We start from the raw sequence: 72,089 nt of genomic DNA on the forward strand, positions 1-72,089 counted from the left end.
TTACTTTGATCAATAGTTCATTTTTCTTTAAATTTTCTAGGACACAAGAACACGCAAGTTGGATTAAATTTTCCTGCGCTTAGAAGAAAAACGGAGCACGCTCTCGTTCCTGCGTTTTTCTTCTGTAGCAGCTTTTTTCGTTATTGACTCTCTCCAAAATTCCTTATAATAAACTGCCAGGCAATTTTTTAGTATTTCTAATATTCGCAATGTGCGTTGGCTGAAGATAGAGTTAGATAGTTTGTTTCCTATTTCAATTTATATTTTGAATCTGAAATAATTTGTTAGTTTCCGATCACAGTCAATCTTTTTATTAAAACACGTCTCCAACTAATTTTAATTACTATTATAACTGAGTTCCGATTAATTTTGTTGATGATCAAGAAATAAACATGCCTTCTAAATTTATTCATATATTTTACCTTCGAGATATCACACTGTAATAAGTTTCATATGCATCTTTGATAAGGATTTGCAGACATATTTTAAATTAATGTTTTTCTTTTAATCGTGCTGTTTGCAAGTAACCACGAAAATATTTTCACCCACTTTTATTTTTGCATTCTTCTAAGATGATGATATAAAATATGAAGTCCATTTCTTCTTGTGCTTTTCTCACTTTTCCTTTAAATGCATTGCTTCTTAATATAATCATCTCTAGAAATTGCTTCTTTCACAATTCAGCTCACTCTTATCATTTCGAAAGAGTGTATAATCCTATAACCACAGACTTCATCTCGAGGTTTCTCTTAAAGTAAATTTATAGTTAGTATATCTTGAAAAAGGTATCGAAAGAATCCATAAAATTAGTTAGGAGAGAGATTTGAATTATTTATTGCATCAATTTTTGCAAAAATATCTTAACTCAGTGCTATATTTTTCATTCAAAGCACCAGATTTTTCAAAATATCTTAAAATGATTAATATCTTAAAATGATTTTGCAAAATATCTTATAAATCTTATGCAAAATATCGATGCGATTACAATGTCTTCCATCTCAAACGAAAGATAAACAGTTTTTATAAATTCAAAAAGATGCCTAAAAACACTGTAGGCTGAATGTAGTAGTTTTTAACTTCTGCTCTTAGTGAATGCAGTGATACTACAGTAAATTCAGTGTAATTCAAATAGAGATCTGAGTCATTCAAACTTGTTTAACCCTGTAATGTTTGCAATGTTATTCTGCGTGCTCTTATTTTATTTTACTTTTTCTTGCCCTTACCATTAAAATATCATGAAACTTGTTAAAATAGTAATATATACAACTATAACCTGAAATTTATTTACAAGCATTACTTTATTTTCACCTGAGTTCATTACTTCTACGTATCATTGTTTATTAACACAATTTAAGTAAACCACATTCAAAGCTATTATGTAATGGTAAAACAATTCTGAATACACCTCATTATTATCAGTATTATACAGCGTTTTACACGAATATATTACCAAAACCCAAAACCAGAATATGGAACTGAATATGCAACACCTTTTTTGGTTTTAAATGAAAAAACAAGAAACAATCAAATTACGTTTGTTATTAAAAACTCCAGTTATTAGTAGCCGGTGTTTCATCATTGAAACGGAATCATCATTTAACACAATAATACAAATTTATAATTTTTAAAAAGCATAAAATACTTATTAATCTATGTATAGTCATTAATCTATGTGACCTTTCAACCTATCAATCTATGTGGCCTATCTTTTGGTTTCAAGTATGTTGCTATATTCTACGGGTTCATGGATTTGGAGTGATTGACGATAACACTGGATGAAGAATCAAAACACAATTTATTCGTCAGTGCTACACAGGAGCGTTTCAAAGACACGTTTACAACTGTCAAAAAACTACGACAAACGCTGAAACAATTAGCAACACAGCCTTCAGGCTACGAAGGTGAAGATAACTTCACGGCAAAGCACTAAAGTACAACTCCGGAACTCGTTCAGTTGCTCTCTGAACTCATGACACTACTACTAAACTCAAGATACTCCATATACTCCTTATGCACTGGGCGAATCCTCAATCTTGTAAAGAAGTTCAACAGCCATACCAGGAAATGGAGAAAAAGGTTCTTCTCTAAATAATCAGTGATTTAATATTTTAAGATTTTGAAAAAAAATGGGAAAAGTACTTTAGTTCCAGAAACTTTTTTTTTTTTTTGTGTGTGTGAACAAGATTGTTTAAAAATTTTGGTTGAAATTGAAGTAAATGTAATAACTGAATGAAGTAATTTTGAAAAACTGATAAGCAAACAATGTTTTGGAATATAATTTAGAAAATGTTTAATATTTTGATAGTGAATATTGCTATAATGAATACAGAAATATCACAAGATTTAAGAGTTTACATAATTACAATAAAATTAATTATTAATAATCCAATTAAAAAGAAATTAATCCAGAAAGGTAATTTCAAACTATAGTAAATTAATAGATACGTATGTTCATAAAGATAAAGTGTGTCGAGAGAACATCGCTTTCAAAATACAAGCATATTTATCTCTGCACAATTGTTCCTTTTACTCTCCTCATACAAGATGAAATTGAAGGCTCCCACTTTATGAATGAGTGTGATTTTTTTAATAAGAATGTTGTTATATTTATAACATTAAAATACAAGTCAGAATTAAACCTGGTATTTTTTAGGATCATTTCAAATAAGTAATGGATACATATAAAATTTTTATATTTGTGATATTCTGAAAAATATTCCCTGAAGAATTACAATCATGAAGTAGGCTTTCTAAAATCAAGGACTTAAAAAAAAATGGACTGAAATATTGATAATTTATAGGATTCCAAGAAATATGTTTGAGAAACAAGAACATGTTGTCCATATTGGACCCAAAAGTATTCTAAAAATTGCATTTGTTCTCAAAAGTATAGTGCTCATTTATTAAAATTATATTTATTCTCAAAACTATAGAGCTCTTTAAAAATTTAGTGCATAAGTTCTCGATTATATTTTACATTTCTCTTAATTTGTTGCTCTAATCTAATGCTTTTTCCTCAACTGCTTTTATATTGCTAAGCCTTTTTCTTTTGAGAAGGGGGAACATGCAAGATAAAATTGTGAAATCTAATTTTAATTGGCAAAAGTCTCTTACGTTCTAAATTTTAATTTGGATATTTTCTCTTTCTGTCCTAAAAATAACAACTATTTATAATGTATCCATCTAAACTAGGTCATTTCAAAATTAATCCATATCACATGATCTAACATAATGCTGCAATGTAGATACTTTCTAACCAACCCTTGAAGAATGAGTTTTCAATTGAAATGAAGCCTTTAAGAAGCAAGGCTTCACATATGCATCCGAAAGTGTTGGAAACAATCCTAATACTCTAGAATGTTCTCTCACTGACATTTGTAGCTTTTCTTCCATACTAGATTTGCTTTGTTGACAAGTACAGCCGGTAAGTGGGGCCCACCAGCGGCCGAGCGGTAAAGTCGCTGAACACTGGTAGTTCGGTCCGAGGTTCGAATCCCGCGAACGGGCTGGTTGCATGGCCGTTTTTGTGGTTTTCCCCATGTGTAACGTGTATACGAGCCAGTTTCCCTTAGAAAGTCCTCCATGAAGGCATCCCTCCCCTTAGGCAGATAGCCCTCGAGGCTTTGCCATAATCACACACACACACACACACATACAGCCGGTAAGTATGTAAGAAAATATACTGCAGAACATTTCCAAAAAATTATAGATTGGTTTACAAATCTGTTATGTCCTGCCATTTTAAAGATCTTGAGAGAAGTGGAATTTCCATAATAATTTCACCAATAGCATAATAAAAACATGTAACCCTGCAATCAAAATACTGATGTACTAATAGTTATTTGCCAGTCATATCATGTTCTGAATCTTGGGCCTACCCTTTTCTACATGCTTCTTGCAGTGATTGTACATTTACATTCCTTTTATCCAGCAGAGGAAACTATACCAAATCATAAATAAAAATTTTTACTACTGCATAACCAATCTTCAGGACTGAAATATATGCAACTTAATACACACATATACACAGGAAACATGCAAAGTACTAAAAACATCCCACTTAAAAATATTTAATATTTTACATATAACGATTTTGCAATTTTTTAAATTTTATACTGATACACCCCCCAAAACTTTTATTTATTAAAATGTTTTTATAAATGATAAAAATTAATAACTAATATGCACATAATCATCTAGATAAGCTTAGTATGTGCCATTTAAAGATTTAAATCAAAATTAAATACAATTAACTTCTGATTTTCTTGGAGTGGATTACAGGGTCTTCATGAGCTAAGATGATGCTTTACAAGATCATCAATCTTAAACGAAGAAAATTCTGCCAAAATCAAACATTTTGAAATGTATGACAATCCTTTTAGTTTCCATGTAAGCATCTTGTTCTTTAGTGCATTTATAATTTAGTTCCAAACACATTTATTCTTTCCTTATTTACAGCGTGGTATTTTTATTTTGAATACTACTTGAATTTAAACAACCAAATGAACTCATTCTTTAGAATAAACTGCTTTAAAATACAAGAAAATTTATAACTTTTTGGTAATTATAACAAGGGTTATCCTAAAAAAATAACTTTTAATTTTTTTTTTTTTTTTTGTATATTTTAACTCTAAAATATATTTAGATTTGAAATACATAATAAAAAAATACTCAGTTTTTGAAAAACAAAATAACACTGCAAGAGGACTAAATACCAGTTTGGTTTTTTATAAAGCGTTCTACAAATCTTTATAATGGATTAAAAGATCAGACCCAAAAATTACACTGAAAATCACTTGATAAAATGCATCTGCACAATTTAAAATTCTATTACAAGATAATAGTGTCATTCACTCTGCCTTTTGTAACAATCTTCCATCACAATTGTATTTGCAGCACCTTTTTCCCCTTCTACATTTAGCGATTAGCAATCTTTCTGAAACTATATTTGAATGACGTGATCTAAATTCTAATAAATTAAAAACCAAGAGGTAACCTGCATCAGGAGTTTAACAATAAATGGAATTTAACTTTAAAGTTTGCAAAGCTTAGTTTACAGCAAAAACAGAATTAATAATCTGACAAAATTCCAAATAGGGCGTACAGTAGATGTTGATTTAGTTGGTACTTCAAGGCATGATTACTACACACTGAAGGTAATAAAAACATTACATCTAAATGCATGAAAACACACATTAGTAGCAAAACATTGCTTAAGAAATTAAGTTAATTGATATAGAAAAACATTAAACATAATTAGCTTGAACAAGAAAACATTGCAACAAATGTGACTGCTGAGCATAACTGCATATGATTTATGATATACAAAAATAAACAAATATCCTATATAAACAAAAACGCTCTTTCATAAAGTACTTTTATTTCACAAGAGTCATAAATTTACATAACAGTTTACAATCAAAGATGAAATTTTTACCCTTCTTCAATAAGAAAATTTCATAAATTACAAACAGTAAAACACTTGCACATTACTGGAAAAAAAATATGAACATGAGCTTGAAAAACATTGCTTTGTAAAACAATGTTAGCAACACTGTTTTCTAAAACAATGTTTAGCAACAAATCCAGATCTAATTTTTATATAAAATTAAAAGAAAAATTAAATAGATGATTCTAGATGAGAGAAACAGCTTTGTTCACGCTAAAGAAAAAGTGAAAATATCAAAAATAAACATTATATTCATTATGTATTTATAAGTATGTTTTAAATATATATTTAACTTAATATGTTCAACAAACAGCAAAATGTCACAATTCTCTAGTTTCAATGATTATGATTTTAATATCTTAAGAAACATTATATATATCATTTAATCCACAATAAAAAAAACTGAATACAAAACAAATAAAGAAAAGATATTCTTGACTAAATATTTAAATTAATATAAAATATCTAAAATTGTTTCAAATGAATAACATATCCAGATCTTATAGTTTGTTCATTCACTGAAAAAGTAAAAATGTAATAACTTATGTGCAGTACTTTCTGAAATAAATATCAAATTTTTATATCCAACTTCTGTAATAAAATAATTAAATGAAAGTTGATTTTTAAAATATGCAATTTGAAACTTATTGCTAGATATTCATTGTAGAAAGAATATATATATTTAAATATCACTGTTTTAGAAATGATTTCAAGGAATTATGAATATAAATACATATGAACAAAAATTGAGCTTTTAAATAATCATAATAATTACATTTCTGTGGCACTACTTTTATTCCAAATATACAATAAAAACAACAATAATTTTGTACTCAAGAATTTCCTAATGAATTCAAACACTGTGCCACATACTGAAGTCTTAAATTTCCTTTAAATCTAAATTCACATATAACAATCACAAGGCAGTGGTCCGTTTATAACAACATAATGTCCCCTTAATGCAGAAATCTGCTATACACCCCTATTATTGGAATGCATTTTCAACATATCTTGACTAGCATATGTCTAACTACACACCGATGAATTAAAATGTCCAATTCAGTCTTCTAAATTACGGAATGCTTGCTGCATATTTTCATAAAGCTCATCAAAGCGACGCTTGATTTCTTTTTCACCTAACTCGACAGGATTCTATAAAAAGCAATACATGTATAAAAATTAAAGCAACAAGTCACAATACTAAACAAAATAAATAACTCATTTCTAATCTTAATTTGGTATTCTTGAATATTAACCTGTACTGAAAACCTCCTTTGTCAATAATTTCAACTAACAAATTTCAGTTTTTCCTTTATTTTGATAATACAAGCTTCTCAGAGATACTTGTCAAAGAATTTACCTTTTATATAGACAAATTTTTATTATGCAGTTAATTTTTGTGCAATCTGACTGACATTAACTTTATAAATAATATATGATTTCCTTTAAACTGGTTTCCTGTTCTCATCTTAGTTTATTTGTATTTTTCAATAATGCTATATTTCCATAACATGTTTGTTTTTTTAGTAGTGCAAAATTTTATTGAATGGGAATTCGGATATTCTCAACTTTTTAACAATATTCCACTATTCCCAAACAGCTGAAAGCTTCCCTTTTATTGTTTAAAAACCTGAAATATCCATAAAGGTAAACTAATATGACAACATGCCAAAGGATCAAACATACACATTATAAGGTATTTCTCCCACTTTCCTAGCATGCCTTCATGGTGTAGTGGTTCTGCACGCTGGGCCGATATTCCAGAAGTGTGCGATTCGATTCCCGGCGAAGGCGGTTACATATTTTCCCTCTTGCCTGCTTCCAAAAAATCCTAATGTCTCTACAGTGGCACCTGAACTGAAAGGGTGTTGGATGAGGTTATTCCACACACAGGATTTGGCGACTGGGTTCCCTAAAAACCCCAGTTTCTTTAAAAGAGAGAGTAAGTAAAAAGGGGAGTTTCTCTCACTTTCCTAGCGTGCCTTTGTTGTGTAGTGGTTAGTGGTTAGTGGTTCTGCATGCTGCAGAATGCATCAAAGATTAATGACATGGTGGCAACAATGCAGCAGATATTTATTGGCAACTTTTAATATTATGGCTTCATCCGATGTTCACAGTATGGATGATACACAAATACCATAAAAGTAATCAACTTATCATAAACTAAAATAATTTTAATAATATATAATTTTTCGCATGCAACAGAATGTACTCTCAATTCTATACAGCAGACATTTTCCCCCTATATCAATTTATTTCTGTTACACTTGCATTAGTCTTACTAACATTAATAAAATAATCCGGTCCCTGTGCCATCATCATATGTATTGTAATTGAATAACTGTAATTAATTCCAGATGCTCTCAGTTTTGAACTGTTGGTTCAGCATAAGTTTGGGATACTAAGGTATCTCTGGGATAGCTTCACTCTTCAGATGCACTTTGCACTGTGCTCTGTTTAACATTCTTAGTAGTTTCAAGTGTAACTACTTACGCTATTACATACATTTACTTAGCAAATAACTTTACAAAAATGTTAATAAATGTGTACATGTATTTATTTATACTTTTAGTTATCAAAAATAGTTTGGAACAGATAGGATTCTATGGGATTAACCCCCCCCCAAATAAAACTGGCTTCAAACCAATCATACCTGGATTCATAATTATTAATAAAAAATACAGAATGCAAAAATAAAACGTGCAACTTGTATGACTATGACTAAGGAGTTAAGGTGCTACGTAAGGTGGTCTAAATCAGTAGTTCCTGAAATTGCAACTCAAACGCAATCATGATGGTTTTGGAGGGCTGCAAAATGTTTTGACATTTCAGACTTTTTATATAATTATACACACATTGATAATAATTTACTTATAATGAATAGTTAATACTTATATTTGTTCATTGTTTTATCTAGAAGAGTATTATATACACGGGATCATGACAAAGTGCATAAATTCAACAAAAGTGAATTTCACACGTACCAGAAATTTCATTTTCGTAAGTTCATAAATAATAGGATCCAGTGCTTCTCTGATAACATTCCAAGTTATACGATTCTCACTTTGTGCTGTGGACTGAACTGCATTGAATGCAAGGTCATAAAATGCCATCATGTTTCTCATCATGCCAACAGTTTTGTAAAACGGACAAAATTTGTCATATGGAGTGTAACCATTCTGCTGTAAAAAGTCTTCTTTAAGCAATCTAGCAACTTCCAGTGTGATTTTATCAGTTTCTGCTAATGAAGCCTGTCAAAAAAAGTTAACATTTTAAATGTAAATATTAGCAAAAAACAATAATTAACATAACAGTTACAATAAAAATTGGAAATCAGCATAAACAATTGCCAGAACCACTATCAGAATATAATTTTTTTTATTCAACAGAAAGATACCAACTTTATTCATGCTTGCTAAAAGACAATCTAATGCAAGTATTTCTTTTACCTAAATAAGTTAATCTGTTTAGGATAATTTCTTTACTAATGAAAAGAGTATAATAATCTCTCAAAATGTACAAAGCACTAATAAAACAACCAACAGCAATCTTGACACTCAAATTTTATTTGATTCCATCCCTCCTTTTTTGTTACTAATAACTTTACATTCAGTATAATATTTAATGGTACTTACGTATCATGAAACTGTTGTCAAGCAAAGCGATTTAGTGGCAAAAATAGATAAGCATGCCATTGCAGCACACTCATAACACACTTTCATTTCATGTAACCTGATTCTTGATAAGCAACCTTTGTTTTTATGAAGAAATATATAAATGAATTATTATTGCTATATTTTTCTCTCATTTTAAAGAAAATTATTACAATTTGGAACCTCCTTTCCACAGAACAGCAAGCAGTGGAAAAGATCCTATCATAAAAAGTGTATTAATGGACACGATATGGTCAGTTGAATATGGCAGACAAAACACTAAGAGATAGGAGCTATTATGTGCAGGAAGTTTGTAACTCATAGCCTTCTAAAAATAGCTACCAGTAAAATCGGGAGGCCTAAGAAAAAAATTACAAATCGATTACAGCCTTTTTATAAAGCATAAAAACAAAGTGGGTCAAACACAGATTGTTTGTAAAAAAAAAAAAAAAAGAGGTGTCAGTCCCTTCAGAATTTCAGAGGAATGACTGGCACATATTTGACAGGATCTCTGCCAACTTTAGTGGTCGATGGGATACTATGTAAGTACATATTTAACAGTACTAATTAATCCATGAACTTTTCTTTAAAAAAAAAACTGAAATTTTTATTTGCTAAAGTAATATCCAAAAATAATATTTAAAAGAATTAGCAAAATTTTCCGCAGACAGTGAAACATATACATTGCTAGTCAATCTCACTGAATATCCAAACTCAGTGCATTAAAAGCACTTTTCTTTTTTCAAAAAGTGGTAATAATTCCATACAGTTTAAGCAAAGGAATTAAAATATTTACTAATGACTATTAAATTTTACTGAATAATAAAGAAAAATTTTACATAAATTATCATTACAAGAAATTTGAGTGTTTCTGATTGGAAAAAATAAAGAGAATAAAGTGATAAATAATAGCTTTCCCCCCCATTTCCCTTGTGTTATACCACAAAAATTTAATATAAAAAATTCATCTTTTGAATAGCTAAATTATATTGCTGCCAGATACTTCAAGCTCTAACTGATGATTGGCAGTAAGACTCGTTTAATTTTTTAATACTTATAAAATAATTTAAATTGCTATTCCTCTCTAGAGCTTTGTTATTAAATAAAAAATACACTTCTCAATATTTATTCATTCCATCTCATTTCAGTTCTAAAAATGCTTTCTCTAACATTTTAAGGCCTTTACTAAATATTCTGAAAACCCAATTGATATAAAAAAATCAATGTACAATATCTTCAATATTAGGGACAGGAAAATACTTAGTATAAACTATTAAATCATATTCATTGAATTCCATATTATAAATACAACAAGACACACAGAATTCATAACACTCAATAAATCAATCACCATTCATAAGGTCACTCAATAAATATTCTGAGAATAAATAAAATCCTAAATTCTTTAAGGCACCAATATTCCACAAAAATCTACTTCAACTGCATTGTTAAAGCACTAAACAAAACACATTATGTTATATGATTCTTTGTTGGAATTCTAGGTTTCAATTCCAATATTTTAAACAGAAATATGAAGAAACATGTTTAAAAATTTTAAATTATGAATGATGTGCATTTACTGAAGACAAATTATAAACATATTTCATCTATTTACATGCAACACCGTAAGTTAAAAACAAAACTATAGATTATAAAAGTTCTATAAACTATTTTTCAAATATAAATTCAGATCCTAAAATGTTTATTTGGAAAACATTCCAGAATATAAACATAGAATCTTAGCAATTATGAAATCATATTTCCTTCAAAGTTATTTTTTTATCATAATATAAGGCTTCCAACCTTTTCATCACAAGTTATCAACATTGGAACTATTTTAAAGAATTTCTTTTCATTGATAATTATATACTGTTTAGATATAACTTATGGTTCAAGCTAAATATTGTGCAAATTTTTCAGATTCACATTTTAAGTTACATTTTCTTCTAGAAGAAAAATATCCTAAAAATTTTTAACTTGAATTCTTGAGGAATTTATAATATAATATTGATGAACTCATAGGCCCATATCACACGGCGTTTGTTTCACACGAACAACTGTTTGGGACAATTTTTCTGCCTGGTTTACTATTGAAAGAAAGACGTGCGAATTTTTCCTTCCTTTCGAAAAATGTTGCAAGTTGTTCGTTTTCAACCAATCAGCTATCAGCGCTGAATGCTGTTAGCTTGTTTGTAATTGAGAACCAGTTTCCCCTGTGTTAACCTCAAAGCGAGCTGTGGTGATTGGCTGTTGTGACAAAGGAGAAAAATTGTTCCAAACAGTTGTTCTTTCGAAACAAACCGACGTGTGATAGCAGCCTTAAAAACCTCACTGTCTGCGTAAAATTTTGATATTTCTTAATTTTTGTGGTGTTAAAAATTATCAAACTTATACCCAGAAAGAGAAATTAAGAAACCATCTATACCATTACAGTTCATTTGATTATATTCAGCTTTTTAAAAATATCACCAAAAACTTAAAATGATGAATTATATTTATTTAAAAAATAAACTCTAATTTAATATTAAAATCTATACATAATTTGCCCAACATATTTTAAGTGCAGCATACCATATTTATTAACTTTCAGCATCATTTATTAACTTAAAATCTTTGCATCTACTCAAATCAATCTACTCAATCTCTCAATCTCTCAGAAATCTACTCAATCTCTCAGAAATGTTTTGTTAGGGACAAAAGCAAACAGTGTAATTTTTTTCACTTGCTTTAATGAAAATAAAGGCAAAAAACAATCTCTAACATTTTGCAATTATGTTGTTGCAATAGAATGACTTATAAGAAAAACATTTCATCTCTAGAATATGAAAGAGTAAAAATTACACATCAGAAATAAATCCAGTTGCACGCATAATAAAATAAATTTTACGTAAACTCGGATACTAGTCCAGATATCTCTCATCTATTTGAAGTTAAATGACTGCTACAGCCTCGGGCCCTGGTATGAATCCTGGCTTGAGAAGATATGATGGATATTTAGTCAAAAGATATTTCAAGAGGTTAGTGAAAGAAGGACAGAATGTGATCCATAGCCTAGGGAGGGAGAAACTTCGACCTGTGGTGGAAACCTTTACATCCATCTCACAAGGATGGACTATGCTTCAAAATTGACATGGAATTAGGCAAGGAAGATGGAAAGATGATGGATTTTGGAAGATGCCCATGGAATAATAATACCACAATCATAAACAAGATTTATTTCTGCATTTTTAACAAACAAAATGGCATACTAAAATATAAACACAAGAAAATTTCAAACTTTCCATGTGGCAAAACTTTTATAGATCTCTTCATGATATTAATTTACATAACATTTATTACTACATTCTGTATAATATTTTGTCTTGATATTTTAATATGCATGTTCATATAATTTCTGAATAATTTCTAAGCAATATTTAATAAATACTTAATGATCATATAATTTCTGCAAAACTTCTGAAGTAGTAAAATATTTATTGAAGAAAGAATAATGTGGACAAAGACTTCATGACTGGGTTTTGTAGCTATGACGGATGGTTCATTATTCATGATTACTTCAATGTTAATTTATATGCCAGAAGTTTGATGAGTAACTTTATCTAGAGTGATATGTTATCGTGAAGACATTATGAGTAGTTGAGTCTCAACACATTTAACTTCATCAAGTAATAGTACTTTTTCATTCAAAATTTAAGAAAATATCAATCTATGAAATAAAGTACTTAGACACCTTCCCCCAAAAAACTATCATAAGATACTAATAATGAAACATTTACATTATCTAACTCTATGACAAGGCATATATTATGTCATTTTTTTTTCCTTCCGTTTAAGGTTTCTTCAGGTGTCTGGAAAGAATTTAATTCACATAGAAAAAAATTTTTACTTGTATAATTAAATCTACAAACATACATAATTAACAACATTTTTACTCCTTGGAAGAGAGATCTGAATCAAATTCTCCCTAAAACTCACAAATGATTTTTCACAAATTCTCCAGTATCCTGAATTCATGATTCTCCAGTATCCTGAATAACATACCACATGTAAATTATTCTCATAATCCACTAAAGCAAACATTACTGGAATGCTACCTTGTTTGATCCAGATTTTATCCAACCGCAGAACTCAATAGTCAACTTGTTCATACTGACACAAGGTCTAACATTAAGGTATCCTCACAATATCTGTGGAGGATCACACAAGCAAAATTCAGTGTCACAGTTTCTCACATCTTAAATTTTTGCTCATGAGATAACTACCCATTTTCATAATTTTCAGTAACTAGCTATGAGACTTAATTATCTGCATTCCTGAAGTATTTTCATGCAGCTTCTCACCATGATTGAAAAATATTCTAGAGAAGTCTTTATTTTTTTGTTACTGTCAGAATATTTATACGTAAATAATATAAAATCATTCTGCATGTTCTCCGCATGGAAAATTATCATATATTTAAACAGAACCATCTGCATTCAGTACTTCATACGTACCTTTCCTACTAACTGCACAATTTCAGATAAGTCTTCCTCCTCTTGTAAAATCTGCTGACACTATAAATATAAAAGAATTTTAAATATTAACTTCTTAAGATATATGAACATATTCATAATATATTTTGTTATATAAATAAATCAATAAACTAAAAACTGATGATTAAAAACTAAATTAAATTTAAAAAATCTATTCGATCTTTAATTTAACTGGAAATGATATAACATTTTGAAGTTAATTTGAATTTAGCTTTCACTGATACCTACAATTTGTATTTAGTCTCATTTAATTTTGAATTTTAATATAATTCAACTGCTTTAAATTCATATACAGAATTCTTACTTTCGTTCGAAGTGGCACGAAATCTTGGAAATTTTTATCATAAAACTCATCTAATGCTCTGACATATTTACTGTAGGAAATCAGCCAATTAATGGAAGGGAAATGCTTCCTTTGTGCTAATTTTTTATCTAAACCCCAAAACACTTGCACAATACCAAGAGTTGCTGATGTCACAGGATCAGAGAAATCACCACCAGGAGGAGATACACTAATCAATAGGAACAGAGAAAGATTAAGAATTAAAAATATATATTGTAATATGCTTCTGACACAAAACAATAAAATTATGCAATCACATGAATGGAGGAATTTTTTAAAATAAATAATGACATTTTATATACAATTAAATTTTAAAACATAATGGTTTCTCATTTTGAAATTATTTACATAATATATGGCATAGGTATTTAAATTAAATAAAAAATTATCTGAACTTTAAGCAATTCTTTCTTCCTAAATATGCACAGTATCCATTAGTCATAAATTTGTAAATAATAATAAAAAATCAATAATGAATTATTTTGTTTCTATTTCAAAGAAGGAATTTTAAAGTTTTTGTATACTTCCTCACACACAGAAATAAAACCAGTTTCTGTGTTAGAACATTTAAGTACATAATGTAACAATGTATTATGACATATCTGAATCAGTTGTATGAAAAAGCAGATGATAAGGAGAAAAAATGATCAGCTCATTCGTTCTACACTTTGCGTATGCACATGAAAAAAGAAAGGCTCTTTCAACACACTTTCTGATAAATAAGAAACTTTTCAGATTTTGAAACATGCATCTGTCTTCTATTCTACTGCGAGTCTTAACTCAAATGACTAGTCATATCACACCAATTTGTTTTCTAATTTGATAGAGTATTTGATAGAGAATCATTCAGTCACTTTAGAGTAAAATTTTAATTGCATTCATTTACAAATTTCATCAGCCATTTCTACATTCTACTCTTACTTTGTAGAAGATATGACAGCTTTTATAGTTTGCACAACTTACGACATATGCTGTGAAAAAGCTAAAAAAATATCTAGGAAAATAATATTAGATGTAATGTCATTTCATAAATATGAAGAAATTACGTAAGATTCCAGTCCTTTCACCAAAACCCAGTTTCTTCATATTTTCATAGCATGAACAACTGATTTGTACTATAAATTTCTTTATTACAAATTCATAGAAATCTTGTTTATTTAGTTGATACAATAGCCTCTTTTATTATAGATGCTATTTTGAAAAATTAACTTGAAATTATGCTGTGCTCAGTCCACTTTGTGTAATAATTTTAGTCTCATAAAATTTCAGTTTTTGAAGAAACTGAATGCATTATGCATTGCTAAGTTCTGCTGAAAGCAAATATTGAAGTAAATAGATATTTATAAACTAATAAAATAAATACACTCACGCTCCAACTATAGTCACACTTCCTTCACGTTCAGGATTACCAAGGCATTTAACTCTACCAGCTCGTTCATAGAAAGATGCTAATCGAGCTCCAAGATATGCAGGATAACCAGAATCTGAAGTAACGTAAATATTTTTATAAATACTGTAACTTCATAATTCTAACAGTGCATTTTATAGTATTAAAACTATGAGATAAGTAAACAGAACCAGATCAAAAACTATAATAAAATATGAATGACTTCGTTCATGAGCATACCTGCAGGCATTTCAGCCAGACGTCCAGAGATTTCTCTAAGAGCTTCAGCCCATCGAGAGGTAGAATCAGCCATCATTGAAACATTATATCCCATATCACGAAAATATTCAGACAACGTGATACCTGATAGATTTAAATACATAAAAAAGTTTTAAGCATCACAATTATTACTCTTAGAATAAATATTAGTATGTTTCCATTACTATATTTCACAAAATAAAATCTCAATTTTTTTAAAATTTATTTAAAAGAAGATCATCAACTTAATAAATATTTTAATATAGCATAATACATCTTAAATAAGCTTATATGTTTAATAAATCAGACTGATTATCAGGTATTTATATACTATCTTGTTGATCACAAAAGGTGGTTATCCAACTATGAAGCTGGCAGAAATACCATCATATTGTGCCAATCATTCATGCAAAATTCTGACTTTACAATAAAACATAGTCTGTCTACACAGTCCACCAAATCTACTGCTGCAAAACTACTAATCTAAGTATTTGACCCACTTCATTTTTGTGCTTTCCTGAATAAAGCTTTCACGGATTTCTATTATTTTGTTAAGGCATTCAGTTCTAACGAAAACTGTGTTTATATGAAGCCAAACTTCTGCAGGTGATTGTTCCAATCTATTACTGTTTTATGGTCCATATTAAGCTGCTTTTCTCCCTTTCAATAGTTATAAATTGTTTTACCTTTTGAAATGAACAAGAGTTTGATCACAAATGCAATTCTACAGCAGCCATATTTTTTTTTTTTTTTTTTAATGCAGGGGAAAATACAGCAGTAACTATTCATTCATATTCTAGTTCATAAAAACAAACAGTGGCTTATTGAGAATCCGTCAGAATTACACCAAATGAAACTGCACACATTATGAAAGTGTTGTGACGTTATGCTCATTTATAATTCATACTAAAACATGCTATTTGACAACAGTTTCATGGTTGACAAGATAATATGTAAATATCGAATATCAAAATATAAAACGTGAAATTAATGCTAAATTTTTTTGACATTACTTAATTTTTTTTTTTTTTTTTTTTCTGCTCCCTTCAGTTTTGGCTTACTGAAACTTGAACTTGACTTCATTTGACAAAATGATGATCTGTATACAAACACACAGAATTCCTAAAGGTACTTCTTTTATTAACATCCCCCCATCAACTTTTTCTTAAGTAAATAAAAATAAAAGAAATAATTTAAAGACATTTTCGTATGCCAAAGTGGCACCCGCCTTAAACTCCTTATGAGCAGACTTGCAGTAACCTTGATTGGCACTGCAAGTTATTTACCTACAGTCTGCAACATATATTGGCACCATTTAAGTACAGGAGCCAGAATAATAAGGAAGTACTTCCCAACGAATACATATTACGCATGTATCAGATACTCATTTTGCAGATTATGTGTGGATTAATCAAAAAGTAGAATAACTTTCTGAGACTAGTATCTAAAATTTCTAAGCAGACCATATTCTGTAGCATTAAGGATCTTACATATCATCTACGTGTGCCTAAGCAATTATTAGAATGGATAATAAGGATGTCCATGCATGTCACTAATATATATGTAAGCATGTATACATATATCTATACTACAGCCAAAGCCCAAACTCTGACCACTTTACTACTGGCCAAACTCCATAATATACAACAATTTACTTTAAGAAACTGATGGAAAATCTTTGTGAATGAATACAATATTTATACTGAATAATCTAAACATAAATATTTGTACAGTTTACTGAAAAAAAATTTCAATGAATTAATAAACTAACACTTTTATAACTGGGAAAATGCTTTTTCTATTAAATATCAGAATATTATTATACAATGAGAAAGAAATTTATGCTTTTTTATTACAATTTATAACAGATATTCAAACACTTATTATTATTTATAAATTAATTTTGAACTTTTTTTAAAAAATTCTCAAAAGTACTAAAATGAGCTTAATTTTTTTATTGTAAATATGCAAAGATATTTCAAGCAGTAACTCTGAAATAATTTCTGCTATTATTCTCAGGCTGATCTAAAAAGCCAAGTGCATTATTTCTGTCCTCAACTGCTGACAAGCCAAACTAACAAGTGATCTGTTAAGGTATTAAAATTAGGCAATTGTTTCTATCTTTTCAAGTAAGTGAAAAAATTATTATTCTCAGGCTGATCTAAAAAGCCAAGTGCATTATTTCTGTCCTCAACTGCTGACAGGCCAAACTAACAAGTGATCTGTTAAGGTATTAAAATTATGCAATTGTTTCTATCTTTTCAAGTAAGTGAAAAATACATTCACATTTATTAACTTAATTATATATAATATTTATACTTTCAATAAATACACAGATTCTTTATCATATTCACAAAGTACTCCTCATTACTGTGTGTTAAGTGGATAATGCAAAAAGTGGCCAAACATTGGACTTTTAACATGTATGTTTCTGACTTCTTTGTCCAAGAGAAATTTTTTCTTCGTCTACAATTAAATTTGGTAAACTATCAGCTAATTTCTTCAGAGCTATAGAGAGAGTTTGACTATACAGAACAAGATTAATAATATGAAATATGATGCAAACGTAACTGTTAATGGTTTAAATACTTTTTTAGCATTTAATCCACATTCTATATTGCCTCTTTGAGAGCACATTCAAACTCCTTTATTAGTGATTTCTAGAATTCCGAATAACTTTTGGAACCTCTGCATCGATAAAAATTAATCATAGATAAGATTACAAAGTCCTGTGCCTAATTTAAATACCTTCAGAGAATATTTAAGATTTATTTGATTTAAATTCATTAATAAAGAACTGATCATGAAAGATATAACAAACTATACACAAATTTACTTATATGCACAGGATGGTATTTTAAATATGAATTTGCAACATTTATTCACAAACATTAATTGAAACAAGGGTTGCAAAATTTCACATAATGATTTATAATAACAGTGTGTACCTGTATAAATAGATGCTTCTCTTGCAGCCACAGGCATGTTTGAGGTATTGGCAACAAGTGCAGTACGTTTCATTATAGATTCAACATTTCCTTCAATTTCTACTGTCAACTAAATACACATACACAAAAAAGGGAGGGGAAATGAGCATATAAGCAGTTGTTAAATACAAAGGAAAAAAAAAACTTATATTTTAAAACTAAATGTGTTCACATGATATATACTATACAGTACAAAGTCCAAGATCCAAAAATCATCAAAACTTTAATACAAAGGTCGCTATTTATATTTCTGGCCTTGACAACAGTAAGTGCTGCTAGGTGATCACAGACAATTCCAATTGAAAGTTTTATATTTTGAACCATAACTTCTTCAGAATGTCTTGCTATTTTAGTGTAATTTGTGTTCTTTACAGTAAACTGAAAAATTAATCTTGGGCAAAAAATGAAACTGACTCGCGAGCATTTCCGTGCTATTACTTTTCATAACTTTCGATATGGATTATCATGACAAGAGTGCTTCGATGAACTTAATTCTTTATACAGTGATAAAGCACCATTCTACAGCACTGTATAAAACTGGTATAACTTCAGTCATGGTAAAACAATTGTTCCAAAACAAATTCCATGAAGGTAATCCAAAATCGGTTGTTGTGCTGGAAAATATAGATGCTGTGCATAAACTGATAAAAGTAAGATTGGCATGTGATATACCATGAGAGTGAGGCATCTTTAAACATTAGTATGATGAATGGCAATATCCCGCATAATCTGACAAATGCTCAAAAGAAGGCTTGTGTCAATTGATTGGTGTAAGGAAATGTTAGAAAAACATGTTCAAGGTTCATCAAAGAAGGTGTATAAGGAAAAGAATCTTATCTATCTACACAGGTAAAAAAACATGGATCTATGCATATGAGTCTGAAACAAAACAGCAATCAACTGCATGGGTCTTCCAAGACTAGCCAAATCCAGCAAAAGTTGTTTGCAGAAGAAGTACACCGAAGTAAATGGTTGCCTGTTTTCTTCGGCGTTACCGGTCATATGGCGACAGTGGCATTACAGCAATGCAGGATTGTCAATTCTAAATGGTACATGATCATTTGTTTGCCAGAAGTCATCAGAGAAATTAGAAAAATCAGAAGAGGCATATCATTCTTCATCATCGCAATATGAGCTCTCGCACATTGGCTCAAACTGAGAAATTTTTGACAGGCTAAAACATCACATTGATGGGTCATCCGCCATACAGCCCTGATTTGGTACCCAATGACTTTTTTTCATTCTTGCGAATCAAAAATAAATTATGTGGTCAGTGCTTTGAGATATACCCGAAGAAGCAGTTGATGCATTTAAAATGCATGTTTTGGAGTTGCATGAATCGGAGTGGTAAAAGTGCTTAGAAAATTGGTTCAAATACATGCAAAAATATATTGATCTTCATGGTGAATATTTTAAAAAACAATAAAACCAATTTCGATCATAAATATTTGTTTTTTCATTATTAGGGCAGAAATAGATAGCAACCCTCATAGTTACAGATTTAAATATTCTTTTAATATTTCTTTAGGAAAGATGTATTTTGCATAAAGAAGGATTTTTCGAAGTCGTTGAAGTCACAATTTAATTCTGATGCAATTACAATGCGACTCGAAGCCAAAATAGTGAAAACTATGCTACATATTGTCGTCATTCCATTTACTATGTTTGAGGCATTATCATAGTACGACTTAAATTCTATCATTTTCATTAGCATTGCTTCTCACATTCCGTTAGTTGGAAAATTTTGCTTGTGATATCCAAAAACACACAGGAATCATGACTCTCATCATGAAATCTGGTAGCTGGCTATAAATTATACCAAGCATTTAAAAAAATATCTAGCAAAGATGTCCTGATATGATCCTACAATAACTATACATCAGATTACATATTAAAATATTTGCAGAATTCTTGGATAATCTTTGTAAAAAATCAGTGGTCATTACTGATGCGATACTTTATACCTGCATTTCAGTGCACGAAAACTTCTGATAATCACTAGTTGATTAAAAGATGGATGGTTTGGAGAAAAGAGTAAACACAAACATGTTATCATTTACTAAAATTATAATTTTGAAAACATTACTGATAGCCCACAGACAAAATAACAAGCTGTATCCAATCAGAAAATTAAGGAACAGCATAATTTGCTATGTCAGCTGCACTGAAGTTTTCCAAAATTCAATTCTTTCTCCCTTTCCTGCTGGTGTGCCAACAAAAGTAAAAACAAGAATGGGACATCCCACTCCAAATAAATATGTCCTGATGCACCAGTTGTTCTTTAGGTGAGACACAAAAGTGCTCACCCACCAATAATCACCTCAAAAACTGAAAATGTAATTATTAATACATAAATCTAAGCATTGTCATTGGCCATGGTGTGATCGATTGCCTAGCCAGCAAGTGTTTAAAAGTGACATACAGAAATCTCAGACGAAAAAGTACTTTTATACCACACCTGCTTTTATTAAGTATTGCTATATTTTCTATTCCTAGACTATGTAAAGAAAAAATATTATTAAAAAATAACAGATATTAGATCATTCCAGATATTAAATGCCTGGATTTTGGACTATTTACTGTATTTTGCATATTAGAAGAGTTCAATCAAGCTGTTAGGAAATGAGAAAACATTAAATAGGTATTTCCAAAGTATTACTATTACATAATGTCTTAAAATTAAATCTGCAACTGCAATCATCTTGATGCCCTATTCAAAATTTAATGAAAATTAAACTCATTTTTAAAATTTTGGTCCAAAAATAATTTTTTTGTACATTAATTTAATAAATTCACTATGCTGCTGAGCTGTTTTTATCGTGCTAATTTTACAAGAAAAAGATTTTGCTCAAATATGCACAAAAATATAGAATTTGAAATTAAAAGGGTTTAAAAAAAGACATTCACTATTTTTCTTTTTACTAACTACAGGAAGTTACATGAATACTGGTAAATTAAGAAAGAAAAGTATACTGAGCAAGTTTAAAAAAAAAATTACCTCCGGAAAGTCTCGAAGTACTTCAGACATTTCATTTCCTCTCTCTCCACAACCAACATATATAATGACATCACTATTTGAAAATTTAGATAAGGACTGTGAAATAACAGTTTTACCACAACCAAAAGCACCTGGAATTGCTGTGGTTCCACCCTGAACACAGCTGTAAGAACATGTGTTTTGAATTATTCCATGCTTATCAACAGAATCATCACAGTGCTTAATTACATAAGTTCATCAATCAAAATTTATATACATTGGTACGAATTTTGCAAATATTTTTACAAATTTTGTATACATGTAAATAATTTAAGTGAAATTATACGTAAATTGTAATATCTCTTGTATAACGTAACATGAAAGGCCTTGGAATGCGAAGTCTGGCTGGAAAAATAGTGTTACAGAGCAAGTCCATTTACCTCAGCTGGTATGTTTTAGCGACTAATTTTTGCCTTCAAATTTCGCAAATAAATTCCAAGCTTGATGACTGTTTGGTCCTACCCCTGTGTAGTTGTAACCAGTCCAACCCCTGCATAACTAGCCCTATGTAACTGTAATTAAGTATGCTTTCCAATAATTTCGAGAAATTGAAGGTACTGGAAATTTCTCGGTGGACAGAACTATATATACCGGTGAGATCATCAGGTTTCAGTTGAGCTGAGAGTACTAAGAGCTCCGAGTATTGAGAGATTACCATGACAGTTTACACATCCAGGACTCTTTGCATTACCTTGCGTTCAAACTTCATAGCAGTATGAAGTGGTAACTATTGATTGTGCTTTGTCATACAGAGAAAAGCTAGCCGTACGAGTAATTTTATACGAAATGTTACAGAACTGTGAAGTGCTTTTGGAAAAACAAATTTCATTAAGCTTTCATCAGTTGTGTGCACATTTAATCCATTATGAAACCATTCGCAATTAACAATATTTTGCTAAAATAGAACAAAACAAACTCCAAGGGAAAGAAAAGCATATTTCCTTTTACATTCGAAGAGGGTTTTAGGCAGTAATGTATTTTTACAGTTACAAATTATTTAAACTGGTATATGTAACAGCTTTCAAAATTCAGTGTATTTTTCACATAAAAGGAAACTATATACATTAAAAAATGCACATTAAATGTATTAATGTACAATATATGCACATTTTCAAATTTCTACAGGTTTCTACAAGGTCATGTAGTAAGTTGTTTCTATTTAGCTTTTCTTTGTTATATACATTACTTTTGGATTGCTTACTATTGGGTTGGAGGGAAAGTTCTGTCGTATTTTAAAGAAAATATTTGAATTCATTTATAAAAATATGTGTTTAATATTAATCAATTATATATGCTCCATTATTTGTTACAACCTGTTGCCATCTTCCAGGTAACCTGTAAATTCCTGTTTTGTAGAAGTTCTCATCCATGGAGTTAAAATAGTCAGCAACTACCTTAGAAACACTTTCAAAAGACTTGAATTTTTTTCCCTTTAGATAATTTTGCAGAGATCTGAACAGGTAATAATCAGAGGGTGCAATGTCAGGTGAATACGGGAGGTGACTAAGGATTTCCCATCCTAACGCATTCAGTTTTTGTAGTGTCACCACTGCAGTATGCGGGCGAGCATTATCGTGATGGAACACTATTCCTTTTCTGGACGCTAATGCTGGCCTTTTTTCTTTGATAGCTGTATTTATCCAGCTGATTGCAGTACAGATCCGCGTTGATGTTTTTTCCCTGTTTCAGCAACTCGTAATACACTGGACCTTTCCTGTCCCACCACAAACAAAGCAGTATTTTTCGTTGAAGGATACTTGGTTTTGGAACTGTTGCTGATGATGTCCCGGTTTGCAGTAAGATTTTTTTCTTTTAATATTCTCGTAAAGAATCCACTTTTCATCTCCAGTAACCAGCCTGTCCCAAAACGGCTCCACATTGTGTCTAATCAGATGGGATGAACATATTCTTACATGATCAGACAAATTCTTTTCCGTTAATTCATGTGGAACCCAAACACTTTGCTTTAACACAAACCCAAGAGATTTAATGTGATCTCCAACAGTTTTATGATGAATGCCAAACTCTTCTGCAATTTCTCGACTTGTTAAATGTGGATTATTTTCCAACATGGATCGCAAAACATCATTATCGATCTTGGATGGTCGTCCAGATCGAACACTTTCTTTGAGGCTCAGGTCCCCGGAACGAAATTTGCTAAACCATCTTTGACAAGTACGAGCATTTACAATATCTTTTCCAAATACCACACATAAATTTTTACATGCAACAGATGCGTTGCTTCCTTTTTGGAATTCATATAAAATGCAGTGTCGTAAATGCACTTTATCTACCAACATGTTTTTCCCTTTAAATATTACAAGTAAATGATGAATGGTAAAAAAGGGCACCTTTTATATTATACAGCAGGTAAAAAAACAAAAAAAAATCCGATTGACTCACTAGCCTGACGTTTTTTTTATTTACAAGAAAAATCACCTGCCTATTTAAAATAGGACAGAACTTTCCCTCCAACCCGATATTTAGTGCAGTTCACGCTGCCCAGATGGTATAGTGGTTAGGACAGCCTCGCTGCAATTCTGAAAGGTCCGGGTTCGAATCCCGGAGAAGGCATGGATGGAATTTGTATGTCCCTTCATAAGAGACAAAGGTGGTCCACCTATTAGGTGCCTCCACAATAAAAAGACCACCAGATCTGGGCTTATGGAGTGGCCGATGCCAGCATAGGCAAGTGCCCACCACTGGGTGAAAAAAAAAAAAGAGCTATTTAGTTTGGTATTCTCATTTCTGCCGATTTTAAGTATAGAGCTCCTTCCTCATTTTAAAAATTTTTCCAAAAACATTTTTCCATTTTTTTTATTTATTATTTTTTCCCCTTTGAAAATTAATTGCTACATTTATTTCTGGGACCAAGGAAACATACGAGGTGGAAACATTATAATGCATATATTATCTTAATTTTTAAATAAAGATTTTTTTTTCAGTTTATATTTGGACATTGTGCTGCTTTCAGAAATATTGTTTTGATTTTCTATGATTTTAGAAAAGATGTTATCAACTGATTTTGTTCATCCCCTTGAAAGAGAGCAAAATTAATTAAATTTAGATTGTTCCAATATTTTTAGTTTAATAGCTTTGTTGGTTTCAGCTTATACATTACATTTTTTCCATTTAACGTTTTTTTAACATTTATAAAATTATTTACAGCAACTGTTTTTCATGAGTCTTTGTTATATTTGGAAAGGGGGGAAACTATAAAGTATTAAAATTAAATCATATAATATATACATATATGTGTGTGTGTGTGTGTGAATTCTTTGCAAAAGAAAATTAAAACAATGATGTAATACTTGAGCTAAAACATACATATTTATTAATCCCATTAAAACATTTTAGAAGATTTTCGATAATCTAAATTTAAGGGCAACATTTTTATTTATATTTATAATACAGTTTCACAAGACCTCAATCACGGGATTTACATTTATTACTGCTAATAATAATAATAAAGAATCCAAGGGCCATTTGCTTAAAATAAGGAATGCATTTGTCAAAAGACTTTCTGAAAATTGAAAGATGAAATTTACACTGCACATGAGGATGACCAAGAAAAGCCCATGGCACAAAGAGCATAACCATTAATGAGAATTGATTGAGGCAAACTTTCAATGTTCTAAGGCTGTAGCCTCTTTGCCACTGCTGGACCCAACTCATTCACAGAAAAAATATTTCAGCTAAGGATCATTTTATGAACTACAAACATAATATTTTAATTCTTTATGTCTGCATTCTGAACAACATTATATTAAAATGCTCTTGCAAAAGTTCAAAACAATACTAAGTACATCTATGAAATGGAAACGTGTAAACCTAAAGTTTTAAATTAAGCAAAATTCAACATTATATGGTTGTAGAATTTACAGATAAATCAAAAATTGAATTTAGCCTAATTTTAAGTAACAGCTTTCAAAATACAGTGTACTTTTTACATAAAGGAAAGTTATACGTACAATAAAAATTTAAATATATGCAGGCATATACAGATGGAAGACAAAATAATACGAACACTGCGAAATAATGAAAAGTCATGGGTTGGACCACCCTTTGACTGAAGTACAGATTGTGGGATAGAAGCGTAAAGGTCATGGACAATATTTAAAGGAATATTAAACCATTCCTCCTACACAGCAGTCTCTAATTCCAAAAGTCCAGATGGAGGTGGAAATCGTGAACGAAGTTTGGACTCCAAATATGACCATAAATGTTCAATAATATTCCAAGACCGAGAGGGAAAAGCGAGATGTTCATTTCCATCGTCATACTCTTCGAACCATTCTTGAATACACCTAGCAGTGTGGATAGGGGCGTTGTCATCTTGAAAAAGTGGTCGCTCCCAAGGGAATACAGTCTGGACAAAAGGATGGATATGATCCCTAGGATGCTTAGATAGTGATTGGATGTGATCCTCTATGCAGAATAACAAGTGGCCCAAGACTGCGTCAAGATATCGCACCCCATACCAGAATGGCGCCACTTCCATACTTCACAGTTGGCAACAGGCAGTCGGAATGAAATGTTTCTTTGGGCATTCTCCAGACATTAATGTGTCCGATCGTCTCAAATAAGGTGAATGACGACTCCTCCGACCATATTACCTGTTGCCAGTGCTATGGGGACCAGCTTTTGTGATCTCTGCACCATTGGCATCGCTGTCACCAAGGGTTTATGCATTGCCACTCTGCCATAAATGTTCGCAGCATGAAGTTCCCTTTTGCCAGTTTTTTTTTTTTTTTTTTTTAAACGGGGTCCTGGATTTGATTGTTCATTTTGGATGTTATCTCGGATAATGATTGCTTGTGCTTTCAGGCTACTATGTGCTTCAAGACCCGTCTATTCCTATCAGCCAGCTTTGACTTTTAACCACTGTTGTGCTTTGAAGACGTTGCCGTACCTTCTTTCATGTACGCTGTCATAACGGCTGATACCGTACTCCTTGCGCACCCCACAAGGTTTGTTGTTTCCATAACTGATGCTTCACATAAACATGCTCCAAATTATCATTCCTCTTTGGAAGGTCTGACATTTCAACTCACAGACAGTTCAATCGAAGAGTGCAACGGAGATGACTGTTGTTAGGAGACTGATACCTTCCACTTCCCGCTCACTAGGTGGCAGACTTCTGTTGCAGGTGACGTGGCTATACTGCAAGTTTGAAATACGTCATACTTTTTCACAAGTGTTTGCATTGTTTTGTCCTATATGTGTCTTAATGCACAATATATGTATATTTTTAAATATCTACAGGTTTAAATTTTAAAACTGAGCCAAAAAAAATTGCCATTTGCAACATATAAATTAAGGAATAGAGACTGACCATAAAAACATACTTATAACTACTAAAAGTACACATCATAAACTTACGGAAACAGTGCATCAAGAACACGTTGACCAGTCAGTAGTGGATGGTTAGCAGCAAGCTTTTCTGTAACAGGACGAAGCTGCCTGACAGGCCATACTTGGAGCATGGAAAATTGTGACTTTTCACCATCAAACTCTGTTTCTAATATAATATCCTGGAATATAATTTTACATGATTAGTTAAAATTTTAAATGAAAATCTAAGCAATAATATGTTTGAGATTAACTTGTGTGACTTATGATATATATTAGATTTATATATATCATTGTGCTAATATAGGTATTCTAACATAAAATCAGACTTTTTCTGAAATGATATGCCAATTTGTTTCCATACTTCGGTTCTATGACTCAAATTATGTCTAAACATTAGATTTTGTAAAATTTGGTGTGAAATTTACAGAGGAATTCAAAAATTTATCTTGCATATTTCTTTCCAGTTTGCACCAAGAATAACTTGGTAAATTCACTTGGTGAACTTCTTAATATATGGTAACGTATTTTCTTTTCCCTTTTTACATTGTGCACGACAGAAAATTTATATTTTTCCTACTTTCAAATAATTTTAACAAAGTGCCTAAAACACATTTCATGTTTTATTGCTTTCAACAAATATGACAAATTTTAAAATGCACCACTATATAAATTCACATATATCTTCAGAAATTTTGAATAAAATAACTCATTTTTTGCAGGTATGCTTAAAAATATATCTACTTTAAGATGACACTAAAAACTGTTTAGGTTATAATTCAAAATGTTTTTGTAAAAATTTATAAAAATTGTGTAAAAATACAAATTTTAAGAATAAATCATAAAAAAATGGGTGAATTTTATTTGGAATGAACCTAAATTTCAAAATGTGAAAGGAAGAATTAAATAAGTTTAATAAAAAAGGAGATTAATAAATACATACTAAATTCAATTAACATTGAGAAGCTAAAATTTTGAGAGCTAATTTTTTTTAAAAACTACTCGTGCAATTTTTACAAAATTTGGCAGTTTGGCATAATTTGGGTCATAAAATCGAAATATGAAAAAAGAAATCGGCATCTCATTTCAGAAAAAGTCCAATTTTGTGTCAAAATACTTATATTAGAACAATGTTGCATATAAATTAAATACATATCTTAAGTCGCACCTTCGATATATGCCCATTAGAACGGGAGATATAGAACTGTCCCCCCCTAGGTTTTTTTGTGCAGTGTATATATACATGAAACATGTACATACATACACAAATATGTACTCCTCTGTTCCTGGTACTGGATTCAGGAACGTATATATGTATGCAAATGCATGTGCATATACAGTCGATTCCAGTTAATCGGACCACATTGGGAAGCGATCGTTTTGGTCCTAATAACCGGCTGGCCCAATTACGCGAACATGTCCTATATTGCAAGATGGGACATGCTATATGTAGCAAACAGTAATTGTACACGTAAATTATGTACTAAAATGTAATTAAGGCCTTTATTGTGGGGTAAACATGTATGGCAAACATACATGTACAAACAAGAACTACAGTCAAAATTTTTTCATTGAGAAAATAATTTAGAAACAAATTCTAAGAAATGATCTCCACGATATTCAGCATGAAAAGCACAATAAAAGCACGTGCTTACCAAGTTACAGTCAACATTTCAAGAGCTTATCCCATGTGATCTGACGCGTTCTCTTGACGAATTTCACGTGAATGAAAACGCCACAAACATCTAACGCAGCAATGGGATTGCCTTCATTTCCCTCCTGCATGAAATGTTTCAATGCATTTCTTCGCATCCTGTGTTGTCACTTGCACCAACTTATTAGCATCATCATCATCATTTTCTTGGTCTTCCGATGCTGTTGTGTGTTTTGCTGCAACTCGAGCAAGGATTGCAGCGTCATAATCTTCATTTTCATCCTAGCATTGGAGCTCGCTGTCGATGGATAAAAATTCTTTGCAATTTTGTACCTGTTGAAGTTTCACATGTCCGTCATCATTTTCACTTTCAATAAGCATGTCCGCATCCATCTCCAAAACCAGGTGTTTCAAGCACAGTGAGGAAAGCAGTTCTGAATTTCTCACTGCTCACTTTTCACCAGCTGTCAGCCACAAATGTAACTGTGTGTAAGATGTTGACCTTTGCACTGACTTCACTGGCTTTTGACATTGTGTAGAGACATTAGGTATTTTTTGGAAGAAAAGGTGAAAAATTAACAACGCCTTCGCCGAGAATCGAACTGCGGACCTCTGGAATACCGGCCCAGTGTACAGACAACCACACTACGAACGTACGACAAGAAGGTGGGAGAAATACCTCATCTACCCCCCCTTTTAAAGGGTGACTGGGATTTATAGGGGACCCAATTGCCAAATGATGGGTGAGGAGAATCATCATCCAACACCCTTTTCGGGCACCACTGTAGAGACATTAGATATTTTTTTAAAGCAGGCAAGATGAAAAATTAACAATGCCTTCTTTGGCAATTGAACCATGACCTCTGTAATACCGGTGACCACCACACACGGTGTGCAGACCACCACACCAAGAAGGTGGGAGAAATACCTTATAAATGAGGTCAACAAACTTTTTTCAATTGCTTCAAGGATGTAATTAACCAACCTTGCACGATAAAGGGTTTTCAAATTTTTGATGATGCCCATGTCCATTGGCTGGCCCAAAGCTGTAGTCCTGGGAGGTAGAATTTCCAGTTGAATATTCTTTAAGCAATCTAAATGAGGATGTGCTGCACAATTGTCAAGAAGACGCACTTTTTTCGACTATTGTTGTAGTTCTCCGTTCCAATTTTTCAGTCATTTTTTAAAATGTTCAGAGGTCATGCACGCATTTCTGTTCGCATGATACATAACTGGAAAACTGTCCATTCTAAGTTCTTTAAAGTAGCAAGGCCTTGCAATTTTCCCTATAACCAACAGCTTCCTCTTGTTCGTTCCTAACATGTTTGAGCAGCACAAGACAATTACACGATCTGTCGCTTTTTTGGAGTTAGAGAGTGCAACATGTTTGTAACTTAATGAGCCATCTGGTGTAGAACGATAATACAGCACATTTTCATCAGCATTGTAGATTTTCAAGAAGCACTGAACAATTTTCAAGAAGCTCGGGCAGTTTTGTTGATTTTCATTCTTCAGCATCTGCAGTAACAGCACTTTCTTGCCATGTACTTTCTTGAATTTTATGTCGTGTCTAGATTTCAGTTGAGACAACCAATCGTCCATAGCTGTAAAGTCACCGTGTCCCGGCTTTTTAAGGATTTCTTCTGCTTTGAATTTTAACATTGGGTCACTTATTCGCACAGCTCATCCAGTAATAATGGCAAACCATTCATTAAGCGCCTCATCGACGTCTGGATCCTTGCCTTCACGCCTCCATTTTTTTTAAGTTCCTACTCGTCCTTCACATTAAGCCCATTCTTCTTGCAGCTTATTCTCGTTTTATCAAGCATGAAATTGTAGTCTTTGCCAACCGACACTGACTAGTGTTTCGCAGTTTTGTTGCTTGATCTTATCCAGGAAACCAATTTTTTCAGCTAACGTCAAGTCCCGTCGTGGCAGGGAAAACAAGACATGCGCACAGTTCATTTGACTAAAGTGGTCTGAAGAAACCTTGTTGTATCGGGGTCAAGACGTTGAAGTCAAGAGGTTACCTGCATCCTCACAAAATGTCAGCAATAAGAACTGACGATTTTATGAATTGGCAAGAAATGTTTATTTGCTTCAAAGGTACCGCTCTGTTCATAAATTATAATGGAAACAAGTACCTCATAACAAATAAGAAATTTTATCAGAACAAAAATCTATATGGCTGATATTTACATTTATACAGCCAGTGGATAATGTTTAGTGAAAGAATGACTAAATATTAAGCATGTAAATTCATATGTATTTAAACATTGATATGATACGTGCAAGCATGAGTTGGCTATTGTTAAATGCATATTCGAATAAGTGCTTAAAACATGGCAATTCTATCAAACATTGAAACTGGGGATATAGGTATTTCAAACAATCTGTGAAGAAACTGAGGGGAAAGTGCAGAATCACCCATTGCTTGGCGCGTTTTTAAGAACTGCACAAACTCATTATCCATGTACACATCGACCTATTTTCACTTAAAAAACAGTATGCACAAATTCGGCATTGACTTTGTCCAAGTACACATCGATGTACACTCCTTTGACTTTGTCCATATACACATCGATGTATTTTCACTTAAAGAGTCAAAGGAAATTGACAAAAATCCAATTCCTCTTACTCTTTTAAGAAGTGCCAAATAAGTGGGCAATTCTGCACTTCACCCGAAACCAATGCTTCAAAAAACAAGTGAAAAATGCAATTTTAAGGAAAAGTAAAAATAATCTGATCATTAGGCTATTAATATAAATTACTTCATGCAAAATAAAATATTGTTTTATATAAGCATATAGTTCGTATCAATCTATTCAGCATTTACGGCTGCTGATGATGACTGCTGCTAAAATGATGACGGCTGCTGAATACCATCAAATATACTGCCCATAATACCAGATCTTAATTCAACATACAAGTTTACTTGTCCGTAATACTGGATCACCAATAATGACCCCAGTTACGGAACTTCTATGTAATTTCTTTATTTATCATAAAATACTTTTGGAGCATTGAATGAAAATAAAAAAACTCTAACTTACATCAACGGTATAATTTCCTGGTTCTGCAATGTATACAACACGACCTAAAGCTTTGGGTGGCAACATAATTTTGTGCTTTATTAGAGTATTTTCACGAACTATTCCATAAATATCTCCACCAGTGATATGGCTGCCAACCTACATATGCATAAAAATAATACCAATCTTGTTAATATATATTTTGTAAATACATACATAAACTTTAAATACATCAACAGTAATGCATTTTCAGTAAATACTTTTGGAGTTATCTTGAAATTTTGATAATTAGAATTGCTTTTCAATATACATGATATATAAATCATCCACTTTACAAAGCATTATAATATTGGCTATTATAAATTATTAAAATTTAATCATAAATATGAATTTAAAAAAAATGTTAACCCTTTGCATTCGAGCAAAAAAAATGTTAACCCTTTGCATTCGAGCGGTGCTTCTCAGGCACCACTGCATGTGATGCGATAACTTCATTTGTGATGCGATAACTCGAGCGGTGCCTGAAAGGCACCATTCGAATCAATGTGTTTATTTTTGTTTGACCTAAGGAATATCGCTTGAGAGATCTACTTGGCTTTTTGTAGATCATATCACGAGGTGTCTGAATAGCTATAAGGATGTCTTATCTCAAATAAAGGTTGTCTTTACAATGCTTATGCGATTAAATATCTTATCTCAGAAATACTTGTGACTGCGGGTAGGACTCTGTCTACGATATCAGTTCGAACTCAACCTTCTTGCCGATCGCAGTATTTCTTTCAAAGTTACTGAGCCCGATAAGTATGGAACACAATGAAGAAGTTACTTCTAGCGAAGATTGAGTTTAATTTTTCGGCAATAACGAACGAAATTACATCACTACATAGACAGCTTGCCCATGAGAAAGAAGACGGAAGTGATAAAGATAGTGACGACGTTAGAGGAGCAAGAAGACGAAAAATCCGAATAATCGATAGTGAATCTGGAAGCCAAAGTGATTGTACAGAAGAGACTGAACCTTCAGAATGGACAGTGTGCACAGAATCTGAAGAAATCCACAGAAGAATACCGTTTGTTGAAAGACAAGTAGGACCGCACGTATTTGCACACATAAAAGAAACAACTGATTTTTTCAAATTATTTTTCACCGAGGAATTAGTTACTGACATAGTGCAGGAAACTAACAATAATGCTGCAAGGAAGGTGGAAAAGAAGACCTTATCATCCCGTTCTATATGGCGATCATGGTGCGATGTAACAGTTACCGAATTTTGGGCATTTACTGGGGCAATCATAAATATGGGGACAATGCCACTGGTAAACATACAAGAATACTGGTCGAAAAATGATACTAGTTATATTCCGTTTTACTAAGACATATTTACGAGAGACCGATTTTGTCAAATATTTTGGAGACTTCACCTCAAGATAATACCCTCAGAAAACACAAAGCCTAGAACTCGTTTGCAGTTAGTATCTGGTTTCCTCGAGTATATAAATAAAAGGTTCTTGAATTATTTTGTACCCGGAGAGCAGATTTGTGCGGATGAGTCAACTGTCAAATTCAAAGGTCGCATATCATTCATTACGTACAATCCAATGAAACCTACAAAATGGGGTATTCAGGTTTATACGTTCGCAGATTTAAATACCGGCTTCATTTGTGCTATTCTGCCGTATTATGGATCTCTAATAACAGAGACTTTGATAAGACCCGATCTACCGGTATCAACCAGAATACCGCTACATCTATACAAAATGATGCAGGATAAAATTCCCGGTGTTCAGAGACACCACATGTTCACGGACCGTTATTATACGAGTTTCATATTGGCGAAAGAATTACACAAAGAAAAGTGCCACTTAACTGGAACGATCATGACAAATAGAAAGCACCTGCCATGTGAAATACAAAAGCCAAAATTTGAGAATCGAACCACATGTGCATATCGTAAAGGTAATATTTTGGTTCTTGCGTGGAAAGACAAGAGGATTGTGACGGCTTTGACTACTTGGAATAATGAGGGAATAACTCTTGTAAGAACTCTACGAGGCGGTATTGAAGTCGTTATAAAAAAGGCCCAATGTTATTGTAAATTACATCAAATTTATGAGCGGTGTTGATCAAGTTGACCAACTGGCTTCGACATATTGTTTAAGAAAATCCGTAAAATGGTGGCGAAAACTATTTTTTGGGAGGTTTGGAGATCTGCTCCATCAATTCATACATTCTTTATAAATCAGTAAAGAAGCAGAGAAACGAACGGCTGCTTAGTCACCTACAATATTTGAAAACTTTAGTGGATCAACTGAGAGGAGACTTTCGACAAAAACAACCCAGCACAGCTTCTACTTCACACAGCATTTCTGAAGCGATCCGACTAAATGGGAAGCTGCATATTATTTTGATGGGGCAAAAAAAAGATTGCAAGGTTTGCTCCCAAAGGCGACAAACTGTATACTACTGTGGCACATGCCCCGACAAGCAAAGGATGCATATTGGAGATTGTTTTGTAAAATAACATACGAAGGAAAATTTTAGAACGTAATGTTTAATACACATGTTTCATTAAGTTAAAAAAATATGTATAATGTTAAAATATACGAGTTTAAAGTGTTTTATTGCGTCTAAAATTATTTTAAGTTAACAATAAGGAACTCATGATATAAGCAGGAGTGGCTGATTACTACTCTCAAGCTGCTGGTTCACCCGACAGAAAAGTGCCTCGAGCGCAAAGGGTTAATAAGCTATATTTCATCATAAACAAGCTCAATATAGCTGTTAATAACTAATCTAGTTAATAAACAAAACATTGCATACAAAGAATAAAATTAAAAAGTTTACATAACCAAAGTTTATTACTTGGTTTAAATGAATAAAAGCAGTATACAGATTTTTAATTTTGTGAAATATGCAAGATTACTTCCACTTCAAGTATGCACATAAAGAAAAAATCAAATCAAGAGCTCATGCTGTAGTCAGAAACACAAAGAATACCATGAATATTGGCGAAATGAATTTAAAACGGTTTACACAGAATCATTTTTAAAATACTAAAAACTCATGTTCCAAATTTTTTATTATAATTATATGTATTTTATACTATTTGCTGTTCAATAATTTAGAAATAATCAGATTAAAAAAATTTCAATGACACAGACAAAATTCCCTACACATAGAAAAGTTGATTAAAAAAACTAATGACACTGATAAATCTGATTGAAAGAATCAATTAATAAATCATCTAAACAATTTGTATAAAATAAATGATTTAAGATGACACTCACTTTATAACCAACTGGAGTGAATTCCCATGAAACATCTTTGCTTAAGGCAGGAATATTTACACCTCTTGGTATATAGATGCTTTGAGTTATTTCATTAATGTCTTTCAAAGGCCGCTGAATACCATCAAATATACTGCCCATGATACCAGGCCCTAATTCAACAGACAGAGGTTTACCTGTCCGAAGTACTGGATCACCAACAGTGACACCAGCTGATTTCAAGTTAAGGAACTCGTTTTCTTCATTTATCATAAAATTTGGTTACTCATAATAAAACTCCAAATGCTTGAACCAACAAAGATTAATATTAATACGATGCAAGTGAGGATATTTTACTTCTGTTTATTATATTTTATTTCAAAAAAGATTATACAATAAAAAAATTTTCCAAAAAATTGCATGGTACTACTCTTATATGCGCCCTCAGGTCAGCAAATGAGGCGATATGTGTTGTATGCTGGTTTTGGGCGCAATGGTTTTGGGGACGATGTTGGTTTCTATGGCAACCCTTTTTACGTAGAAACTTGGATTTTACTATAGTGGTTTCAGTTGGTTCCTGTGGTGTGTAGTTTTTAAGTGATTTATGATGCAATGAAAGAAGTGTTGGCAAAATTTTAGTCGCGTGCCTGGTACAACTATTTTTTTGGGTGGCTGGAAATTCTACAAGTATTTAGGAAAAGAAGGTTTTGAACATTTGTTTTTGAAAGATAGTATCAATTTTGTGGATAGTGTGTCTGGCTGTCATATAAATATGATAGAGATTACGTAGTGGCATGTTAAAGCTACATTGCTTCCTTATAATTGGAAATGCGATTTTGAGTTTTATTTGGTGGTTTATATATTTTTCCATCGTTGTTCTGAAACGGGAGAAGATGCTTTTAACAAATTTGCGGCAAAATTGTTTTGGTGATGTTTGAAATTGGCATTTCTGCTGTTCGAAGAGGCATTTATTCAATATAAGTGCATTTTATTTCATTCTTGTTCTTATTTTGTAGAATGTTTTGTTCATTTTTTTTTTATTAGTATGAATTTCTATCATTATTGTTGTTTTTTTTAATTGTTTGAAATTTATTTTAGTTATTTTAATTTATTTTGTTGATCAGTGCACAATACCTCGATTGTGCAATTCATAGATGTTTTTTAAAGTTTAAACAGACGCTGTGTACATGGTATTTTTTAAGTTTATTTTTGTTATGTTAATTTATTCAAGCAAGGTGTGTGTAGTTCATAGACACTGCCTAGATTGTGCAATTCGTAGATTTTTTTTTAAGTTTAAACAGAATGCTGTGTACCTGGTATTCTTTGAAATTTAGTGTTGTTATGTTAATTTATTAAAGCGAGGAGTGCGTAGTTAGTAGATTCCTTCGCTGCCTAGATTGTGCAATGTGTAGATGTTTTTTTTAAAGTTTAAACAGAATGCTGTGTACATGGTATTCTTGAAATTTAATGTTGTTATGTTTATTTATTAAAATGAGGTGTGTGTAGTTCGTAGATTCCTTCGCTGCCTAGATTATGCAATTCGTAGATATTTTTTTTTTATAAGTTTAAACAGAATTCTGTGTACATGGTAATCTTTGAAATTTATTGATGTTATGTAAATTTATTTAAGCTAGTTTATAGATTCCTTCGCTGCATAAATTGTGCAATTCTGTGACTTTTTTTAAGTTAAAACACATTGCTGTATACATGGATTCTTGTCAAATATTTCTGGTTAGAAACTTTACTTTTTTGTTTTTTTTAATTTTTGTTTTTGTCTCGGATTTTTAGCTTAAATTGTGTGTTCAAAACGTGGTTTTTGCAAGTGCAAAAACCACGTTTTTGGAGACATTTTAGGCATAAAGTTTGAAATGTAGACAAAAAATTTAGGTAGTAATATGGCACCGTGGAGTTTCCTGCCCAAAAACATTTGGCGAGAAATTTGTCACCAAGCGAGGGCATATATAAGAGTAGTTCCAATTGCACAACTAGTTTGTACTAATTACTTAAATTTATTTTTAAACTAGCTTTAAATTCAATGCATGATATTTCAACTAAAACAAAACAGATATTTCAATTATTTATTTACTTACTACAAAGCATGATGAATATACCGCCATATGGGACAAAAGAGATCAATGTCAGAACACCTGTAATATTGAAATGCAACTACAGATGGCCATAGAATGCATAACATCTCACTCCAGGATTTACTAGGGCAATATAGTAGCTGAGACTTTACATAAAGCTAGACTTTGGCCAATAATTTGAAAGCTTAAAAACCCTTTAAAATCTAAACACTGGAGGCAATGTCTATAACAGATCTGTGCAACAAGTGCCAATCTTAAAATCTTAAAAATTGGGAAATTTCTGCGAGAAAAGCAGGAGTAACTAACTGGGAGGCTTTTACACTGTGCGGCTTGACCTAACATATACACACTGGATCTTCCTGATATAAAAGTTATTAAAATAGAAGTAAGGAAAAACTGGAAGAGTAGATTAAAAAAATAATTTTGAAGTTATACTATTGGATCACAAGACATTCTGGTTGCAAAGCTTCAGAAACAGATACTAAAAGAGATAAAAGAAAGTAAAGATTAAAATAATATAACAAGGTTTAGTTGCAGCTACCCAGACGATATAGTGGTAGGGGAGCTTGACTGCGATACCGAAGGGCCAGATTCGAATCCCGAAGAAGGCATGGATGTAAAAACTGTCTGTCCCTTCATAGTAGGCAAATGTGATTCACCTATTAGGTGCCTCTATAATAAACAGACCACCACATCTGGCCTTAGGATTGGCCAATGCCGGCATAGGCAAGAGCCCGCCATTAAGAGAAAAAAAAAGGTTTAGTTGCATCAAGAAAAAAAGAATATAAGGACAAAACATCTCAAGATATGCAAGTCAACAAACCATATCCAATTTTAATGAGATAAGAGCTTTGTGTAAATGTCTAATTACAGGAGGCATGTACATATGACTTGAAGTTAATTACAAACATTTAGAGAAATGGCCTAAGAATACTTTCTGCTTATCTGCACTCCCATTGAAACGTATTCATGAGGCATAGCCTTATGTAACCAATAATATTAGTAAAAGGTATCTGTCTATCAACTTAAATAAGCATGTAGTGGCACATGTCTGTTTTGGGTGGGCAAGGCAGGTGTTGTTTGTACAATTCTCTGACACTTTTTAGGGAAAAACTATTCACTGTAAACATGACAGAAGAGTGGCATGAAAAAATTACACAGATTTCTCAGAAAACAGAGTTAATTACTGCTGTTTCTTGTTTTTTTAATTTTATTTACTGATTGCTCTTTTAAAGAATTCTTATTACACCGCCATTTTAAAATGGCTCTTGCCTTTGGTGAAGAATTAGTCATTAACAAGTTCCCAAATATTCTCCAAAGTGGGCAACGATTTCGCAATTTTTCCACAAGGATGCAGATAATCAGAAAGTACCAAACAGCTAAAATAATTTTAAATCCCTCATAATATATTTCCTTCAGCAGAGCAAAAGCTTCTTCCATTCCAAACAAACTTTATTATATGTGATATATACAATCCTACCAATCTGTCTAGTCCCATCATCAAGCAAAAGTACTTCAGTACGAGAGGGAAAATTACTATTTTACAATTTCCTTACTTCTATTTTAATAACTTTTATATCAGGAATATCCAGTGTGTATATGTTAGGTCAGGCAGCAAAGAAATGTAAAGTAAATAATGACTCTATTAAAAAGTAATGAAGTGCATGAATCAATGTTATAGACAATGTGAAGTATTGATACATGGCTCGTGTTTTCTGATAATTTTCCTGGATGTTAGGATTTTAATAAAATTAATTCTAAAATAAACAGCATTTGTTAGAAATAGTAATTACAAGAAACTTGTTTGCAAAGCTAGCAGATAAATTAGTACTCTGGAAACATATTTTAAAATGCAAAGCATGAACATTTCTGAAGACTTGGCTTGAATACCAATTAATGATACAGGTGTGGTTGTATCAAATTAGATGCTTCTTTCTGAAGAAAACTTTCAAACATAAAAAAAGTATTATGTTAAAAATAAAGCAAAAGTATTAGGCAAATTATTTAATTTCTGAAAGAAAAACATCTGATGATTAATACCAAATGCAAGCAGAACTATTACGAAGATGTTATTGAATACAATCTTATGCCAATCTGATAATTATTGTGAACTGTATAATAGGATAATACACGCTACCGAAAATTTTAATTATTGATTATATTTCTTTATGTTCCAATTTGAACAATAAAATGTATTTTCTTCAGTCGAATTGGCATTACCCATAAATACCTCTTAGGAAAAAAGCACTATATATGAATATCACATACGTATATAGAATGAAAAATAGCACTTATTATAACATAACATATAACACTGTGACACTTATATTAACATATTATATAATTATATTAAAAATGCAGATTTTAAAAGATACATGTTTCTTCATAGACTTGAATAGTTGCCATTTCACCTTCTAATCGAATGATTTCACCAACTAGTTCCGAGTGGCCAACTCGAACCAATTCATACATAGCAGCTCCTGACATTTTCTCAGCTGTAACCACTGTAAATAAAACAAAATAAATCTCATGAAATCATACTAATATAGAAAGAACTTTCCTTAAATTCATAAAAAAGCAAAACTGACATTCACTGAATCTCCTAACGCACTACATCAGCAAAGTAAGTCACTCAGCATTTTAGGAAAATGTATTTATCTAGCAACCCAAGGATGTCTGCAAGCATATTACTGCAGCACAGAATCCGGCTATTGAAATTTGATGGCCATCTTTGTGGCTGCTACTTATCAATTGTTCTTAGGCTAATTGCTATAACACATTTTTCAAATTTATGATATTTGGCTGCTACTTATCAATTGTTCTTAGGCTAATTGCTATAACACATTTTTCAAATTTATGATATTCTCATTTTTAATTTTCTCCTAAGTTAAAACAGGTTGATGTGTACAGAGGAGAAGATAAGGAAAGTATTTTATTAACCGTCTTAAGTGACTGTGATAACTTTTTCCAAATTTCTGCAGTTCTCCGATTTTAAGTTAAAACAAGTGTGAAAAAAATGCATTTTTATTATAGATGTTTCTTGCATTTTTAAATAGTTATTTTGTTGCTGCTTTATGTAATTTTCAGTATTTCATTATGGATGCTTCTTGCATTTTTATTTTTGTTAATTTGTTCTCTTATGTAATTTTTAATGCACTGTCATTTTAAAACGGTTACTGTTTTTCACATCTGAGGTTGGCGAAAAATTAGTCATCATACACTTCGCAAGACTGGTGTTGGGCGGATAATCCAAGAGTACCAAAACTATATTTAGAAAGCTTTCACAAATTTACATACTCCATTCTTTGGTGACACAAACTCTCTTTTCTATCTTACAGTTAACTTCCAGAATTAATTTTTTTTCTTTCAAAAATTTAAAACAGAAAATATTTTTGAATTTTTTTAAGTATGAATTTAACTTCATTTTTAAACAATATGATAGCTCTATTTATTGCAAATGGGTATTTATTAACCAGCCAGTCCATTTGTAGGATCAGAACAATGCATGAACTTTCACAGTGAATGGCAATTTAGTACCAATCACTGTCCACTTTAATTATGCGATGAAATGGATTTACAGAAACCATAAACATCAAGCTCCTTACACGAAAGGTTGGTTTGTTTCGGTTTGGTTTATTTAATTACGGCAAAGCACACCAGGGCTATCTGCCTAAGGGGAGGGATGTCTTCGTGGAGTACTTTCTAAGGGAAACTGGCTGATATACACGTTACACATGGGAAAAACCATGAAAACGGCCATGCAGCCAGCCCATTCGCGGGATTCGAACCTCAGACCGAACTACCAGTGTTCCACGACTGTACCGCTCAGCCACTGGTTGGCCCCCCTTACATGAAAGTAACATGTATATATAAACAAATATCATAATTAAATTACATTAATCTACTTTTACATCTTGAAACCATTTATTATATTCTGTTTTTCCAAGAACTGAAGGGTAAATTCTTTTATAATGCCAGCTGCTTTTATAAAATTCCGGCAAGCACGATACAAAATCTGATGGCTAGTTTCTGCATCAACAATTTGGCTAATAATAGAATTTCTTTAGATCTAGAATGTCTTTCTTTAAATTTAGTTTCCCTTAAAATACATATATATATTTATGTAGTAAATTCTATAATTTTGGATGCCCCCATTTTTTTAATATAATTGCAGTTTTTAACAGGATAATAAAAATATTTCGCTTCAGAATTTTATGGCTTTATATCTTAAATTTACTTACAGAAACTGCCATTAGTAGTGCAGCATCTCACTTCAAATAGACGATCATGTTTAAATTAAACATTTTATGGCTAAGACGTCATATAGGGCCTGGGATACATACAGACGCTAAATGTGGCAATATTTTATATTGGATGGTTTAGTTTAGATTTTGTTTGTATGGCAACCATTTTTACGTGGAAACTTTTGTGGGGAATGTGATTTTATTTCATAGTGGTGGTTTGCTTCATTAAGTGTTGAATAATGGCATATAGTTCCACGAAGGAAGTTGTGGAGATATTTCAGCCACGTGTTTTAAAGAATATTCAAGCTAGATGAAGCTCGAGAAGTATGTTGCCGGAGTTATTAACGAAGCATTTGTTCAGATTGTCTTCATGCTGACAGAAATATATTTTTGCAGTTTTTATGGGATACAGGATTTTTGAAGGCAAACTTGACATGAGAGAAGTGCGGCTCTAATATGAAGATTTGGAAGAAAAATTATGTTTCTGATGGATTTGTGTGGATTTGCAGAAAAACTGATCAGATAATTGCACAACTTCGCATTGCACACTCCCTTGACTCTGTCCATGTACACATCGATCTATTTTCACTTAAAGCATCAACAGAGCAGGTAATTCTACACTACAGCCAAAAAATATATAATTTCAATAAACTATGTTTTAAATCAAACAATGAAATAACATAAAAAAGGAAATTCCTTATACCATCTAAACACTACACAAAGGAAATATCCACTTACCTTACTTAGAAATTTCCATAGCTTCACCCAAACAAAATTCCTTAACAGCATCCAAAAACTTCCTAGAATTATCTGAACAAGAATCTGAATACTGGCATAGCCACATACATTCACAAAAAGAGTCAGAAATATCCTCCATAGTTTTAGTATCCTCTGACGTTCGACCATATGCATTTCCTTCGTACAAACAGGACACTTATAATGTCCACTAAGTAAACCTTCATTTACACACCAGTCAATTAATGCTTCTTCCCCACCCTTTCGTTCCAAACCATACAGAACTCTCAAATTAATCTTACCACATTCAGACATTTTACCATGTAAATCGCAAAATAAGCTAAGTACTTCCTAACTAACATCTAACACAAAAACAAGCCCTTACAAACCTTTTCCCATCAGTCAAATTTACCGCAATCACGCAACCAATTACGTCATAATCGGCTTTCCATAACATTCAACTACTCAGGTTACCATAAATGAAACAACAACTTAGCGATAATCCAAGGGGGCCAAGTTTGCGATTTTGAAAAACACACCAAGCAGTGGGTGATTCTGCACCTTCTCCACACCATACAAAGACAAAAACCAAGTTATGCATGCATACATTTGCATGAAGATCGCAAGCACTTTAATGTATAATTATCACACGAAAAGAAAATTTGCTAATGCATATTCAATTTTCTGAGATGCAGGTTACAAAATTTAGCAGAATATCTCTTTAAGATTATCTGTTATCTATTACACTGTCTTCATTTCAGCAAACTACAGCAAAAATTTAAAAAGGGAATTCTCACGATGTAGAGTTATTTAGATTTTCGAAATAAACTAATTATCTTGAGAAACCAACCCAAGTTTTCACAAAAAATTTCAACTCAAGTGCTCCAACAGCTGCCACATATATTGACTATTACTCTACAAAAACATACCTCGTAATTTCTTATAACTCTTCAACTAACAGGTGATGGGGAGGATAACATCCAGCTGACCAAATCTACCTACTTAGAAGTACAAATCCATCTTTTACATTTTAATTTGAGCATCACAGCAAAATAATTAAGATTTTCAAAGCAAAAAAGTTTAAAAACCTCTATACTCTCATCTAGATATGCATCAACACACCATAACAGCACATATAGAAATAACTAATTCCATAGCATTTTTAATTAATATACATATTCTATTATCTCCAACAGCGGTAAGTATGTCCAAATGCTGTAATTTCTTTTACTGTGCCGAAGCCTGGCTCTGAAACTTCTTAGTTTTGGGGATAAATCAAAATTCTGGCCAGAGTGCACCGAAACACTATCTCGCACACTGGAGATATGCTGATTGATGCAACTGTAACCTCCTCAATAATCGATTGATTATTAGCACCTTGGCGATAAAGAAAAGTACAACTTTGCAATACTCTAAGGGGCACCCTAAAATATAGGCTAACCATCTTTGGATGGTGTTAAGGAATTCTGTGTGTCGCATATATCGAAGAAACAAATTTTTAAATAAGGTAAGCCGATATTTCCTTTTTGTACTGCATACATTAGATAATATGCATTTCCATTCTTATGTTATTTCATTGATTTAAAATGCAGTTTATTGAGATTATATATATTTTTTGTTTTAATTATGTTTTGGATGGCATTATACTGGGGAGGGCGTTGAATGTAAACAGGAATGGGACCCCCAAAAAATGCAATTTTTCGCAAAGTAGTACCCTGAAATATATTTTTACAATTCAGAGTTTTAACACTGAAATGGAAAAGGCTATTTAGCTTAACAACTGGGAGTGCTATTCTTTTAGTCATGCAATAGAAAAATTTCTTCAATTTCAGAGAACCAGAAAATGTATTTAAATATTTTTGATCCATCAGGAACAGATTGGGGTTTTCATCCGCAGAGAACCCGTTGGCGACGTTGCATTTTTACTCGCCAAGCTCGCGGTTCATCTACAATGAGCCGAGCCGTAAACGTGATATTTTGTAAGTGATTTTTAGTGCATGTAAATTCAAATTAGCAGACAAAACAATATACAAGCATATGGTAGTAAAAATTCACAGATAATAAGCATGTAGATGTAAAACTAACCGGTTAAACGTGATATACGAAAATAAATTTGTATTAAATTCAAGTTAGCACAGAAAAGAATATATTATTAAGCATAAGACAATATATAAGCATTTATAACGGAAATAAAAATTCATTTAAAAAATATAAATTAGTATTAATATACTGAAATTAACCGGTTAAACGTGATATACGAAAAAAAATTGTCTTAAATTCCAGTTAACACAGAAAACAATATATTCCTTACACCAGCAGTGGTTTGCTAAATTTGATGACCATGGTGATGCATCAAACTATTCTGGTTTTGGTTTGGTTTATTAGATTATGGCAAAGCACTCGAGGGCTATCTGCCTTAAGGGAGGGATGCCTTCGTGGAGGACTTTTTAAGGGAAACTGGCTCGTATGCACGTTACACATGGGGAAAACCACGAAAACGCCCATGCAGCCAGCCCGTTCGTGGGATTCGAACCTCGGACCGAACTACCAGTTTTCAGCGACGCTACCGCTCGGCCGCTGTTGGGCCTCAAATTATTCTGTCATCTTAGATAATCAATAATATTTTTTATTTCAATTTCATCATCTATGTCACACCTGCGATCCTCTGAAAGATTGTTGTTTGAAAAGCATTAACAATATATTGTTAAAATATTACGCCATAAAAATTGATTTATTCTCATAATTTTAGATGACAATAACCAATAATAAAAATAAAAGCATTACTTAATTATTTAAAATGCATATGCACATTTTTGCGGTCTACGAAAACAAATTATTTTAGAGGTTGGAAACCTCATGGTTCTTAGAGCTGTTAATAATTAAGAACACAACGTGAACAGCCGTGTTACAAATTAGCATTTACCCCTCCTTTCATCCCGAACCGACAACCGGCATCTACCTACGAAAATATTTCTATCTATTCGTTGCTAAAAAATTCAGAAAAAATAATAATAAATAAGAGAAGAATAATATAGATCTGCAAATGCGAACAATGACAATTCAACAAAATGGACGCAAGAAGAATGGTTGCAAACTTCGAACAAGCGAATAGGATAAATCCGATGGGTTACCAGGTTTGAACTACTATCTCCAAAGTTGGCGATGTTAACATTTACCGGGTTCTCTGTGGAAGTGCTTCCACAGATTGTTCATTTAAACAAAACATAATTAAATTATTTGAACATTTACACGTAGACACGTCTTTAAACAACATATTAATGATCATACATTTCAACAGATCTAATAATTGGGAGGAATACAAATGACTGCTTAAATCGTAATCTTGGAAGTATTTTTTGTTTAATAATGTACTCAGATCAACTGCAATATTAATACTTTTACTGCTTATTAAAATGAAATTGCTGATTATCTTTCGAAAATAATATTCCATAGCATTTCCACAAAAATCACACATAAGACGAAATCTAAACGATATTGTACACAGAAATATTAACACTTTCATGATAAATGTCGGAATCAAAAAATTATTTCTTACCGGGTCCTGATACAGCAAAAACGAACCCATACTCAGACTCTTTCTCGACATCAGCAATTTTAGGCAAGCCTTTAGTCATTTTTCAAAAATTACCAGTAGACTATTAAGCTAAAATAAAAGAAACTGCATATAAATGATATGAAATTTTAATAGACTGCTCTTTAAACATTAAAATCCAGATAAGTATTTTAAGATACTTGGAAAAATCCAAGTAAATTCCTTTACATCAATATCAAATTATTGCCACATATCACTTATAAAAATCGATAAACTAAAATTATATAGTAATTATGCAACAATATATTAAAATAAGATTCAGCACAAGATAAAGAGTTGATTTAAAAACTTAATTGCAACCACTCCTACCCGCAGATAAATAGCTCAGTTTAATGCAGAAAAAAAGGCAAAAAAAAAGGAAAAGAATCATTATAACGTCATCAAGTTTTGTATAATAACTGACATACAATTTACCGGAAAGTTTTAGATATTTGCAAAACGCCCCAAGATGTTTAAAATCCAAAACACCGCTAACGATTCACTAAACAATTTTAGTCATATGACTTTTTGGATGAGTGACGATTTCCAATACATTTCAGTTTCACAGACTCGCCACAAGGGGGCATTAAAGGTCATACGTTGCATGACTCTTTTCACTTCTTTTCATATATAAAAATAAAATTTATTAATGCGAAGAAAATAAAAGAAATTTTTAATAATTTTAAAACCTTAAAGTTAATATTCCATAATCGGGGTGAGCAGCATATTCATAGAGCCTACACAGACTGTTTCTGCTACTGTTTCCTCCGATTGGTTAAAACAGGAAACGTAGGCTTACACAATCTTGTGCTTGGCGACTTTTGCTTCATCGCCTTTACTATTTGTATATGAGCATCGGAGATCGGAGATCATCGATCGTTAAGTGGTGTTCGACCGAGGGCCTTTACCACTACATGGTTATCAATCACCTAAGGACCTGTAAAAGTTCGTTAAAGTCCATAAACTGGAAAAGTCCTGTGCACTTGTAATAAAAGTGCAAAGTCTTCAGTAGTGAAGAAGTTGATCAGGGTTGACGCTGTAATATTTAATAATTTGTAAATGGTAACATTTAATATTTAGTAACTTGTAATTGGCAACACTTTGGATACATTTTTGAAAATAGAACTATGCTGGTATTGCAGTTCTCTGTGATTATACATTCTAAGATTGTAAATATATAGTTTCTAAAAGCTAAAAGTGTACCCTCATAATTTTATATGGTGTCAGGAGTGTTTTGCTTTCAAAATGCAAAGTTTAAAAGCAGCGGAGCCGATGAAATTTGATGGAAATCTAGCTTCGAATTGGCAGAGATAGCTGCAATCATTTGAAATATATGACGTAGCTAGTGGAATACATAATAAAGAAGAGAAGGTATGAGTTAATACTTTTCTTCATGTACAGTCGGTCACAAAAGTATTCGAACACCGGTACCCTATCAGAAAATGACAAGATGGCGTTTTTTTTTCTCTTTCTCTCTGTGTGTCGTGTTATTCCATCCAAGGTTTTCTTCTCCCCCCCCATCTTGGAAAAAACTGAAAAAAATTGGTTACGATCTCTTTTTGAATGGGGAGATGCCATTTTGAGAAAAAGCTGACGACCCTATCTTGGAGAATGAACATGAACGCTCTACACACCCTTTTACTCTCTCTCTCTTTCTCTCTCTCTCTCTTTGAATTGGGAAGCCATTTTGGGAAAAAGCAGACGACCCTATCTTGGAGAATGGAAATGAACGCCTCTCCCTCTCTCTTTGAAATGGGAAGCCATTTTGGGACCCTCTATTCTTGGGGAGGGAGAAAAACTGAAGTCTGCATTTCGCTGTCTCTGAATGCGGAAAGCCCTTTTGGGAAAAGCGGACCCTCTTCTTTTGATCTTGGAGAACTGGAAATGAACGCTCTACACGATCTCTCTTTGAATTCAGAAGGTATTTTGGGACCTTCTAATGTTGGAAAACTGAAATGAACGCTCTACACCTTCTCTCTCTCTCTTTCTCTGAAATGGGTAGCCATTTGAAAACTCCCTAACTTTGGAAAAAAACAGAAATGAACGCTCTACACTATCTCTCTTTGAAAATGGGGGGTGTCATTTTGAGACCTCCCTCCCCTAAACTTGAAAAAAAACTGAAATGAACGCTCTACACTTTCTCTCTTTGGACATGGGTAGCCCTTTGGGGACCCTCTCCTCTTGGTAGGAAAAAAAAAAGAACTGAAGTGAAGGCTCTACACAATCTCTCTTGGAATGGGATCCATATTTCGGGAAACGTGGATCACCTCATGCTGGAAAACTGAAGTGAACCACCAAGATTGGACTCTATATAATATTTTTTTTTTAAATTGACATCATGACCCTCCTCCCATTTGTTATTAAAAAAAGTTGCTTTTTTTTGTTTTGGTTTTTATCCCATTTCCGATGTGATTTCAGAAATGCAATTCCATAACAGTTTAATTTCATTCGAGGTTAAATGATCTAAACAGTCTTTGACCCACCCATCCGTATGATTATTTTCTTCTCCTTCCTGTTGCACCAAATTTTGTAAGTCCATATAATCATTCCATACGGGAAGGGCTGGATCCTCACAAGGCTGTCTTGAAACACTTGGAGTCTCTTTGGGATGAGTGGAGGGATCTAGGATGTCTGGACCCGGCTGCGATTCTACCTCCATGATTTCTGGACCCGTTGGAACTTGTTTACCCGGCTGAAATTCTACCTCCATGATTTCTGGACCCGTTGGAACTTGTGAACCCGGCTGTGATTCTGCCTCCATGATTTCTGGACCTGTTGGAACTTGTGGACCCGGCTGACATTCTACCTCTACGATGTCGGGACTTTTTGAAGCTTGTGGACCCGTCTAACATTCTACCTCTACCATGTCGGGACAGGTTGGAGGAGAAGAAGAAGAAGAAGAGGATACTGGAAGAGGTTCTGTCTGTGAGGAGTTCAAAAGAGGTTGCCTGTTTGAACAAGTCGGGGAAGAAGAAGAAGAAGAAGAAGCTTCTGGATTCTGAAGCGGATCTTGCACGCCAGGTAGGTTCCGGTAAGTCGACCGTTTTTTAAGAGATAATTTTTTTTCTTCCTCCTCATCTTCAATTGTGATGACTTCAATTTCATTCCGTTGCCGGGTCGATTTTGTTTCGGGAAATAACGGTTTGGTCCAGCTCCTCTTATCATCTAAGGAAGGGATGGGTAAAGGTGGCGGAGGGTTTTCTTCTTCTTTTTCTTGAAACATCATCGGCGATTGGAAAGAAATCTCCTCTTTCAATTGTTTCCAAAGCGAGTACGAGCACCGATCGACGAGAAAGAGACTCTTCTGGGTTGTGACGATGAGATATTGCGTTTTCGGGGGGAACGACATAGTTTTGAAAAGGTCTTAGAATATATTTCTTATATTTCATCCTGTCGCTGACTTTAAAACTTCTTTCCTTCAGATTGGGGGACGATGATTCGTAATAGGCGAGAGGAGCGGCTGTGGTCTGAACAAAATGAACTTCGTCCTCAGCCGTCGTTCTCACTCCAAACGTAAAATATCGTTTCGTGAGAAAAATATTCTTCCACCGAAAACTCGTGCGCGGATCTGTATATCGCCGGTCTGTTTGAATGGGCCGTCTCAAAGCTCGATCCATCCGATTCCAAGAGAAGGGAGATTCCTCTTTCGTTTGTTGCGATTCGAATAAATTTCTGTATATATTCTGAACGAGCAGGTTGGAGGATTCGACATCTTGGTTGAAAGAAACGATCGCTTGATGAGGTGGTAAATGCGGAATAAATGTCGCACAATGACACGCCAAAAAAATTTTCAAGTTGGAGATTTGCTTTAGCGTCTTCAAATCCTCCCCGTTCGAAATCCGTTGAGTTGGAAAAACGTCTAATAGCGACATGGCTCCCAATGGAAAAGAAATGATCTCGCCCAGTACTCTCGTCTTTTTATATATCTATATAGACACACACAGACACACATAGAGGCTCTATGACGTCCGTTTTATTTGTTTTTTTTTTGTTTCTCTCTCTCTTCTTTCCAAGAAATCTTATCTCCATGACCTCTTTTTCTTTTCTTAAAAAGATGAATGTATGTGGGAATGAGGAAGTGAAAGTAATAATTCAATAAACAAAAAATTATCCAACCATGACCTTCTTTTTTTTTCAAAGTCAACCTTTCCAATCCAAGGACGTCCAGAGATAGAGGAAGCAGGGAGAGAGGAGGAGGAGGGAAGGGAAGGTCACACTCTCTTTCTCTCTATAAATAAAAGGGGAGAGCCCCAAAGTCGTATTTTTGTTTAAGTGGATCATGAGGAGGCATCCCCAGCTCACTACGTGTATTCCTTTCAAATATAAATATGTTGATCTTTCCTTTTATATCATCCAAGGAGTCGTTTACCTGAAAGCCTCCGATTTTTCAAAATGTGCGGGTTATTATACCGTGGGGAGTTATCAAAAGATGCGGGACGAATTTTTGTCCGACGAAAACGTGTTGATGGCTCGTGACATTCCACCTTTGGATGCACAAATTTTGTTAATGAAACGAGCCAAATATTTTTACACGTCCCACTTTCTAACCGTCTCGCAAATGAATAGGATTATGGATCGTCTTGAGAAGACAAAAGGGATTCTCGTTCATTTTAGTGAATGGTTGCATAAATGTTTGCACGAACCTCTCTCGATCGAGAAGACTGGGAAGAATACCTATTATATTCTTCTCGAGGACTCTCCTCCTTCGTCTCATCATAGAGAGGCCACGACTTTTGAAAAAATCCTCGAGCAAGAAAAAATAGAATGGTGGAACAACTACCCCATCCCTCTCCCCGAGCATCAAGAGGAGCGTGTTCAGAAGAAAAAGAAAAAACCTTTCCAAAAACCTATCCTCATCCTCCTCGATAATGATGGGGATGAGGAGAAGCCTGTTCAGATTCCTCTCAGTTTGTCAAAACCCGTCGAGGATGAAAAACCTCTCCCTTCCTCAAAACTTCTTGAGGAAGAGAGACCCCTCGAGAAGGAGAAATCTCTCCCATTGTCAAACCTCCTCGAAGATGAAAAACCTCTCCATTTATCAAGACCCCTCGAGAAGGAGGGACCTCTTCCTTTACCAAACCCCCTCGAAGATGAAAAACCTCTCCATTTATCAAGACCCCTCGAAAATGAGGGACCTCTCGATTTGTCAAAACCCCTCGAGGATAAGGGAACCAAAACTTCTCTCTCTTTCGAAGAGGAGGGGCCTCTCAATTTGTCAAGACCCCTCAAGAATAAGGGAACCGAAAATCCTCTCTCTTTCTCAAGACTTCTCGAGGAGGAGGAGGAGGAGAGACCGCTCCATCTCTCAAGACAGGACCCCCCTCTATCTCTTGAGGATCCGAGGGAAACCATTCCTATTGAAAAACCATCTATCGACGATCCCCAGAAAAGGTCTTCGGAGGAGATTAGACTTCCATGTAGAAAACGAATCTGCCACAATCATCATCATAATAATAATAATAATAATAATAATAATATACCCCCTTCTCAACAACAGAATCCTACAACATTTGCAGATAAATGCATTCAAACCAATCCCTTTATAGTAACCCTTTTGATTGGAGAACCCGTGCATTAGCCTCGAAAAATAAAATGAGATTCTAGACTGTTTCTATGACCAGAATGTTAAGCCAATAGATAGGTCTAGCTCAGAATTTTTCTTTTTAAAAGAAAATAAATAAATAATCCAAAGACTATTCGTAAATATAAATGGTAAAGTCTTGAGTCGGCTGGAAAAAAATTTTCAGAGCTGAGAAAAATTCTACAACTCAAAAAAAAAAAAAAAAAAAAAAAAAGAAAAAACTTTTTGTTAATTTTTATCATGTCTTAGACATGATAAAAATTAACGACCCCCCTTCCCTTTTCGTCTGGGAATGTTGTCTCACTCTTTTGAAAAACAAATCGTGATTCATTCATGGAATGATTGCCATTAGAGAAAGGATGAGTCATGATCTATTTTTAGAAAGGGTGAGACATCCTTCCCAGACAAAAAGGGAGGGTCATTAATTTTTATCATGTCTAAAGACATGATAAAAATTAAACAAAAGTTTTTTTTTTTTTTTTTTCTCAGCTCTGAGAAATTTTTTTTCTCCCAGCCGATTCGAGACTTTACCATTTTTTTTAACCCATTAACGGTTTCACCCGGATTTTCTCGTTCTTTTATGCAGGTCTCTTAACGGTTCGTTACGGATTATTGTTAGTTTAAATGTACCCTCGAAAACGGACAGTCCCGTGTTTTTGTATTATCGAAAAAACACGCCAAAAAGGACTAGCCCGTATTTTTGTATGTCTTCCAACCCCCAATGCCTAAGGGGACAAGGGTCCATGCAATCCTGACGACAATGGGTAATGGCTGTCATTAGCGTGGGGGAGAAATCTCCTTGATGTTTTGGGATAAAGGCGATACACTGACTCTAAAGAAACAAATTTATTACCAGTTACAAAGTGGATGCATATATAAAGGGATTTAAGAATTTCCGTTTTAGAGCAATTATTGAATAAAAAATAGAATTTTTTACAAAATGAACTATTACCTATAAGAGCATTAATGAATTAAAACGAGAAAAATAAAAGTAATAAATGCAAACATAAAAATCTGAGAATGCAAATCTTTCAATTTTACATTACGCCCAAAGGGCGTTTTTTAACGGTTTGTGGGTTACCTTTATTTTTAAATATCATGTTCTTCGCACTTAAACCATAAAACTTCAGTTAAACATCAATACCGCAAAATAAATTTTAAATGAGCATATCTTTAGAATTTCCAATACACAGTCTCGCCCGTTGGAGATAATTTTTTATATTATTATTTTCATACAGTGTTGCCTTTGCTCGCTTTAAAATCGTTGATTTTCTTAATAAAAAATTCATTGAAGTTTTACGAAATAGGAAACATATAATAAAACAAATTCCAAATTTCGGCTTCGAGATGCCCATATTCGGGTGGAAATGTACGTTATTCAAAATTGGATGGGTCTAGGTACCGTTGTTTTATCACAATGCGAGAAACATACATATATTTATGCAGATTATTCATTATTTAATTTCAAGGCAGATAGCTCTCGAGTGCTCTGCCGTAATCTAATAAACCAAAACCATTATTTAATTTCTTTAAATATAATACAGGGCTGTAATATGTGGTAGCAACAGTTTGAAAAGTGAACTGACATAATTTTCAACGGAAAATGAAAAAAGGAAGTTAATAGACCTTCTCGGCTAACGCCCTTTGTTTTAAAAATAATGTATCGTGTAATTTAATCGGAATACGAGATTAAATAATTCTCTTTAAAAAATTCTTCTACAAATTTATATCACGAATAATAAAAACGTGAGGCTGTCTTGATAAATTTATAAATATTATACATCTGACAATGCGATTCAATTATTTGATTTCGTAATTTAAGAGCCTATGATTCTTCTTATAAAACTGTACAGGAATTTAGCAAAGAAGCTATTAAGTAATCTCTTATTACCATTAATCTATGCGATAAATTATTATTATTATTATTATTATTATTACTTTTGGTTCAGTCTTTTACTTCCAAGTATCCTTTTACCTCAAATAATCGAAAAAATATATAAATTTAAAACAAAATTCGCCCCCAAATCAGAAATTAGGTTACAAATTTCATGCAAATTTTATTTCAGAAGCTATTTTACGCTCTGTAAAATGATGCAAACTTAAAAATTTAAGATTTTTAGTTTATTCATAAATGGAAATATACGCAAAAAATTTCTTCGACATTAAATTTTAAAAACTCTAAATCGAATTATTATCATCCCTAAACGTAATTGTACAAAATCTGAATTCAATAGCTTATCGATAAGCAGTTCAAAAATCGACGACGAGCTTTTGATTAAACACCGTGAATGAACTGAATACAATTTTTGGAACAGCTCTATTTTTAAGCACTTTGGAAAGATCGGTAAGTTGTTGATATAGCATAACCGTTGTTTTTATAACATTCTTGGCATTATGAAACGTGTAAGTGATATTCATAAGCAATTCCCGACAGTTCTGTTCATTTGTCAAAGTGGCTGCTTTTGAAAATATTGTGAAGCTCACTCGATGTGCTCCACTATCTATGATACTCATTAAAGATATTTAATAATGTTTTATTTCTATACAGAAATACTGGTAAAATTAAGAGGTCAAATATTTAATTATTTGAGTTATATAACTACTTATACTGTCTCAAGAAATTTTGAGTCATTTTCTAAAAATAATCTTTTCTTTAAAATTCCTTTCCCCCCCCTACCCACTATGCTTCATGACTTTATTACTATTCTGATGAATGGAAGGTTTTTAGAGACATTACATTTTTTTTAACAGCAAGAGACATGAAAAATGAGCAATGCCTTACCCGGGACGCGAACCACGGACTTCTCGAATGCGCGCCGAGCGTACTGAGACCACGAAGGCATGCTAAAAGGGCGGGAGAAAATACCGTATATACTCCCCCTTTTAAAGGGCGTCTGGGGATTAGGGGACCGAATCGCCAAATCCTTGCGGCGGAGAATCATCATCAACCACCTTTTTTGGTTTGTGTGCCACTATAGAAACATTAGGTTATTTCGAAGCAGGACATGTGAAATAGGAGCAATGCCTTCGCCGGCACTCGAACCACCAACCTCTCGAATACACGCCGTGCGTGCTGACCATTACACCACGAAGGTATGCTAAGAAGGCGGGAGAAAATACCTTATAGGTTACAAAAGTTGAGTAGGTACTCACAAATATAACTAATAAATGCTCTACAAATACAACTTTTAATATTTTAGCAGAATTTTTCGGAAACGTATTTATATAGATTGTTTTAGAAATCGACACAGTTTGATGCCAGTTTAGAGGAGGGGTTGTTTATGAGCGTATTAAAAATGCTTTTCCCACTCAAAATGTTAACTACTTTAAAATAATAATTGATAATCGCACTGAAGCTGATGTTTACAATTATTTCCCCTGAGATTTCTTTAAAAAGAAAGAATTACAATTGTGTTTAATGCAGAAAATTTAATGGAATTGGCATCTGCGCAAGAGGACGGAAACTATCAGGGAGGACTTTCTAAGGAAAACTAGATTTCCTTCACATTGAACGTAGAAAACTTTCACCGAACAAGCGTGTTCACCAGGATTTGAACTTATGTAGGTTTACCAGTACTCAGCGGTTTTAGCGCTTGGCCACCGCAGGCCGATTAAAAATCTCGTTTAGAAACCTTTAATCTTGATTTAGTGTAACAGGTGCCGTAGTTTGAAGGTAAGGATTACTTGAATACAGCAAAACACACGAGGACTATCTACTTTTAAGGAAAGAGATGCCTTCGTAGAGGACTTTTTAACGAGAAAACTCTCATATTCATGTTATATATAGGGAAAAACATGGAAAAATACCATCGTATTCGTTCGTCAGGGTGTAAATAAAACTACCAGTATTTACCGGCCACTAATATGGCCGTAATTGAATAGGGGAAATAACTGTTGGATTGTAAGGCATCTAAATTAAGAAATAAAAAAAAAAAAAAAAACACTTCTGAGGTAATCTTAAATCCAAATTAAGTTTTTTATTATAATTATGAAAGAGTTCAACTCATTTGTTAATTTTCAGATCGTTAAAATTAGTGTGGCTTTAATGAATGATTATTTAGACCTGTTACAGGAAACAAATACATCAAAAGTTTCCTTTAAAATATCAGGAATTATTGAAAAATCTTCTGTAATTTATAAACGAGAAAACGTATTTATCCAGATTTTACATGTGTGAAAAAATAATGAATTTTGATCTTCCCTAGTAGAGACATTTGTAATTATATTTCTAGTTCCAAATTCAAAGTGAGAAATCTAGGTGCCTGAAGCCAGAGAACACTATCTATTCTTCTTGGCTTCTATTTTCAGCGACGAAATAGATCAACTGCATGGAATTTTTATGATTTTTCTCAACATGTAAACTAAATGCGTGTAAATGTTTCTTAGAAAGCTCGTCGGAAGTAGAATACCTTTATCTTGGTAGATAGATATCGTGTGCTTTAGTAAATTTAGCAAATCTAAACACAGGGCCGACAGTACTATGTTTGAGGCCTTTCTCTAACATAGTCGAATAGTGTATCGAATAGTCGAACAGTGAAATTAATCTACATCGCCCTCTTTTACTTACTTTTATACTTTTATCTCAATATTATATATTGCATCCACAAAAATGTCTCTAAATTAATGTTATTTGGATTCGAAAACCATTTTATGCTTAAATACATCTTTCCAGATGTTTGTCTTTTACTCACTGAGAGTCAATGCTTCTTGAAGATGTCAATTTATGAATGAAAAATTATTTCTTGCTTTTCCGGTTTCCCCTAACCGTTCCCACAAAGGCCGAACCTTTGGGCAAAAACAGCCCTCCTATGATGTTAATTCCTCAGTAAAAGAGAAAGCACTGAACGGGATAAAGTAGTAGAAATCTTGACTTTCCTTTTCACTAAAAATTCAAGCATTCCCAAAATCTACTATAAAAGATATACTCCCTAAGGTATAAAATTTTTGTGTAATGAAATTATAAAATGCAATATATATATATATATGCATTATAATATATATATATGCTAAAATATGAATGCATATATATATATATCATTGATTATATATATATATATATCATTGATGACATATATATATCAAATAAACCTTTAGACACACTCACACACATACATAATCAGATATATTACATATATAGAATCACATAGTATCAGTAGGTGAAAGAAGAAAATAAATCCTATTGGTGAAAGATTGCTGAAGAAATTCAAAGCATAATGAAAGTTTCTTTTATCTTGGAATCAAAGAACTTTTTTATCGCTTTAGTTTTTGGGAGACTATTAGATTAAAATGTAATAAATAAATAAGTATATGGAAGAAAAATAAATCTTTAAAGGAAGAAAAAGGAAAAATAGAACCAAACAGTCAAATCATTTTCAGCATTAAAACCAATTTTAAGTGTGACAGTATATTTTCCTGCCGATACGAAAACTTAAAAAAATAGACAGAAATCTACATTGTTTCACCTATCAATATACGACAAATGGAATAACGATACAAGAAAAAGTAAATTTGAAAAATTTGCGAAAGTGGAATAATTTCGAATGCTGCACAAATAGAAAGATACCATGCAGATACATTGGATTTTTTTCGAAGCAAGAAATGCGAAAATTCAGCAGTGCCCTCTTTATGCTTCTAATAAGGTGGTCTTCCAAATTCTAGCTGGAAGGACTTCCATTTATAACAAGATAGTGAGAATGGCATAATTCCTTATTATTTGTTTTCATTTAAAGGGCGAGAGAGAAGAAGCACGAGGCACTGTCGGAATAATTCATGTGTTAACGAATTATCGTCTGACATGTTTTCGTTGGGGTGCCATTGAAGAGACATAGCGTTTTTATGAGGGAAAAAAAAAACACGAAAAATCCGTTATCCTATCAGCGGAATACGAACCACAGGCATTCCGACTGATAGTCCGATCTACTATCACTTACACCCCGAGTTCAAATTCTAGCTGGAAGAAGCTCCATTGAGCAATTTCCAGCTCAAAGAAGAATGAGATAATTTCTCATAATCAATACGGATATATAACTGATGATTCTAAAATTCTATTATCATTAAGACTGGAAAAAATACACGATTTAATTCATTTTCATACATTTTAAAAGAAGTTAAATTTTTCAGAGAGTTACTATAAAATATTTATTAGAATGTCAAATTTAAGCATTTCAATTATTTATATAATAAAGGATAAATTTTATATTTATATAATAAAGAAAAATTGTTAATAATATCACTCTGATTTTAGTGGAGATATTTTAAGAAATAAATAAGTGAAAGCTGGAGGAAGAAAAACTATTTCAAGTTATATGTTTATCTTAAAAGTAACGAGAGAAAAACTGTGTTAAAAGAAAAGGCACGCATATCGAAATTATTTCCTGTACTGCTGACAAATTGTTATATGGCATGCATACTATAATGTTCATGAATAATTGATTGCTACTAAATTAATACAGGCATAGCATATTTCTAGGGACTGATCTGCTGTAATTTCCAATTTGATTTTTGCATACTTTTATATTTAGGACACTAATTACATCACACTGAAGATTACTCAATGGAATAATTCCATTGCAGTTTTATAGAAAATTATAAAATTTTCAGTTTCAATAAACAAATATATAATATTTCGATGACTCAGCAGGTAACATAATTTATTATCTTTCAAGTTTTTTTCGAAAACACCTCGGCAGATATAGAATCAGCCGCAGACTGTACTAACTTTAACAAGCGGCAGTATCTGAGTGTTCACATTTCTGTTTATAATTGCAATAAGAACAAGTATAAGTTTGAAAAGTTTACCAATGGCTATGTGGATAAAAGAGATGATCATAAGTATTTTGACCTGGTTTTGGTTTCTGGTCAATACGTTGGCTGTAGGGAAGATTTCGTGATTTTTTCCATGTGAAATAGTTTTCTTTATAAATTCCTCTAAGTCTTTCGTTAAGTACATACAAAGTTGCTACATTAAACATTAGTAAGTGTTTACATAGGTAAACATTTTAAAAGCGACTAGCGTAAAGAAAGATTATTTAAATTATGTTTTTTAAAATGCAAATTCAGAACACTGAAAACCAAACAGTAAACATTATAAGACTAATTTAATAATCTTTGGTTTGGTTTACTTGAAAACTTTACTTAAAAAACGTTGAAATTTACAATGTTTACAACAAACTATTATTCTGCCATATTCATCGATTGCGTTAATCAAAATCTAAAATTATTTAACGTAAAATGTAATTATCCGAAAATTATGTAAAATAAGAATTTTTTCCAACTATATCTGTAGTTTACAATGGCTAGAAAAAAAGATAGCTCTAGATAATAAGTATTTCTAGAATGAAAAAACTCTATTGACTAGAAATAGTCTTTCGAGACCTTAGTGTCAGTTAGCCTGCGGAGGTCAGGTTCCCTTCCAAAAAAAAGTAAAACTGTTTAAAATGCATATAGTTTAACGCTTCCTGTTTTATTTGGAATAACATTTCAAAAATAAATCTCGTGTTGGTTACGAACCAAGCAATTCTTAACGGGATAAAAAGCCGTACTTTGATAATGCATTCATCATTCTAGGATCATGCATTCAGTTTTCGTCGTTTTAATAAAATCCATTATGATACTTATGCTGGTAATTATAAACTGCATTTACGGATACAGAAGTATGATTAATACACTAATATCACAGAATATAAGCTTTTTATGCTCTGACAAGTTTTGTCAAGATACCAATTTTTAGTTCATATACAAGTCGTAAATTCCCTAGCCAGATTCCTTTTTTATATAAATAGATGCAGAGAGGAGAAAATGGAACAGTTAATTATATTTTTTATTCTTTTTCAAAATTTAATTCTTTTAGATATAATTTTTAACGATAAACGATATTCTGCTAAGTTATAATACAAAAATTATTACTAGTAATAATTTATATCCTAATATTTATATCCTAATTTAATAATATTTATATCACTCAAAACAGAATTGGAAAACTCATTCAAATCATATTTAATCAAAACATTTTACGAAGTTATGGGAAAAAGGAATTTTGGGGTTTGTTTGATTTTTAACGGTGAATTCAATCATTAAAACATTTTTACCGTGTTTCCTCATTCATAAAACATTAGCAAAATAATTTACTAAAAAATTTAAAAAAAAAAAAAATCTGAAATGTTTCAGATTTTAAATTACGTCCAAAGGGGCGTTTTTTTAACGTTTTGAGTGTTACCTTTATTTATTAAATATCATGTTCTTTGCACTTAAACCATAAAATTCAGTTCAAGAGCAATATCGCAAAATAATGTTAAATTAAGCATATCTTTAGAATTTCCGATATACACAGTCTCGCGAGCTGGAGATAAAAGTATTTTTTTTTCTATATAACGTTGCCATTTCTCGCTTTTAAAGCATTGAGTTTGTAAATCAAAAATTCGTTAAAGTTTTACAAAATATAAAATCTATAATAAAACAAATTCCAAATTTGGGATTTCAGATGCCCATATTCGCAGTAGGATTTCGTCATTCAAAATTCGATGGCTCTATGTACCATTGTTTTATCACAATGCGAGAAATAGACAATCATTTATGCAGATTTTTCATTATTTAATTTCTTCAAATATAATGCAGGACTCTAACATTTTGTGGCAACAGTTTGAAAAGTGAACCGACGTTTATGAGTCCGACGCAAAATCGCAAAACGAAAACAATAGTCCTTCAGGGACAAAGCCCCTTTGGACTAATAATTCTTAGATGTAATAGTATTCTTGTTTATCTTTTGTTATATGACTAAAAATAAATAAAAAAGCGGCTGGTATTCAATATTATTTTATTTAATTACAAATATTTGGCTATTGGTACTCAAGACATAGTCTTTCCATATTATCACTTTTCTATTAGGCCTTGAAATTATGTTAACGACCTAATAGAATTCGGTAAATCCTATGATAGCATAAAACTGCGGGAGGTGCTAGTAATGACAAATTTTAAATGAAAATAGAAATTTATTTAAATAAATTTATTTAAATTCTATTTGTGAGTGTCTGCTTTATGCATTTAATGTATCAAATGCAGAAAAGTAAGAAAAATCCATCCAACGCAGAGAAATAATTCTTTCTAGTCTGTGGTAAGATTGTATCAAATTCATTTAAACTTCCGTTTAAATTCGAAATGCGATCTCTCAAATCAACGAAGGAATACATTTTTGGCTTTAAATTCTACATTAGTAGCAACTGTATAATAGCTAAACTTGCCAAAATATTTGTAGAAAACCGCCAAAATTCTAGAAATTGCTATAAAATCCCGAAAAATATTACGAAGATTATGCTTGCCAATTCCACGCTGAAAAGACGAAGATGAGCTCGACAGTAAACGAACAACTTGTGGAAAAAATTCAACGCTAAAATATAAATGCATATGCGAAATTTTCCAAAAATTTCTGATAAATATTGTATTCTCATCGTAAATATGTATGGACTTATAATGTGATGAAAACTGAGTCGGTAAAAGAATGGATTAAAATTTAATTTCCCAAAATAAATTGGTTTACTAAAACTAAATAAAATAGATAAGTAAATAGTAAATAAATTGTGTAACAAAATAAATAATGATCTTTCTTAAAATACTGTCCAATAAAACATGTCGAATAATTGAATGTTCACAAGCTTGGAAGCTAAAATTCTAAAAAGATTTCGGAAAATTCGGCAGTCACATGTTAAAAGAAACAAGTCTACAGGCTACTAGTACAAAGGAAGAGGAGGGAGACGAAACTAAACGGAACAACTACTTCTTGGCATTCAATAGCGGGGAGGCAATTTTATGGCTCATCCATCACACCATGGAGGTAAGAAGTAAGAGTAGTACTTTCCTACCTACATGCATCACACTAAGGGGAAGCAAACATACTGCCTTAGACTGGGCCATCTTAGAGAAATTTCAGAAAACGAAAGCAATTTTTTTGGAGGGGTTTGTTGTCTGACAACGCGACCGTTTTCGAAGCATTTCGTTCCGAGAGGCGGGCTCGTTGATGGGTTAAGAATGATTTCTCTCTGATCTATTATTTCAAAATTCCAAGTTTCACTTCAGAACCATCTATGCTGTTGAAGAAGTAACGTGATATATGTATTTTTTTTTAATGAGTTCTGTCAAGATTGAATTGTGCAGGATCGACCTTGCGAATTTCTTCTCTGTGTCTTTAAATAATAATGATACCGAACTGCTTTTTGTAGAGCGCAATGGAAAAAACCTTTTGTATGCTTAGGACAATTCATGTGTTCGATCCCATTGTATTTGAGAATCTCTTGCGTCGATCCCGAAATGTAATAAATGGATCTTTCCAACCATTTCTCTAAAAACCGCCGTTTCATTTCTCCTCGCACCCAAATCATGGAAAAAGGTTCCGTCAACATCGTTAACACCCATGGAAAATAACTGTACGGAATTTCTCCTTCGTACCACGACAAGCCGTGATAATAATCACTCGCCCACACAGCGGTTCGTTTTTCTTTCTCGGTGAGCATTTGCCATGGAAACGGGGGTTTAAAAACAAATACCCCTCGAGAAGTACCGTCCAATGTGACGTAAGCCAATTCTTTCACAATAAAGGCTCCTTGAGAATCGTAGAAACCTTCAAAGTCGAGCACGAGTTCCATGTTTTTTATTTCTTTTTCTTTCCAAGGTGACCTTTATTATTATGATGATGGATGTGTATTGAGATACGCACGATATTATTCAAAAAACAAATATATATACGAATGTGACCTTTCCCAGAATTCATACGACCTGTCACGTGCAACCTTCTCTCTCTCTATATATATAAAAGAGGAGACGGCGAGAGAACGCTATCCATTTTTTCCTTCAGGACACACAGCGAGAGAGAGAGAGAATTTTGTTTTCTTTTTTTCCTCAATTGAAGAAGATGGACATTTTGAGTGCCAAACCTCTCAAAGATTCCTACATTGTTCTGGACATGGAATACTTTCACTGTTATGATCCAAAGACGGGAGATATATGTTTCATCTTGAAAGAACTGGGCTACATCACTTGCGATTTAACCTTATGCGGATCCATGATTTTTCTCCCTCCTGTCCATTACGATGACTTATCGTCCCGCAATCAAGCTGTGGTCAACCAGACTACAAATAACCGACACGGCCTGCAATGGACCGAGGGTCGTCTTTCCTACGAGCATCTTCCTACAATCCTGAAAATACTGACCGAAAATGTGGAGGTGATCTACGTCAATAGATACGATAAAGCCGAATTTTTCAGCAAGCTCTGCCAGCGATTCGTTTATGAGTTTTACATCCCAGGGAAAACCGAGTGGCGGAACAAGTCGAAATGCACGCGACACCAATATTTCCAAAAGATGATTCATTGTGCCGAGAACAAGGTGAGAAATTTTCGATACCATTTGATGGAGGGTAGTTACGTTTTCCGGAAATTACATTGTTACCCCTCCGAGAGCAAAGCTGTCGAAGACGAAGAGGAAGCGGAAGAATCTCCCCAGGAGAACTCGTGCGACGATGAGGAGGAGGAGGAGGAGGATGAACTTTCTAATAACAATAATAAATGTCTAAGTTGGGATGCTTTAGAGACCCAAGAATATTGGTCTCAACCCTTATCTCACCTAGACCTGAAAGAGGATCCTCAAGTGTACTCTTTGTGGTCCTCTTCTAAAATTTGGTCTTGGAGAGAACCCTTGAATGTTCATGAATGAAATGGTATGTAAATCCCTAGAGAAAAAAAATAGAAAAAAAAAGTTCCTTTTTTTTGTAATATGTTGATTTCTTTCCAATCCCATTTCTTTTCTATAACTCCACCCCAATCGACGAGAAGAAGACGAATTTTCCAAGTTACACAAGACGTAGAAATATTTCACAAGGATTTATAAATTACACGCTCCCACATGATATATGTATAGAGAGAAAAAAACCCTCTGTTCTCTAGCCAATACGTCAAGACTTCCCTAAACTAAGAGAGATCACGAGTACCGAGGAAACCTTAGCAGAGCAAGTGGAAAGACTTTCAAAGAGATTAGAAGAGTTAAGACGGGATAGATTTACAGTTCCGCCGACTAAAGAGGAAACTATCATCGATTTCAACAAACCGCTGTACTTTCATCCCCTACCCCAAAGAATGAGACGAATGGACTCGCCGTTGAACAGTTCTAATGAGAAACAAAATGTCACTTATTTGAATAGCCAATTTCAACACATGAATATTTCATAAGTATTTTTTTCCCTAAAGCGTAGGGAGATCGGATCAGTAGTTTTTCCCTTTTCATCGTCGAAAAAGATTGGGAGGAAAAATCTTTCTCAGCTCTCTCAGAAAAATTTTTCAGCCTTAAAAAAAAAAAAAAAAAAAAAAACTTTTTGTTAATTTTTATCATGTCTTAGACATGATAAAAATTAACTCTACCCCCCCTTTTGTCTGGGAATGTTGTCTCACACTTTCAAAAAATAGACCATCACTCCTCCTTTCCTAAAGAATAGAATTCCAAGAATGGGATCTGGTCTATTTTTAGAAACGGTGAGACCCTATTCCCAGACAAAAGGCGGGTAGAGTTAATTTTTATCATGTCTAAAGTTCAGGGTCCATCCATCTTCTTATGTGAAACGGTGACCCTGACAAGATCGAGATAAACAAGTCCTGTGAGTTGTTTTGTAATCTTGACGCGATCCAAGAAAGACTTTTTATTATTTTTTTTTTGAAATAGGCGGGGGGTGGGGAGAGAAAATGTTCTCACGACCCTCAGATATCTTTTCATAAATTTATTTTTTATCAAAGTGTTTCTTTCATTCCGATCCTTTTAAGAGGTTCGGAATTTAGATGGGGTCGCGATCCCGACAGATGTCGCGCGAGTATAAAAGTGTGTATCCTCCGCGAGATTTCTTCAGAGAACAGAAGAAGACGTGAACTGAGCTGGTAAGTCCCTTTGGTCCTATGAATATGGTTTAATCATAACTTCATTTAAAAAGACCTTTGAAACTTTGAAACTTCTTAACCCTTTGAAAAGAAAAATGTCTCTTTCAAGACGACGACTCTAAAACGTTTTATTGTTTTTTTCCCCCTTTCTAGATCTTCCCTGTTATACATATATACCTTTTCGATTCTTTTTTTTCCTCCTGTTTGTGGAAGACATCACCGTATTCATCGCCATGGCGTGTTCCGAAAACTTTATCGTGCTCGATCTAGAGGGTTTCCAGTCCTACAACCACAAGAAGGGTGAATTTACCTACGTTTTAAAAGAATTGGGCTATGCGACAAAAGATTTTTTGACCGTGGGATCGTTGACGTTTGCTCCTCCTCACCCCTTCCACCAACTGAATGAAAAAAACCAAAAGACGAATGCCTGGCTGACGAGAAACCGGCACGGACTTCGTTGGAACGAGGGTCATATTCCCCACAACCATTTAGGACGCATTCTCCAATCGCTCACTCACAGCTTCTCCACGATTTATGTGGTGGGATGTCAGAAAGCTAAATTCTTTGCTAAAGCCTTGGATTATCAAAAACCCGTGACGGAAATTCATGTGCCAGATGGAATCATTTGGAAGTATCGGGAAAAATGTGCCCGACATCATCAAAGGATGAAATATTTCCATTGTGCCGAAAACAAAGTGCGCAACTATCGATGGCATATTACGGAAGGAGATTTTCATATCAATCACGTCTATCCAGACGGAACGGAGAAAGAGGAGAGGATTCAGGAGGAAGCAGACAATCCTCTGCAAGCTTTTGATAAGGCCTACGATCAGTTAGAGAAGGATCCGTCCCCAAAAGCGTACGATAACCTCATCCAGAAATGGGATAATCTGTCCTGTTTCCAAGTGATGGAACATCCGGATGAGCATACGCCATTAAACTTGATGGGCTCTTCTTCTTTGTCGTCAACTTCCTCCAATAACTCGAGGAAGACGGAGGGTTGGGGAGACACCTGAAAATGTTCCCCATTACGATCCAGCAGCCTGTTGGGACGAACCTTCCAAAGAATCTCATGAGACCCCCAAAATATCTTCAGAGGATCCAAAGACAAAATCCACTGAGTGTTGGGACAATGAACGGACGACTCATGCTCTAAAATCCACTAAGACTATGTCCACTGAGTGAATGAACAATGAACAGACGACTCATGCTCCAAAATCTATTGAGACTATGTCCACTGAATGTGGGGACAATGAACGGACGACCCATGCTCCAAAATCGACTGAGACTATGTCCACTGAGTGTTGGGACGATGAAACCGAAAAGACGACAGAGAATTGGGATGACCGTTCTCAAAAGTATTTGAATTGATATATACATAAACTCAGGAGAAAAAAAAATAAAGAAAAGATTTTTAGAAATAAGTAGAGAAAGGTTCTCCGCTTTCCCTATATTTATGGAAATGGACTGAGGAGAGAGAAAGAGAGACGAATCAGGAGACCAAAAAAAATGGGTCTTGGAAGGAATGAGTGCAAATGCATTCGATTGCTTCCAAGACCCATTTTTTTCTGGGCCCCTCTCTCATCCAATCTTGGAAAAGAACTTTGTCCTATTTTTCTAGGTCCATTCAAAAAGAAATGAATCTATCCATAAATTTTCTTAAAAGAAAAAAAAAACAAAAAGATCCTTTACCTCATGACGGTCCAAAGTCGAGAATCTTGGAAAAAGTTATCCACTCTCTCCATCCAGTCAAGCTTCTCTGTAGAAAATCTAGTAGGTGCATCTGCATTCTTGAACACCCGGCAGTTATTATTGGACGCGAAACGTCGAATGCTGAAAAAGTTAACAGTGAGCCCATTCTTAAAGAAACGGGGATGTTTTATTCATCTAGTTGAGTGCGGAAAAATTTCTGAGAGCCGGAGAAAAATTTCTCTAACTGAAAAAAAAAAAAAAAAAAAAAAATACCCCCCTTTTAGTCTGAAAATTGATGTCTTCAATTTTTCGAAAATTGAAGACATCAATTTTCAAATTTTCAGACTAAAAGAGGGGTATTTTTTTTTTTTTTTTTATATCTACCTTTGAACCACAGAAATTTTTTCCGGCTCTCAGAAACTTTTCCCAGCCGACTCGATGTGAATAAAACTTTACTGTTTGTTAAGAATGTTATTTAATGGATCGATTTCAACCTATCGAGTTTCGCTTGAGTTCCGGCCGTGCTGTGGGCCCACCTGGATACAAGTTTTCCCCTTTTGGAATAGAATAAAATTTTACTGTTTTATAAGAATGTTATTTAATGGATCGATTTCAACCTATCGAGTTTCGCTTGAGTTCCGGCCGTGCTGTGGGCAAACCCGGATACAAGTTTTCCCCTTTTGGAATAGAATTTCCGTCAAGGTAGGCTACTTTTCCTCTTTTTGCATTTTTCATGTCATTTCATTTGTATTACAATATATTGAAAACGGGCGTTCGAACTGATTTCTAGGCTATTTCTATACAAATGGAGCTCGATCCAAGAAAGAAATGATGTCTTTTTTTTATTTTGTGGACTGCCAATTTGTATTGGAATATACTGAAAACGGGTGTTTGAGTCGATTTTCAGTATATTTCAATACAAATAGAGCTCGGTGCAAGAAAGAAATGATGTCTTTTTTTTTATTTTGTGAACTGCCAATTTGTATTGGAATATACTGAAAACGGGTGTTTGAGTCGGTTTTCAGTATATTTCAATACAAATAGAGCTCGATCCAAGAAAGAAATGATGTCTTTTTTTTATTTTGTGGACTGCCAATTTGTATTGGAATATACTGAAAACGGGTGTTTGAGTCGGTTTTAAGTATATTTCAATACAAATAGAGCTCGATCCAAGAAAATAATGATGTCTTTTTTTTATTTTGCGGACTGCCAATTTGTATTGGAATATACTGAAAACGAGTGTTTGAGTCGGTTTTCAGTATATTTCAATACAAATAGAGCTCGATCCAACAAAGAAATGATGTCTTTTTTTTATTTTGTGGACAGCCAATTTTGTATTGGAATATACTGAAAACGGGCATTCACGTCGGTTTTCAGTATATTTCAATACAAATGGAGCTGGATCCAAGAAAAAAATGATGTCTTTTTTTTATGTTGTGGACAGCCAATTTTGTATTGGAATATACTGAAAACGGGCGTTCACGTTGGTTTTCAGTATATTACAATACAAGTGGAGCTGGATCCAAGAAAAAAATTATGTCTTTTTTTATGTTGTGGACAGCCAATTTTGTATTGGAATATACTGAAAACGGGCATTCACGTCGGTTTTCAGTATATTTCAATACAAATGGAACTGGATCCAAGAAAAAAATGATGTCTTTTTTTTATGTTGTGGACAGCCAATTTTGTATTGGAATATACTGAAAACGGGCGTTCACGTTGGTTTTCAGTATATTACAATACAAGTGGAGCTGGATCCAAGAAAAAAATTATGTCTTTTTTTTATGTTGTGGACAGCCAATTTTGTATTGGAATATACTGAAAACGGGCGTTCACGTTGGTTTTCAGTATATTACAATACAAGTGGAGCTGGATCGAAGAAAAGAATGATGTCTTTTTTTTATTTTGTGGAAGGCCAATTTTGTATTGGAATATACTGAAAACGGGCGTTCACGTTGGTTTTCAGTATATTCCAATACAAATGGAGCTGGATCCAAGAAAAAAAATGATGTCTTTTTTTTATTTTTTGTGCACAGCCAATTTTGTATTGGAATATACTGAAAACGGGCATTCACGTTGTTTTCAGTATATTTCAATACGAGTGGAGCTCGATCCAAGAAAAAAATTATGTCTTTTTTTTTATTTTGTGGACAGCCAATTTTGTATTGAAATATACTGAAAACGGGCGTTCACGTTGGTTTTCAGTATATTTCAATACAAATGGAGCTCCATCCAAGAAAAAAATGATGTCTTTTTTTTTATTTTGTGGACAGCCGATTTTGTATTGGAATATACTGAAAACGGGCGTTCACGTTGGTTTTCAGTATATTCCAATACAAATGGAGCTCCATCCAAGAAAAAAAATGATGTCTTTTTTTTGTGTTGTGGACAGCCAATTTTGTATTGGAATATACTGAAAACGGGCGTTCGAGTCGGTTTTCAGTATATTCTAATACAAATGGAGCTCCATCCAAGAAAAAAATGATGTCTTTTTTTATGTTGTGGACAATCAATTTTGTATTGGAATATACTGAAAACGGGCGTTCGAGTCCTTTTTCCGACTATTTCTATACACATTCCACTATATTAAAATGACGTCATGGTTGAGTCCAAACAGAGTCGTCCCCGGATAGAGTCGTCTCCGGACAAAGTCGTCCCCGGACAATTTTATACCGAATTTGTATAGAAATATACTTAAAATGGGCTTGGAGGGGGGGCGGTGTCCAAACAAAGTCGTCCCCGGACCATCTTGATGACCAGACATATTGCCTTTTCAACAGCCCGTATTATTCTGAACAAAAACGTGGAATACTTTTATAGAAAAGAGAAGAATTGAAAGTGAAAGTCAAAACGCAAAATGGGATCGGCTGGGAAAAATTTCTGAGAGCCGAGAAAAAATTCTGAGTCAGAAAAAAAAAGAAAAAATATATAATATATATATTATATAATATATATATTATATAATATATATATTATAAATACTTTTTGTTAATTTTTATCATGTCTTCTAGACATGATAAAAATTAACTCATCCCCCTTTTGTCTGGGTATGTTGTCTCACCGTTTCTAAAAATAGACCAGAACCCAGTCTTTTCTTGGAATTTAAAAGGATGAGTCATGGTCTATTTTTAGAAAGTGGGAGACAACATTCCCAGACAAAAGGGGGGTGAGTTAATTTTTATCATGTCTAGAAGACATGATAAAAATTAACAAAAAGTTTTTTTTTTTTTTTTTTTTTTTTTTTTTTTTTTTTTTTTACATCTCAGAATTTTTTTCTGAGCTCTGAAAATATTTTGCCAGCCGATCTCATTTCGTTATCATTTTTTTTATTTTAGAATTCATCAACCTTGTTCCTCCTCCTCCCCTCTCCCTCTCTCTCTCTGAGGAGTCTATATAAACGGATCGCCAGCGAGCTCTTGTTCATATCAGACGAGTGTTTCGCCTTGAGAACGGAAAAAAAAATACAAAAGCCATGCGGCTCAAACTGGAATATAACGATGACTATTACGTGCACGCGTATGTGGATCTAGGATTCCTGTACTGGAATGCCAAAGATATCTTGACTCTCTTGCCTACGAACGTCTCGCATACGACGAGTGTTCTCCAAGTCTTTTTTCCTAATCGACACCATTTTCTTCGACTAGGCGATTTGGACAACTACTCCAAAGAATGGGGTCAACCGAACCAGATTGTCCTCACTTCGAATGAAGCGGCCTTCGTCGCTTCGAAATCCCTGCATAACAAGTCGCTCTTCCCTTGGATGTGTAAAATATTCATGAGACCTCTGACGAAAATTGAGGAGGACGGGGAAACGTATATCACCCTCCGAGAGACTGTGCAAGACGAACAAGAAAGGAAAAAGAGTCCTCTCTTTTTCATCACTCAATTCGGGATCCATCATCTCCCCAAAATCATCCAGAGACATCAAGCCTTCGTTGAAAAGTATCAGAAAGAGGACGATGGTGATGATGATGATGATGATGCGATATGGTCTCCAGTCGCTTAAAGAAGGGGAAAAGTTCTCCGCTTTCCCTATTCCATACACTGGAGAGTTGAATCAGGAGACCAAAAAAATGGGTCTTGGAAGGAATGAGTGCATTTCAAAATGCATTCGATTCCTTCCGAGACCCATTTTTTTGGGCCACTCTCTCCTCCAATCTTGGGAAAGAGAGAGAAAAGAAATTTATCATCTCCTGTCCACCCAAAAAGAAACTATGTATTTTTGTTTTTCTGGATGCGGCCGAATTTGTAGAGGAATCTTCCAGAAACCGGCCCTCAAGCCCATTTTCAGATTATTTCTATACATGACATATTCGGTCATCAAGATGGTCCGGGGACGACTTTGTTTGGACATCATTTCTATATAGATGGTGAAATTTGTATAGCCATTTCTAAAGAATCTCAGAGAAAACTAAAAGCGAGATTGCAAAAAAAGAAATAGCCTCCAGTGAACACAATTCCAACGACAGTGGATAGGAAAAGTGAAGAGTTGAAAGTGAAAGTCGAAAAACGAAATGGGATCGGCTAGGAAAAATTTCTCAGAGCTCAGAAAAAAATTCTGAGATGTAAAAAAAAAAAAAAAAAAAAAAAAAAAAAAAAAAAAACTTTTTGTTAATTTTTATCATGTTTTCTAGACATGATAAAAATTAACTCACCCCCCTTTTGTCTGGGAATGTTGTCTCCCACTTTCTAAAAATAGACCATGACTCATCCTTTTAAATTCCAAGAAAAGACTGGGTTCTGGTCTATTTTTAGAAACGGTGAGACAACATACCCAGACAAAAGGGGGATGAGTTAATTTTTATCATGTCTAGAAGACATGATAAAAATTAACAAAAAGTATTTATGATATATATTATATAATATATATTATATAATATATATTATATAATATATATATTATATATTTTTTCTTTTTTTTTTCTGACTCAGAATTTTTTCTCGGCTCTCAGAAATTTTTCCCAGCCGATCCCATTTTGCTTTTTGACTTTCACTTTCAATTCTTCTCTTTTCTATAAAAGTATTCCACGTTTTTGTTCAGAATAATACGGGCTGTTGAAAAGGCAATATGTCTGGTCATCAAGATGGTCCGGGGACGACTTTGTTTGGACTCCGCCCCACCTCCAAGCCCATTTTAAGTATATTTCTATACAAATTCGGTATAAAATTGTCCGGGGACGACTTTGTCCGGAGACGACTCTATCCGGGGACGACTCTGTTTGGACTCAACCATGACGTCATTTTAATATAGTGGAATGTGTATAGAAACAGTCGGAAAAAGGACTCGAACGTACGTTTTCAGTGTATTCCAATACAAAATTGATTGTCCACAACATAAAAAAAGACATCATTTTTTTCTTGGATGGAGCTCCATTTGTATTAGAATATACTGAAAACCGACTCGAACGCCCAGTATATTCCAATACAAAATTGGCTGTCCACAACATAAAAAAAAGACATCATTTTTTTTCTTGGATGGAGCTCCATTTGTATTGGAATATACTGAAAACCAACGTGAACGCCCGTTTTCAGTATATTCCAATACAAAATTGGCTGTCCACAAAAAATAAAAAAGACATCATTTTTTTCTTGGATCCAGCTCCACTTGTATTGTAATATACTGAAAACCAACGTGAACGCCCGTTTTCAGTATATTCCAATACAAAATTGGCTGTCCACAACATAAAAAAAAGACATCATTTTTTTCTTGGATCCAGCTCCATTTGTATTGAAATATACTGAAAACCGCCGTGAATGCCCGTTTTCAGTATATTCCAATACAAAATTGGCTGTCCACAACATAAAAAAAAGACATAATTTTTTTCTTGGATCCAGCTCCATTTGTATTGAAATATACTGAAAACCAACGTGAACGCCCGTTTTCAGTATATTCCAATACAAAATTGGCAGTCCACAAAATAAAAAAAAGACATCATTTCTTTGTTGGATCCAGCTCCATTTGTATTGAAATATACTGAAAAACAACGTGAACGCCCGTTTTCAGTATATTCCAATACAAAATTGGCAGTCCACAAAATAAAAAAAAGACATCATTTCTTTGTTGGATCGAGCTCTATTTGTATTGAAATATACTGAAACCCGACTCAAACACTCGTTTTCAGTATATTCCAATACAAATTGGCAGTCCGCAAAATAAAAAAAAGACATCATTTTTTTCTTGGATCCAGCTCCATTTGTATTGAAATATACTGAAAACCGACGTGAATGCCCGTTTTCAGTATATTCCAATAGAAAATTGGCAGGCCACAAAATGAAAAAAAGACATCATTTCTTTTTT

The 72,089-nt window shown here is 33.1% G+C and overlaps 1 protein-coding gene across 3 annotated transcripts; it reads right to left on the reverse strand.

The window, feature by feature from the left end:
- Positions 1-5,358: 5,358 nt before the first annotated feature.
- LOC118200698 (V-type proton ATPase catalytic subunit A) lies at positions 5,359-46,181 on the reverse strand. Of its 3 annotated transcripts, none has more exons than XM_035372657.2 (14): positions 46,045-46,181; positions 45,574-45,681; positions 39,414-39,542; positions 34,973-35,184; positions 31,706-31,843; positions 27,029-27,180; positions 21,608-21,770; positions 18,571-18,679; positions 15,605-15,727; positions 15,347-15,461; positions 13,939-14,146; positions 13,596-13,655; positions 8,434-8,700; positions 5,359-6,601 (listed from the first exon to the last, which is right to left on the reverse strand). In XM_035372657.2, exons 2-14 carry the CDS (start codon positions 45,650-45,652, stop codon positions 6,509-6,511), a joined length of 1,848 nt encoding a protein of 615 aa, XP_035228548.1. In that variant the 5' UTR covers positions 45,653-45,681; positions 46,045-46,181; the 3' UTR covers positions 5,359-6,508. The 3 variants fall into 3 exon arrangements, with proteins under 3 accessions (XP_035228548.1, XP_035228549.1, XP_035228551.1); XM_035372658.2 differs by having other exon boundaries at positions 46,038-46,181; XM_035372660.2 differs by having other exon boundaries at positions 45,940-46,064.
- Positions 46,182-72,089: the final 25,908 nt, after the last annotated feature.

Source organism: Stegodyphus dumicola, chromosome 1, assembly GCF_044657685.1.
Source record: "Stegodyphus dumicola isolate Sdum_Otavi_A_Nest chromosome 1, ASM4465768v1".
Taxonomy (NCBI): domain Eukaryota; kingdom Metazoa; phylum Arthropoda; class Arachnida; order Araneae; family Eresidae; genus Stegodyphus; species Stegodyphus dumicola.

What these genes read in the sequence shown, in the direction of transcription:
- LOC118200698 (XM_035372657.2), bottom strand. Translation starts at nt 45,652, where the DNA reads ATGACTAAAGGCTTGCCTAAAATTGCTGATGTCGAGAAAGAGTCTGAG. An exon ending in CAGGAAATTATACCGTTGAT is followed by an intron (nt 27,181 to 31,705) that starts GTAAGTTAGAGT and finishes ATTATATTCCAG; the next exon opens with GATATTATATTAGAAACAGA. An exon ending in GTTCTTGATGCACTGTTTCC is followed by an intron (nt 21,771 to 27,028) that starts GTAAGTTTATGA and finishes ATGTTCTTACAG; the next exon opens with CTGTGTTCAGGGTGGAACCA.